The sequence below is a fragment of the Podarcis muralis genome, chromosome 11 (assembly GCF_964188315.1).
Source record: "Podarcis muralis chromosome 11, rPodMur119.hap1.1, whole genome shotgun sequence".
Taxonomy (NCBI): domain Eukaryota; kingdom Metazoa; phylum Chordata; class Lepidosauria; order Squamata; family Lacertidae; genus Podarcis; species Podarcis muralis.
The window spans coordinates 10,460,010-10,532,098 of NC_135665.1; positions in this window are offsets into that span (position 1 = coordinate 10,460,010).

Here is a 72,089-nt window from a genome sequence, read left to right on the forward strand (position 1 = left end):
ATTTTTTTGAAAAAATCCCTAAGCCCCGGGGTCACAATTTCAGCAAAAATCTGACTTTTGGCAATTCACTCAAAAATGGTGCCAACCGGTTGCAAATGCTCCCCTAAAAGCTTTGGCGATGGAAAAAGAAGTCTTTTTATCACAGGACAAGAAATCAGCCCTCAACAACTTAACCGGCGGAAAATATTTTTTTGAAAAAATCCCTAAGCCCTGGGGTCACAATTTCAGCAAAAATCTGACTTTTGGCGATTCACTCAAAAATGATGCCAGAAGCTTGCAAATGTTCCCCTGAAAGGTTTGGCAGTCGAAACAAAGGGCTTTTTATGACAGGACAAGAAATCGGCCCTCAACAACTTAACCGGCGGAAAATATTTTTTTGAAAAAATCCCTAAGCCCCGGGGTCACAATTTCAGCAAAAATGTGACTTTTGGCAATTCACTCAAAAATGGTGCCAACCGGTTGCAAATGCTCCCCTGAAAGCTTTGGCAGTGGAAACAGAAGGCTTTTTATCCCAGGACAAGAAATCAGCCCTCGGCAACTTGACCAGCGGAAAATATTTTTTTGAAAAAACCCGTAAGCCCCGGGGTCACAATTTCAGCAAAAATGTGACTTTTGGCGATTCACTCAAAAATGATGCCAGAAGCTTGCAAATGCTCCCCTAAAAGTTTTGGCAGTCGAAACAGAAGGCTTTTTATCACAGGACAAGAAAGCAGCCCTCGGCAACTAAACAGGCGGAAAATATTTTTTTGAAAAAATCCCTAAGCCCCGGGGTGAGAATTTCAGCAAAAATGTGACTTTTGGCAATTCACTCAACAATGGTGCCAACTGGTTGCAAATGCTCCCCTGAAAGCTTTGGCGATGGAAAAAGAAGTCTTTTTATCACAGGATAAGAAATCAGCCCTCAACAACTTTACTGGCGGAAAATATTTTTTTGAATAAACCCGTAAGCCCCGGGGTCACAATTTCAGCAAAAATCAGACTTTTGGCAATTCACTCAAAAATGATGCCAGAAGCTTGCAAATGCTCCCCTGAAAGTTTTGGCAGTCGAAACAGAAGGATTTTTATGACAGGACAAGAAATCAGCCCTCGGCAACTTGACCAGTGGAAAATATTTTTTTGAAAAATCCGTAAGCCCCGGGGTCACAATTTCAGCAAAAATCTGACTTTTGGCGATTCCCTCAAAAATGGTGCCAACCGTTTGCAAATGCTCCCCTGAAAGCGTTGGCGATGGAAACAGAAGGCTTTTTATCACAGGACAAGAAATCAGCCCTCAACAACTTAACTGGCGGAAAATATTTTTTTGAAAAAACCCGTAAGCCCCGCCTTGGTCACAATTTCAGCAAAAATCTGACTTTTGGCAATTCACTCAAAAATGATGCCAGAAGCTTGCAAATGCTCCCCTGAAAGGTTTGTCAGTCGAAACAAAGGGCTTTTTATGACAGGACAAGAAATCAGCCCTCGACAACTTAACCGGCGGAAAATATTTTTTTGAAAAAATCCCTAAGCCCAGGGTCAGAATTTCATCAAAAATCTGACTTTTGGCAATTCACTCAAAAATGGTGCCAACCGGTTGCAAATGCTCCCCTGAAAGCGTTAGCGATGGAAACAGAAGGCTTTTTATCACAGGACAAGAAATCAGCCCTCGGCAACTTGACCAGTGGAAATTTTTTTTTTGAAAAACCCCGTAAGCCCCGGGGTCACAATTTCAGCAAAAATCTGACTTTTGGCGATTCACTCAAAAATGGTCCCAACCGTTTGCAAATGCTCTCCTGAAAGCTTTGGCGATGGAAAAAGAAGTCTTTTTATCACAGGACAAGAAATCAGCCCTTAACAACTTAACCGGCGGAAAATATTTTTTTGAAAAAATCCCTAAGCCCCGGGGTCACAATTTCAGCAAAAATCTGACTTTTGGCAATTCACTCAAAAATGATGCCAGAAGCTTGCAAATGCTCCCCTGAAAGTTTTGGCAGTCGAAACAGAAGAATTTTTATCACAGGACAAGAAATCAGCCCTCGACAACTAAACCGGCGGAAAATATTTTTTTGAAAAAATCCCTAAGCCGGCCCGGGGTCACAATTTCAGCAAAAATCTGACTTTTGGCGATTCACTCAAAAATGGTCCCAACCGTTTGCAAATGCTCTCCTGAAAGCTTTGTCGATGGAAAAAGAAGTCTTTTTATCACAGGACAAGAAATCAGCCCTTAACAACTTAACAAGCGGAATTTTTTTTTTGAAAAAATCCCTAAGCCCCGGGGGTCACAATTTCAGCAAAAATCTGACTTTTGGCGATTCACTCAAAAATGATGCCAGAAGCTTGCAAATGCTCCCCTGAAAGTTTTGGCAGTCGAAACAGAAGAATTTTTATCACAGGACAAGAAATCAGCCCTCGACAACTAAAACGGCGGAAAATATTTTTTTGAAAAAATCCCTAAGCCCCGGGGTCACAATTTCATCAAAAATCTGACTTTTGGCAATACACTCAGAAATGGTGCCAACCGATTGCAAATGCTCCCCTGAAAGCTTTGGTGATGGAAAAAGAAGTCTTTTTATCACAGGATAAGAAATCAGCCCTCAACAACTTAACTGGCGGAAAATATTTTTTTGAAAAAACCCCTAAGCCCCAGGGTCACAATTTCAGCAAAAATCTGACTTTTGGCAATTCACTCAAAAATGGTGCCAACCGGTTGCAAATGCTCCCCTGAAAGCTTTGGCAGTCGAAACAGAAGGCTTTTTATCACAGGACAAGAAATCAGCCCTCGGCAACTTGACCAGCAGAAAATATTTTTTTGAAAAAACCCGTAAGCCCCGCCGGTGTCACAATTTCAGCAAAAATCTGACTTTTGGCAATTCACTCAAAAATGGTGCCAAACGCTTGAAAATGCTCCCCTGAAAGTTTTGGCAGTCGAAACAGAAGGATTTTTATGACAGGACAAGAAATCAGCCCTCGGCAACTTGACCAGTGGAAAATATTTTTTTGAAAAAACCCGTAAGCCCCGGGGTCACAATTTCAGCAAAAATCTGACTTTTGGCGATTCACTCAAAAATGGTGCCAACCGTTTGCAAATGCTCCCCTGAAAGCTTTGGCAGTCGAAACAGAAGGCTTTTTATCACAGGACAAGAAATCAGCCCTCGGCAACTGAACTGGCGGAAGATATTTTTTTGAAAAAATCCGTAAGCCCCGGGGTCACAATTTCAGCAAAAATCTGACTTTTGGCGATTCACTCAAAAATGGTGCCAACCGTTTGCAAATGCTGCCCTGAAAGCGTTAGCAATGGAAAAAGAAGTCTTTTTATCACAGGACAAGAAATCAGCCCTCAACAACTTAACCGGTGGAAAATATTTTTTTGAAAAAATCCCTAAGCCCCGGTGTCACAATTTCAGCAAAAATCTGACTTTTGGCAATTCACTCAAAAATGGTGCCAGAAGCTTGCAAATGCTCCCCTGAAAGTTTTGGCAGTCGAAACAGAAGAATTTTTCTCACAGGACAAGAAATCAGCCCTCGACAACTAAACAGGCGGAAAATATTTTTTTGAAAAAATCCCTAAGCCCCGGGGTCAGAATTTCAGCAAAAATGTGACTTTGGGCAATTCACTCAACAATGGTGCCAACCGGTTGCAAATGCTCCCCTGAAAGCTTTGGCGATGGAAAAAGAAGTCTTTTTATCACAGGATAAGAAATCAGCCCTCAACAACTTTACTGGCGGAAAATATTTTTTTCAATAAACCCGTAAGCCCCGGGGTCACAATTTCAGCAAAAATCTGACTTTTGGCAATTCACTCAAAAATGATGCCAGAAGCTTGCAAATGCTCCCCTGAAAGTTTTGGCAGTCGAAACAGAAGGATTTTTATGACAGGACAAGAAATCAGCCCTTAACAACTTAACCGGCGGAAAATATTTTTTTGAAAAAATCCCTAAGCCCCGGGGTCACAATTTCAGCAAAAATCTGACTTTTGGCGATTCACTCAAAAATGATGCCTACCGATTGCAAATGCTCCCCTGAAAGATTTGGTGATGGAAAAAGAAGTCTTTTTATCACAGGATAAGAAATCAGCCCTCAACAACTTAACTGGCGGAAAATATTTTTTTGAAAAAACCCGTAAGCCCCAGGGTCACAATTTCAGCAAAAATCAGACTTTTGGCAATTCACTCAAAAATGATGCCAGAAGCTTGCAAATGCTCCCCTGAAAGTTTTGGCAGTCGAAACAGAAGGATTTTTATGACAGGACAAGAAATCAGCCCTCGGCAACTTGACCAGTGGAAAATATTTTTTTGAAAAAACCCGTAAGCCCCGGGGTCACAATTTCAGCAAAAATCTGACTTTTGGCGATTCACTCAAAAATGGTGCCAACCGTTTGCAAATGCTCCCCTGAAAGCTTTGGCAGTCGAAACAGAAGGCTTTTTATCACAGGACAAGAAATCAGCCCTCGGCAACTGAACTGGCGGAAGATATTTTTTTGAAAAAATCCGTAAGCCCCGGGGTCACAATTTCAGCAAAAATCTGACTTTTGGCGATTCACTCAAAAATGGTGCCAACCGTTTGCAAATGCTGCCCTGAAAGCGTTAGCAATGGAAAAAGAAGTCTTTTTATCACAGGACAAGAAATCAGCCCTCAACAACTTAACCGGTGGAAAATATTTTTTTGAAAAAATCCCTAAGCCCCGGTGTCACAATTTCAGCAAAAATCTGACATTTGGCGATACACTCAAAAATGATGCCAGAAGCTTGCAAATGCTCCCCTGAAAGTTTTGGCAGTCGAAACAGAAGGCTTTTTATCACAGGACAAGAAATCAGCCCTCGACAACTAAACAGGCGGAAAATATTTTTTTGAAAAAATCCCTAAGCCCCGGGGTCAGAATTTCAGCAAAAATGTGACTTTGGGCAATTCACTCAACAATGGTGCCAACCGGTTGCAAATGCTCCCCTGAAAGCTTTGGCGATGGAAAAAGAAGTCTTTTTATCACAGGATAAGAAATCAGCCCTCAACAACTTTACTGGCGGAAAATATTTTTTTCAATAAACCCGTAAGCCCCGGGGTCACAATTTCAGCAAAAATCTGACTTTTGGCAATTCACTCAAAAATGATGCCAGAAGCTTGCAAATGCTCCCCTGAAAGTTTTGGCAGTCGAAACAGAAGGATTTTTATGACAGGACAAGAAATCAGCCCTTAACAACTTAACCGGCGGAAAATATTTTTTTGAAAAAATCCCTAAGCCCCGGGGTCACAATTTCAGCAAAAATCTGACTTTTGGCGATTCACTCAAAAATGGTGCCAACCGTTTGCAAATGCTGCCCTGAAAGCGTTAGCAATGGAAAAAGAAGTCTTTTTATCACAGGACAAGAAATCAGCCCTCAACAACTTAACCGGTGGAAAATATTTTTTTGAAAAAATCCCTAAGCCCCGGTGTCACAATTTCAGGAAAAAATCTGACATTTGGCGATACACTCAAAAATGATGCCAGAAGCTTGCAAATGCTCCCCTGAAAGTTTTGGCAGTCGAAACAGAAGGCATTTTATCACAGGACAAGAAATCAGCCCTCGACAACTAAACAGGCGGAAAATATTTTTTTGAAAAAATCCCTAAGCCCCGGGGTCAGAATTTCAGCAAAAATGTGACTTTGGGCAATTCACTCAACAATGGTGCCAACCGGTTGTAAATGCTCCCCTGAAAGCTTTGGCGATGGAAAAAGAAGTCTTTTTATCACAGGATAAGAAATCAGCCCTCAACAACTTTACTGGCGGAAAATATTTTTTTCAATAAACCCGTAAGCCCCGGGGTCACAATTTCAGCAAAAATCTGACTTTTGGCAATTCACTCAAAAATGATGCCAGAAGCTTGCAAATGCTCCCCTGAAAGTTTTGGCAGTCGAAACAGAAGGATTTTTATGACAGGACAAGAAATCAGCCCTTAACAACTTAACCGGCGGAAAATATTTTTTTGAAAAAATCCGTAAGCCCCGGGGTCACAATTTCAGCAAAAATCTGACTTTAAGCAATTCACTCAAAAATGTTGCCAGAAGCTTGCAAATGCTCCCCTGAAAGCTTTGGCAATGGAAAAAGAAGTCTTTTTATCACAGGACAAGAAATCAGCCCTCAACAACTTAAGCGGCGGAAAATATTTTTTTGAAAAAACACGTAAGCCCCGGGGTCACAATTTCAGCAAAAATCTGACTTTTGGCGATTCCCTCAAAAATGGTGCCAACCGTTTTTAAATGCTACCCTGAAAGTTTTGGCAGTCGAAACAGAAGAATTTTTATCACAGGACAAGAAATCAGCCCTCAACAACTGAAACCGGCGGAAAATATTTTTTTGAAAAAATCCCTAAGCCCCGGGGTCTCAATTTCAGCAAAAATCTGACTTTTGGCAATTCACTCAACAATGGTGCCAACCGGTTGCAAATGCTCCCCTGAAAGCTTTGGCGATGGAAAAAGAAGTCTTTTTATCACAGGACAAGAAATCAGCCCTCAACAACTTAACCGGCGGAAAATATTTTTTTGAAAAAATCCCTAAGCCCCGGGGTCACAATTTCAGCAAAAATCTGACTTTTGGCAATTCACTCAAAAATGGTGCCAACCCGTTGCAAATGCTCCTCTGAAAGCTTTGGCAGTGGAAACAGAAGGCTTTTTATCACAGGACAAGAAATCAGCCCTCGGCAACTTGACCAGCGGAAAATATTTTTTTGAAAAAACCCGTAAGCCCCGGGGTCACAATTTCAGCAAAAATCTGACTTTTGGCGATTCACTCAAAAATGGTGCCAACCGTTTGCAAATGCTGCCCTGAAAGCGTTGGCGATGGAAACAGAAGGCTTTCTATCACAGGACAAGAAATCAGCCCTCAACAACTTAACCGGCGGAAATTTTTTTTTTGAAAAAATCCCTAAGCCCCGGAGTCACAATTTCAGCAAAAATCTGACTTTTGGCGATTCACTCAAAAATGATGCCAGATGCTTGCAAATGCTCCCCTGAAAGTTTTGGCAGTCGAAACAGAAGGCTTTTTATCACAGGACAAGAAATCAGACCTCGGCAACTTGACCAGTGGAAAATATTTTTTTGAAAAAGCCCGTAAGCCCCGGGGTCACAATTTCAGCAAAAATCTGACTTTTGGCGATTCACTCAAAAATGGTGCCAACCGTTTTTAAATGCTACCCTGAAAGTTTTGGCAGTCGAAACAAAAGGCTTTTTATCACATGACAAGAAATCAGCCCTCAACAACTAAACCGGCGGAAAATATTTTTTTGAAAAAATCCCTAAGCCCCGGGGTCACAATTTCACAAAAAATCTAACTTTTGGAGATTCACCCAAAAATGGTGCCAACCGTTTGCAAATGCTCCCCTGAAAGGTTTGGCAGTCGAAACAGAACTTTTTATCACAGGACAAGAAATCAGCCCTCGACAACTAAACCGGCGGAAAATATTTTTTTGAAAAAATCCCTAAGGCCCGGGGTCACAATTTCAGCAAAAATCTGACTTTAAGCAATTCACTCAAAAATGATGCCAGAAGCTTGCAAATGCTCCCCTGAAAGCTTTGGCAATGGAAAAAGAAGTCTTTTTATCACAGGACAAGAAATCAGCCCTCAACAACTTAAGCGGCGGAAAATATTTTTTTGAAAAAACACGTAAGCCCCGGGGTCACAATTTCAGCAAAAATCTGACTTTTGGCGATTCCCTGAAAAATGGTGCCAACCGTTTGCAAATGCTGCCCTGAAAGCTTTGGCGATGGAAAAAGAAGTCTTTTTATCACAGGACAAGAAATCAGCCCTCAACAACTTAACCGGTGGAAAATATTTGTTTGAAAAAATCCATAAGCCCTGGGGTCACAATTTCAGCAAAAATCTGACTTTTGGCGATACACTCAAAAATGATGCCAGAAGCTTGCAAATGCTCCCCTGAAAGTTTTGGCAGTCGAAACAGAAGGCTTTTTATCACAGGACAAGAAATCAGCCCTCGACAACTAAACCGGCGGAAAATATTTTTTTGAAAAAATCCCTAAGCCCCGGGGTCACAATTTCAGCAAAAATCTGACTTTTGGCGATTCACTCAAAAATGGTGCCAACCGTTTGCAAATGCTGCCCTGAAAGTTTTGGCAGACGAAACAGAAGAATTTTTATCACAGGACAAGAAATCAGCCCTCAACAACTGAAACCGGCGGAAAATATTTTTTTGAAAAAATCCCTAAGCCCCGGGGTCACAATTTCAGCAAAAATCTGACTTTTGGCAATTCACTCAACAATGGTGCCAACCGGTTGCAAATGCTCCCCTGAAAGCTTTGGCGATGGAAAAAGAAGTCTTTTTATCACAGGACAAGAAATCAGCCCTCAACAACTTAACCGGCGGAAAATATTTTTTTGAAAAAATCCCTAAGCCCCGGGGTCACAATTTCAGCAAAAATCTGACTTTTGGCAATTCACTCAAAAATGGTGCCAGAAGCTTGCAAATGCTCCCCTGAAAGCTTTGGCAATGGAAAAAGAAGTCTTTTTATCACAGGACAAGAAATCAGCCCTCAACAACTTAAGCGGCGGAAAATATTTTTTTGAAAAAACACGTAAGCCCCGGGGTCACAATTTCAGCAAAAATCTGACTTTTGGCGATTCCCTCAAAAATGGTGCCAACCGTTTTTAAATGCTACCCTGAAAGTTTTGGCAGTCGAAACAGAAGAATTTTTATCACAGGACAAGAAATCAGCCCTCAACAACTGAAACCGGCGGAAAATATTTTTTTGAAAAAATCCCTAAGCCCCGGGGTCTCAATTTCAGCAAAAATCTGACTTTTGGCAATTCACTCAACAATGGTGCCAACCGGTTGCAAATGCTCCCCTGAAAGCTTTGGCGATGGAAAAAGAAGTCTTTTTATCACAGGACAAGAAATCAGCCCTCAACAACTTAACCGGCGGAAAATATTTTTTTGAAAAAATCCCTAAGCCCCGGGGTCACAATTTCAGCAAAAATCTGACTTTTGGCAATTCACTCAAAAATGGTGCCAACCCGTTGCAAATGCTCCTCTGAAAGCTTTGGCAGTGGAAACAGAAGGCTTTTTATCACAGGACAAGAAATCAGCCCTCGGCAACTTGACCAGCGGAAAATATTTTTTTGAAAAAACCCGTAAGCCCCGGGGTCACAATTTCAGCAAAAATCTGACTTTTGGCGATTCACTCAAAAATGGTCCCAACCGTTTGCAAATGCTCTCCTGAAAGCTTTGGCGATGGAAAAAGAAGTCTTTTTATCACAGGACAAGAAATCAGCCCTTAACAACTTAACCGGCGGAAAATATTTTTTTGAAAAAATCCCTAAGCCCCGGGGTCACAATTTCAGCAAAAATCTGACTTTTGGCAATTCACTCAAAAATGATGCCAGAAGCTTGCAAATGCTCCCCTGAAAGTTTTGGCAGTCGAAACAGAAGAATTTTTATCACAGGACAAGAAATCAGCCCTCGACAACTAAACCGGCGGAAAATATTTTTTTGAAAAAATCCCTAAGCCGGCCCGGGGTCACAATTTCAGCAAAAATCTGACTTTTGGCGATTCACTCAAAAATGGTCCCAACCGTTTGCAAATGCTCTCCTGAAAGCTTTGTCGATGGAAAAAGAAGTCTTTTTATCACAGGACAAGAAATCAGCCCTTAACAACTTAACAAGCGGAATTTTTTTTTTGAAAAAATCCCTAAGCCCCGGGGGTCACAATTTCAGCAAAAATCTGACTTTTGGCGATTCACTCAAAAATGATGCCAGAAGCTTGCAAATGCTCCCCTGAAAGTTTTGGCAGTCGAAACAGAAGAATTTTTATCACAGGACAAGAAATCAGCCCTCGACAACTAAAACGGCGGAAAATATTTTTTTGAAAAAATCCCTAAGCCCCGGGGTCACAATTTCATCAAAAATCTGACTTTTGGCAATACACTCAGAAATGGTGCCAACCGATTGCAAATGCTCCCCTGAAAGCTTTGGTGATGGAAAAAGAAGTCTTTTTATCACAGGATAAGAAATCAGCCCTCAACAACTTAACTGGCGGAAAATATTTTTTTGAAAAAACCCCTAAGCCCCAGGGTCACAATTTCAGCAAAAATCTGACTTTTGGCAATTCACTCAAAAATGGTGCCAACCGGTTGCAAATGCTCCCCTGAAAGCTTTGGCAGTCGAAACAGAAGGCTTTTTATCACAGGACAAGAAATCAGCCCTCGGCAACTTGACCAGCAGAAAATATTTTTTTGAAAAAACCCGTAAGCCCCGCCGGTGTCACAATTTCAGCAAAAATCTGACTTTTGGCAATTCACTCAAAAATGGTGCCAAACGCTTGAAAATGCTCCCCTGAAAGTTTTGGCAGTCGAAACAGAAGGATTTTTATGACAGGACAAGAAATCAGCCCTCGGCAACTTGACCAGTGGAAAATATTTTTTTGAAAAAACCCGTAAGCCCCGGGGTCACAATTTCAGCAAAAATCTGACTTTTGGCGATTCACTCAAAAATGGTGCCAACCGTTTGCAAATGCTCCCGTGAAAGCTTTGGCAGTCGAAACAGAAGGCTTTTTATCACAGGACAAGAAATCAGCCCTCGGCAACTGAACTGGCGGAAGATATTTTTTTGAAAAAATCCGTAAGCCCCGGGGTCACAATTTCAGCAAAAATCTGACTTTTGGCGATTCACTCAAAAATGGTGCCAACCGTTTGCAAATGCTGCCCTGAAAGCGTTAGCAATGGAAAAAGAAGTCTTTTTATCACAGGACAAGAAATCAGCCCTCAACAACTTAACCGGTGGAAAATATTTTTTTGAAAAAATCCCTAAGCCCCGGTGTCACAATTTCAGCAAAAATCTGACATTTGGCGATACACTCAAAAATGATGCCAGAAGCTTGCAAATGCTCCCCTGAAAGTTTTGGCAGTCGAAACAGAAGGCTTTTTATCACAGGACAAGAAATCAGCCCTCGACAACTAAACAGGCGGAAAATATTTTTTTGAAAAAATCCCTAAGCCCCGGGGTCAGAATTTCAGCAAAAATGTGACTTTGGGCAATTCACTCAACAATGGTGCCAACCGGTTGCAAATGCTCCCCTGAAAGCTTTGGCGATGGAAAAAGAAGTCTTTTTATCACAGGATAAGAAATCAGCCCTCAACAACTTTACTGGCGGAAAATATTTTTTTCAATAAACCCGTAAGCCCCGGGGTCACAATTTCAGCAAAAATCTGACTTTTGGCAATTCACTCAAAAATGATGCCAGAAGCTTGCAAATGCTCCCCTGAAAGTTTTGGCAGTCGAAACAGAAGGATTTTTATGACAGGACAAGAAATCAGCCCTTAACAACTTAACCGGCGGAAAATATTTTTTTGAAAAAATCCCTAAGCCCCGGGGTCACAATTTCAGCAAAAATCTGACTTTTGGCGATTCACTCAAAAATGGTGCCAACCGTTTGCAAATGCTGCCCTGAAAGCGTTAGCAATGGAAAAAGAAGTCTTTTTATCACAGGACAAGAAATCAGCCCTCAACAACTTAACCGGTGGAAAATATTTTTTTGAAAAAATCCCTAAGCCCCGGTGTCACAATTTCAGGAAAAAATCTGACATTTGGCGATACACTCAAAAATGATGCCAGAAGCTTGCAAATGCTCCCCTGAAAGTTTTGGCAGTCGAAACAGAAGGCTTTTTATCACAGGACAAGAAATCAGCCCTCGACAACTAAACAGGCGGAAAATATTTTTTTGAAAAAATCCCTAAGCCCCGGGGTCAGAATTTCAGCAAAAATGTGACTTTGGGCAATTCACTCAACAATGGTGCCAACCGGTTGCAAATGCTCCCCTGAAAGCTTTGGCGATGGAAAAAGAAGTCTTTTTATCACAGGATAAGAAATCAGCCCTCAACAACTTTACTGGCGGAAAATATTTTTTTCAATAAACCCGTAAGCCCCGGGGTCACAATTTCAGCAAAAATCTGACTTTTGGCAATTCACTCAAAAATGATGCCAGAAGCTTGCAAATGCTCCCCTGAAAGTTTTGGCAGTCGAAACAGAAGGATTTTTATGACAGGACAAGAAATCAGCCCTTAACAACTTAACCGGCGGAAAATATTTTTTTGAAAAAATCCCTAAGCCCCGGGGTCACAATTTCAGCAAAAATCTGACTTTTGGCGATTCACTCAAAAATGATGCCTACCGATTGCAAATGCTCCCCTGAAAGATTTGGTGATGGAAAAAGAAGTCTTTTTATCACAGGATAAGAAATCAGCCCTCAACAACTTAACTGGCGGAAAATATTTTTTTGAAAAAACCCGTAAGCCCCAGGGTCACAATTTCAGCAAAAATCAGACTTTTGGCAATTCACTCAAAAATGATGCCAGAAGCTTGCAAATGCTCCCCTGAAAGTTTTGGCAGTCGAAACAGAAGGATTTTTATGACAGGACAAGAAATCAGCCCTCGGCAACTTGACCAGTGGAAAATATTTTTTTGAAAAAACCCGTAAGCCCCGGGGTCACAATTTCAGCAAAAATCTGACTTTTGGCGATTCACTCAAAAATGGTGCCAACCGTTTGCAAATGCTCCCCTGAAAGCTTTGGCAGTCGAAACAGAAGGCTTTTTATCACAGGACAAGAAATCAGCCCTCGGCAACTGAACTGGCGGAAGATATTTTTTTGAAAAAATCCGTAAGCCCCGGGGTCACAATTTCAGCAAAAATCTGACTTTTGGCGATTCACTCAAAAATGGTGCCAACCGTTTGCAAATGCTGCCCTGAAAGCGTTAGCAATGGAAAAAGAAGTCTTTTTATCACAGGACAAGAAATCAGCCCTCAACAACTTAACCGGTGGAAAATATTTTTTTGAAAAAATCCCTAAGCCCCGGTGTCACAATTTCAGCAAAAATCTGACATTTGGCGATACACTCAAAAATGATGCCAGAAGCTTGCAAATGCTCCCCTGAAAGTTTTGGCAGTCGAAACAGAAGGCTTTTTATCACAGGACAAGAAATCAGCCCTCGACAACTAAACAGGCGGAAAATATTTTTTTGAAAAAATCCCTAAGCCCCGGGGTCAGAATTTCAGCAAAAATGTGACTTTGGGCAATTCACTCAACAATGGTGCCAACCGGTTGCAAATGCTCCCCTGAAAGCTTTGGCGATGGAAAAAGAAGTCTTTTTATCACAGGATAAGAAATCAGCCCTCAACAACTTTACTGGCGGAAAATATTTTTTTCAATAAACCCGTAAGCCCCGGGGTCACAATTTCAGCAAAAATCTGACTTTTGGCAATTCACTCAAAAATGATGCCAGAAGCTTGCAAATGCTCCCCTGAAAGTTTTGGCAGTCGAAACAGAAGGATTTTTATGACAGGACAAGAAATCAGCCCTTAACAACTTAACCGGCGGAAAATATTTTTTTGAAAAAATCCGTAAGCCCCGGGGTCACAATTTCAGCAAAAATCTGACTTTAAGCAATTCACTCAAAAATGTTGCCAGAAGCTTGCAAATGCTCCCCTGAAAGCTTTGGCAATGGAAAAAGAAGTCTTTTTATCACAGGACAAGAAATCAGCCCTCAACAACTTAAGCTGCGGAATTTTTTTTTTTGAAAAAACACGTAAGCCCCGGGGTCACAATTTCAGCAAAAATCTGACTTTTGGCGATTCCCTCAAAAATGGTGCCAACCGTTTTTAAATGCTACCCTGAAAGTTTTGGCAGTCGAAACAGAAGAATTTTTATCACAGGACAAGAAATCAGCCCTCAACAACTGAAACCGGCGGAAAATATTTTTTTGAAAAAATCCCTAAGCCCCGGGGTCTCAATTTCAGCAAAAATCTGACTTTTGGCAATTCACTCAACAATGGTGCCAACCGGTTGCAAATGCTCCCCTGAAAGCTTTGGCGATGGAAAAAGAAGTCTTTTTATCACAGGACAAGAAATCAGCCCTCAACAACTTAACCGGCGGAAAATATTTTTTTGAAAAAATCCCTAAGCCCCGGGGTCACAATTTCAGCAAAAATCTGACTTTTGGCAATTCACTCAAAAATGGTGCCAACCCGTTGCAAATGCTCCTCTGAAAGCTTTGGCAGTGGAAACAGAAGGCTTTTTATCACAGGACAAGAAATCAGCCCTCGGCAACTTGACCAGCGGAAAATATTTTTTTGAAAAAACCCGTAAGCCCCGGGGTCACAATTTCAGCAAAAATCTGACTTTTGGCGATTCACTCAAAAATGGTGCCAACCGTTTGCAAATGCTGCCCTGAAAGCGTTGGCGATGGAAACAGAAGGCTTTCTATCACAGGACAAGAAATCAGCCCTCAACAACTTAACCGGCGGAAATTTTTTTTTTGAAAAAATCCCTAAGCCCCGGAGTCACAATTTCAGCAAAAATCTGACTTTTGGCGATTCACTCAAAAATGATGCCAGATGCTTGCAAATGCTCCCCTGAAAGTTTTGGCAGTCGAAACAGAAGGCTTTTTATCACAGGACAAGAAATCAGACCTCGGCAACTTGACCAGTGGAAAATATTTTTTTGAAAAAGCCCGTAAGCCCCGGGGTCACAATTTCAGCAAAAATCTGACTTTTGGCGATTCACTCAAAAATGGTGCCAACCGTTTTTAAATGCTACCCTGAAAGTTTTGGCAGTCGAAACAAAAGGCTTTTTATCACATGACAAGAAATCAGCCCTCAACAACTAAACCGGCGGAAAATATTTTTTTGAAAAAATCCCTAAGCCCCGGGGTCACAATTTCACAAAAAATCTAACTTTTGGAGATTCACCCAAAAATGGTGCCAACCGTTTGCAAATGCTCCCCTGAAAGGTTTGGCAGTCGAAACAGAACTTTTTATCACAGGACAAGAAATCAGCCCTCGACAACTAAACCGGCGGAAAATATTTTTTTGAAAAAATCCCTAAGGCCCGGGGTCACAATTTCAGCAAAAATCTGACTTTAAGCAATTCACTCAAAAATGATGCCAGAAGCTTGCAAATGCTCCCCTGAAAGCTTTGGCAATGGAAAAAGAAGTCTTTTTATCACAGGACAAGAAATCAGCCCTCAACAACTTAAGCGGCGGAAAATATTTTTTTGAAAAAACACGTAAGCCCCGGGGTCACAATTTCAGCAAAAATCTGACTTTTGGCGATTCCCTGAAAAATGGTGCCAACCGTTTGCAAATGCTGCCCTGAAAGCTTTGGCGATGGAAAAAGAAGTCTTTTTATCACAGGACAAGAAATCAGCCCTCAACAACTTAACCGGTGGAAAATATTTGTTTGAAAAAATCCATAAGCCCTGGGGTCACAATTTCAGCAAAAATCTGACTTTTGGCGATACACTCAAAAATGATGCCAGAAGCTTGCAAATGCTCCCCTGAAAGTTTTGGCAGTCGAAACAGAAGGCTTTTTATCACAGGACAAGAAATCAGCCCTCGACAACTAAACCGGCGGAAAATATTTTTTTGAAAAAATCCCTAAGCCCCGGGGTCACAATTTCAGCAAAAATCTGACTTTTGGCGATTCACTCAAAAATGGTGCCAACCGTTTGCAAATGCTGCCCTGAAAGTTTTGGCAGTCGAAACAGAAGAATTTTTATCACAGGACAAGAAATCAGCCCTCAACAACTGAAACCGGCGGAAAATATTTTTTTGAAAAAATCCCTAAGCCCCGGGGTCACAATTTCAGCAAAAATCTGACTTTTGGCAATTCACTCAACAATGGTGCCAACCGGTTGCAAATGCTCCCCTGAAAGCTTTGGCGATGGAAAAAGAAGTCTTTTTATCACAGGACAAGAAATCAGCCCTCAACAACTTAACCGGCGGAAAATATTTTTTTGAAAAAATCCCTAAGCCCCGGGGTCACAATTTCAGCAAAAATCTGACTTTTGGCAATTCACTCAAAAATGGTGCCAGAAGCTTGCAAATGCTCCCCTGAAAGCTTTGGCAATGGAAAAAGAAGTCTTTTTATCACAGGACAAGAAATCAGCCCTCAACAACTTAAGCGGCGGAAAATATTTTTTTGAAAAAACACGTAAGCCCCGGGGTCACAATTTCAGCAAAAATCTGACTTTTGGCGATTCCCTCAAAAATGGTGCCAACCGTTTTTAAATGCTACCCTGAAAGTTTTGGCAGTCGAAACAGAAGAATTTTTATCACAGGACAAGAAATCAGCCCTCAACAACTGAAACCGGCGGAAAATATTTTTTTGAAAAAATCCCTAAGCCCCGGGGTCTCAATTTCAGCAAAAATCTGACTTTTGGCAATTCACTCAACAATGGTGCCAACCGGTTGCAAATGCTCCCCTGAAAGCTTTGGCGATGGAAAAAGAAGTCTTTTTATCACAGGACAAGAAATCAGCCCTCAACAACTTAACCGGCGGAAAATATTTTTTTGAAAAAATCCCTAAGCCCCGGGGTCACAATTTCAGCAAAAATCTGACTTTTGGCAATTCACTCAAAAATGGTGCCAACCCGTTGCAAATGCTCCTCTGAAAGCTTTGGCAGTGGAAACAGAAGGCTTTTTATCACAGGACAAGAAATCAGCCCTCGGCAACTTGACCAGCGGAAAATATTTTTTTGAAAAAACCCGTAAGCCCCGGGGTCACAATTTCAGCAAAAATCTGACTTTTGGCGATTCACTCAAAAATGGTGCCAACCGTTTGCAAATGCTGCCCTGAAAGCGTTGGCGATGGAAACAGAAGGCTTTCTATCACAGGACAAGAAATCAGCCCTCAACAACTTAACCGGCGGAAATTTTTTTTTTGAAAAAATCCCTAAGCCCCGGAGTCACAATTTCAGCAAAAATCTGACTTTTGGCGATTCACTCAAAAATGATGCCAGATGCTTGCAAATGCTCCCCTGAAAGTTTTGGCAGTCGAAACAGAAGGCTTTTTATCACAGGACAAGAAATCAGACCTCGGCAACTTGACCAGTGGAAAATATTTTTTTGAAAAAACCCGTAAGCCGCGGGGTCACAATTTCAGCAAAAATCTGACTTTTGGCGATTCACTCAAAAATGGTGCCAACCGTTTTTAAATGCTACCCTGAAAGTTTTGGCAGTCGAAACAAAAGGCTTTTTATCACATGACAAGAAATCAGCCCTCAACAACTAAACCGGCGGAAAATATTTTTTTGAAAAAATCCCTAAGCCCCGGGGTCACAATTTCACAAAAAATCTAACTTTTGGAGATTCACCCAAAAATGGTGCCAACCGTTTGCAAATGCTCCCCTGAAAGGTTTGGCAGTCGAAACAGAACTTTTTATCACAGGACAAGAAATCAGCCCTCGACAACTAAACCGGCGGAAAATATTTTTTTGAAAAAATCCCTAAGGCCCGGGGTCACAATTTCAGCAAAAATCTGACTTTAAGCAATTCACTCAAAAATGATGCCAGAAGCTTGCAAATGCTCCCCTGAAAGCTTTGGCAATGGAAAAAGAAGTCTTTTTATCACAGGACAAGAAATCAGCCCTCAACAACTTAAGCGGCGGAAAATATTTTTTTGAAAAAACACGTAAGCCCCGGGGTCACAATTTCAGCAAAAATCTGACTTTTGGCGATTCCCTGAAAAATGGTGCCAACCGTTTGCAAATGCTGCCCTGAAAGCTTTGGCGATGGAAAAAGAAGTCTTTTTATCACAGGACAAGAAATCAGCCCTCAACAACTTAACCGGTGGAAAATATTTGTTTGAAAAAATCCATAAGCCCTGGGGTCACAATTTCAGCAAAAATCTGACTTTTGGCGATACACTCAAAAATGATGCCAGAAGCTTGCAAATGCTCCCCTGAAAGTTTTGGCAGTCGAAACAGAAGGCTTTTTATCACAGGACAAGAAATCAGCCCTCGACAACTAAACCGGCGGAAAATATTTTTTTGAAAAAATCCCTAAGCCCCGGGGTCACAATTTCAGCAAAAATCTGACTTTTGGCGATTCACTCAAAAATGGTGCCAACCGTTTGCAAATGCTGCCCTGAAAGTTTTGGCAGTCGAAACAGAAGAATTTTTATCACAGGACAAGAAATCAGCCCTCAACAACTGAAACCGGCGGAAAATATTTTTTTGAAAAAATCCCTAAGCCCCGGGGTCACAATTTCAGCAAAAATCTGACTTTTGGCAATTCACTCAACAATGGTGCCAACCGGTTGCAAATGCTCCCCTGAAAGCTTTGGCGATGGAAAAAGAAGTCTTTTTATCACAGGACAAGAAATCAGCCCTCAACAACTTAACCGGCGGAAAATATTTTTTTGAAAAAATCCCTAAGCCCCGGGGTCACAATTTCAGCAAAAATCTGACTTTTGGCAATTCACTCAAAAATGGTGCCAACCGGTTGCAAATGCTCCTCTGAAAGCTTTGGCAGTGGAAACAGAAGGCTTTTTATCACAGGACAAGAAATCAGCCCTCGGCAACTTGACCAGCGGAAACTATTTTTTTGAAAAAACCCGTAAGCCCCGGGGTGACAATTTCAGCAAAAATCTGACTTTTGGCGATTCACTCAAAAATGGTGCCAACCGTTTGCAAATGCTGCCCTGAAAGCGTTGGCGATGGAAACAGAAGGCTTTCTATCACAGGACAAGAAATCAGCCCTCAACAACTTAACCGGCGGAAAATATTTTTTTGAAAAAATCCCTAAGCCCCGGAGTCACAATTTCAGCCAAAATCTGACTTTTGGCGATTCACTCAAAAATGGTGCCAACCGTTTTTAAATGCTACCCTGAAAGTTTTGGCAGTCGAAACAAAAGGCTTTTTATCACATGACAAGAAATCAGCCCTCAACAACTAAACCGGCGGAAAATATTTTTTTGAAAAAATCCCTAAGCCCCGGGGTCACAATTTCACAAAAAATCTAACTTTTGGAGATTCACCCAAAAATGGTGCCAACCGTTTGCAAATGCTCCCCTGAAAGGTTTGGCAGTCGAAACAGAACTTTTTATCACAGGACAAGAAATCAGCCCTCGACAACTAAACCGGCGGAAAATATTTTTTTGAAAAAATCCCTAAGGCCCGGGGTCACAATTTCAGCAAAAATCTGACTTTAAGCAATTCACTCAAAATTGATGCCAGAAGCTTGCAAATGCTCCCCTGAAAGCTTTGGCAATGGAAAAAGAAGTCTTTTTATCACAGGACAAGAAATCAGCCCTCAACAACTTAAGCGGCGGAAAATATTTTTTTGAAAAAACACGTAAGCCCCGGGGTCACAATTTCAGCAAAAATCTGACTTTTGGCGATTCCCTGAAAAATGGTGCCAACCGTTTGCAAATGCTGCCCTGAAAGCTTTGGCGATGGAAAAAGAAGTCTTTTTATCACAGGACAAGAAATCAGCCCTCAACAACTTAACCGGTGGAAAATATTTGTTTGAAAAAATCCATAAGCCCTGGGGTCACAATTTCAGCAAAAATCTGACTTTTGGCGATACACTCAAAAATGATGCCAGAAGCTTGCAAATGCTCCCCTGAAAGTTTTGGCAGTCGAAACAGAAGGCTTTTTATCACAGGACAAGAAATCAGCCCTCGACAACTAAACCGGCGGAAAATATTTTTTTGAAAAAATCCCTAAGCCCCGGGGTCACAATTTCAGCAAAAATCTGACTTTTGGCGATTCACTCAAAAATGGTGCCAACCGTTTGCAAATGCTGCCCTGAAAGTTTTGGCAGTCGAAACAGAAGAATTTTTATCACAGGACAAGAAATCAGCCCTCAACAACTGAAACCGGCGGAAAATATTTTTTTGAAAAAATCCCTAAGCCCCGGGGTCACAATTTCAGCAAAAATCTGACTTTTGGCAATTCACTCAACAATGGTGCCAACCGGTTGCAAATGCTCCCCTGAAAGCTTTGGCGATGGAAAAAGAAGTCTTTTTATCACAGGACAAGAAATCAGCCCTCAACAACTTAACCGGCGGAAAATATTTTTTTGAAAAAATCCCTAAGCCCCGGGGTCACAATTTCAGCAAAAATCTGACTTTTGGCAATTCACTCAAAAATGGTGCCAACCGGTTGCAAATGCTCCTCTGAAAGCTTTGGCAGTGGAAACAGAAGGCTTTTTATCACAGGACAAGAAATCAGCCCTCGGCAACTTGACCAGCGGAAAATATTTTTTTGAAAAAACCCGTAAGCCCCGGGGTGACAATTTCAGCAAAAATCTGACTTTTGGCGATTCACTCAAAAATGGTGCCAACCGTTTGCAAATGCTGCCCTGAAAGCGTTGGCGATGGAAACAGAAGGCTTTCTATCACAGGACAAGAAATCAGCCCTCAACAACTTAACCGGCGGAAAATATTTTTTTGAAAAAATCCCTAAGCCCCGGAGTCACAATTTCAGCCAAAATCTGACTTTTGGCGATTCACTCAAAAATGATGCCAGAAGCTTGCAAATGCTCCCCTGAAAGTTTTGGGAGTCGAAACAGAAGGCTTTTTATCACAGGACAAGAAATCAGCCCTCGGCAACTAAACAGGCGGAAAATATTTTTTTGAAAAAATCCCTAAGCCCCGGGGTCAGAATTTCAGCAAAAATGTGACTTTTGGCAATTCACTCAACAATGGTGCCAACCGGTTGCAAATGCTCCCCTGAAAGCTTTGGCGATGGAAAAAGAAGTCTTTTTATCACAGGATAAGAAATCAGCCCTCAACAACTTTACTGGCGGAAAATATTTTTTTGAATAAACCCGTAAGCCCCGGGGTCACAATTTCAGCAAAAATCTGACTTTTGGCAATTCACTCAAAAATGATGCCAGAAGCTTGCAAATGCTCCCCTGAAAGTTTTGGCAGTCGAAACAGAAGGATTTTTATGACAGGACAAGAAATCAGCCCTCGGCAACTTGACCAGTGGAAAATATTTTTTTGAAAAAACCCGTAAGCCCCGGGGTCACAATTTCAGCAAAAATCTGACTTTTGGCGATTCACTCAAAAATGGTGCCAACCGTTTGCAAATGCTGCCCTGAAAGCTTTGGCGATGGAAAAAGAAGTCTTTTTATCACAGGACAAGAAATCAGCCCTCAACAACTTAACCGGTGGAAAATATTTTTTTGAAAAAATCCCTAAGCCCCGGTGTCACAATTTCAGCAAAAATCTGACTTTTGGCGATACACTCAAAAATGATGCCAGAACCTTGCAAATGCTCCCCTGAAAGTTTTGGCAGTCGAAACAGAAGGCTTTTTATCACAGGACAAGAAATCAGCCCTCGACAACTAAACAGGCGGAAATTTTTTTTTTGAGAAAATCCCTAAGCCCCTGAGTCACAATTGCAGCAAAAATCTGGCTTTTGGCAATTCACTCAAAAATGATGCCAGAAGCTTGCAAATGCTCCCCTGAAAGTTTTGGCAGTCGAAACAGAATGATTTTTATGACAGGACAAGAAATCAGCCCTCGGCAACTTGACCAGTGGAAAATATTTTTTTGAAAAAATCCCTAAGCCCCGGGGTCACAATTTCAGCAAAAATCTGACTTTTGGCGATTCACTCAAAAATGGTGCCAACTGTTTGCAAATGCTGCCCTGAAAGCTTTGGCAGTCGAAACAGAAGAATTTTTATCACAGGACAAGAAATCAGCCCTCAACAACTGAAACCGGCGGAAAATATTTTTTTGAAAAAATCCCTAAGCCCCGGGGTCACAATTTCAGCAAAAATCTGACTTTTGGCAATTCACTCAACAATGGTGCCAACCGGTTGCAAATGCTCCCCTGAAAGCTTTGGCGATGGAAAAAGAAGTCTTTTTATCACAGGATAAGAAATCAGCGCTCAACAACTTAACCGGCGGAAAATATTTTTTTGAAAAAATCCCTAAGCCCCGAGGTCACAATTTCAGCAAAAATCTGACTTTTGGCAATTCACTCAAAAATGGTGCCAACCGGTTGCAAATGCTCCCCTGAAAGCTTTGGCAGTGGAAACAGAAGGCTTTTTATCACAGGACAAGAAATCAGCCCTCGGCAACTAAACAGGCGGAAAATATTTTTTTGAAAAAATCCCTAAGCCCCGGGGTCAGAATTTCAGCAAAAATGTGACTTTTGGCAATTCACTCAACAATGGTGCCAACCGGTTGCAAATGCTCCCCTGAAAGCTTTGGCGATGGAAAAAGAAGTCTTTTTATCACAGGATAAGAAATCAGCCCTCAACAACTTTACTGGCGGAAAATATTTTTTTGAATAAACCCGTAAGCCCCGGGGTCACAATTTCAGCAAAAATCTGACTTTTGGCAATTCACTCAAAAATGATGCCAGAAGCTTGCAAATGCTCCCCTGAAAGTTTTGGCAGTCGAAACAGAAGGATTTTTATGAAAGGACTAGAAATCAGCCCTCGGCAACTTGACCAGTGGAAAATATTTTTTTGAAAAAACCCGTAAGCCCCGGGGTCACAATTTCAGCAAAAATCTGACTTTTGGCGATTCACTCAAAAATGGTGCCAACCGTTTGCAAATGCTCCCCTGAAAGCTTTGGCAGTCGAAAAAGAAGGCTTTTTATCACAGGACAAGAAATCAGCCCTCGGCAACTTGACCAGCGGAAAATATTTTTTTGAAAAAACCCGTAAGCCCCGGGGTCACAATTTCAGCAAAAATCTGACTTTTGGCAATTCACTCAAAAATGATGCCAGAAGCTTGCACATGCTCCCCTGAAAGTTTTGGCAGTCGAAACAGAAGAATTTTTATCACATGACAAGAAATCAGCCCTCAACAACTAAACCGGCGGAAAATATTTTTTTGAAAAAATCCCTAAGCCCCGGGTCAGAATTTGACAAAAAATCTGACTTTTGGCGATTCACCCAAAAATGGTGCCAACGGTTTGCAAATGCTCCCCTGAAAGGTTTGGCAGTCGAAACAAAAGGCTTTTTATCACAGGACAAGAAATCAGCCCTCGGCAACTAAACCGGCGGAAAATATTTTTTTGAAAAAATCCCTAAGCCCCGGGGTCACAATTTCAGCAAAAATCTGACTTTTGGCAATTCACTCAAAAATGGTGCCAACCGGTTGCAAATGCTCCCCTGAAAGCTTTGGCAGTGGAAACAGAAGGCTTTTTATCACAGGACAAGAAATCAGCCCTCGGCAACTAAACAGGCGGAAAATATTTTTTTGAAAAAATCCCTAAGCCCCGGGGTCAGAATTTCAGCAAAAATGTGACTTTTGGCAATTCACTCAACAATGGTGCCAACCGGTTGCAAATGCTCCCCTGAAAGCTTTGGCGATGGAAAAAGAAGTCTTTTTATCACAGGATAAGAAATCAGCCCTCAACAACTTTACTGGCGGAAAATATTTTTTTGAATAAACCCGTAAGCCCCGGGGTCAGAATTTCAGCAAAAATGTGACTTTTGGCAATTCACTCAACAATGGTGCCAACCGGTTGCAAATGCTCCCCTGAAAGCTTTGGCGATGGAAAAAGAAGTCTTTTTATCACAGGATAAGAAATCAGCCCTCAACAACTTTACTGGCGGAAAATATTTTTTTGAATAAACCCGTAAGCCCCGGGGTCACAATTTCAGCAAAAATCTGACTTTTGGCAATTCACTCAAAAATGGTGCCAACCGGTTGCAAATGCTCCTCTGAAAGCTTTGGCAGTGGAAACAGAAGGATTTTTATGACAGGACAAGAAATCAGCCCTCGGCAACTTGACCAGTGGACAATATTTTTTTGAAAAAACCCGTAAGCCCCGGGGTCACAATTTCAGCAAAAATCTGACTTTTGGCGATTCACTCAAAAATGGTGCCAACCGTTTGCAAATGCTCCCCTGAAAGCTTTGGCAGTCGAAAAAGAAGTCTTTTTATCACAGGACAAGAAATCAGCCCTCGGCAACTTGACCAGCGGAAAATATTTTTTTGAAAAAACCCGTAAGCCCCGGGGTCACAATTTCAGCAAAAATCTGACTTTTGGCAATTCACTCAAAAATGATGCCAGAAGCTTGCAAATGCTCCCCTGAAAGTTTTGGCAGTCGAAACAGAAGAATTTTTATCACATGACAAGAAATCAGCCCTCAACAACTAAACCGGCGGAAAATATTTTTTTGAAAAAATCCCTAAGCCCCGGGTCAGAATTTGACAAAAAATCTGACTTTTGGCGATTCACCCAAAAATGGTGCCAACGGTTTGCAAATGCTCCCCTGAAAGGTTTGGCAGTCGAAACAAAAGGCTTTTTATCACAGGACAAGAAATCAGCCCTCGGCAACTAAACCGGCGGAAAATATTTTTTTGAAAAAATCCCTAAGCCCCGGGGTCACAATTTCAGCAAAAATCTGACTTTTGGCAATTCACTCAAAAATGGTGCCAACCGGTTGCAAATGCTCCCCTGAAAGCTTTGGCAGTGGAAACAGAAGGCTTTTTATCACAGGACAAGAAATCAGCCCTCGGCAACTAAACAGGCGGAAAATATTTTTTTGAAAAAATCCCTAAGCCCCGGGGTCAGAATTTCAGCAAAAATGTGACTTTTGGCAATTCACTCAACAATGGTGCCAACCGGTTGCAAATGCTCCCCTGAAAGCTTTGGCGATGGAAAAAGAAGTCTTTTTATCACAGGATAAGAAATCAGCCCTCAACAACTTTACTGGCGGAAAATATTTTTTTGAATAAACCCGTAAGCCCCGGGGTCAGAATTTCAGCAAAAATGTGACTTTTGGCAATTCACTCAACAATGGTGCCAACCGGTTGCAAATGCTCCCCTGAAAGCTTTGGCGATGGAAAAAGAAGTCTTTTTATCACAGGATAAGAAATCAGCCCTCAACAACTTTACTGGCGGAAAATATTTTTCTGAATAAACCCGTAAGCCCCGGGGTCACAATTTCAGCAAAAATCTGACTTTTGGCAATTCACTCAAAAATGGTGCCAACCGGTTGAAAATGCTCCTCTGAAAGCTTTGGCAGTGGAAACAGAAGGATTTTTATGACAGGACAAGAAATCAGCCCTCGGCAACTTGACCAGTGGAAAATATTTTTTTGAAAAAACCCGTAAGCCCCGGGGTCACAATTTCAGCAAAAATCTGACTTTTGGCGATTCACTCGAAAATGGTGCCAACCGTTTGCAAATGCTCCCCTGAAAGCTTTGGCAGTCGAAAAAGAAGTCTTTTTATCACAGGACAAGAAATCAGCCCTCGGCAACTTGACCAGCGGAAAATATTTTTTTGAAAAAACCCGTAAGCCCCGGGGTCACAATTTCAGCAAAAATCTGACTTTTGGCAATTCACTCAAAAATGATGCCAGAAGCTTGCAAATGCTCCCCTGAAAGTTTTGGCAGTCGAAACAGAAGAATTTTTATCACATGACAAGAAATCAGCCCTCAACAACTAAACCGGCGGAAAATATTTTTTTGAAAAAATCCCTAAGCCCCGGGTCAGAATTTGACAAAAAATCTGACTTTTGGCGATTCACCCAAAAATGGTGCCAACGGTTTGCAAATGCTCCCCTGAAAGGTTTGGCAGTCGAAACAAAAGGCTTTTTATCACAGGACAAGAAATCAGCCCTCGGCAACTATACCGGCGGAAAATATTTTTTTGAAAAAATCCCTAAGCCCCGGGGTCACAATTTCAGCAAAAATCTGACTTTTGGCAATTCACTCAAAAATGGTGCCAACCAGTTGCAAATGCTCCCCTGAAAGCTTTGGCAGTTGAAACAGAAGGCTTTTTATCACAGGACAAGAAATCAGCCCTCAACAACTTAACCGGCGGAAAATATTTTTTTGAAAAAATCCCTAAGCCCCGGGGTCAGAATTTCACGAAAAATCTGACTTTTGGCGATTCACTCAAAAATGGTGCCAACCGTTTGCAAATGCTCCCCTGAAAGTTTTGGCAGTCGAAACAAAAGGCTTTTTATCACAGGACAAGAAATCAGCCCTCAACAACTAAACCGGCGGAAAATATTTTTTTGAAAAAATCCCTAAGCCCCGGGGTCACAATTTCAGCAAAAATCTGACTTTTGGAGATTCACTCAAAAATGGTGCCAACCGTTTGCAAATGCTGCCCTGAAAGTTTTGGCAGTCGAAACAGAAGAATTTTTATCACAGGACAAGAAATCAGCCCTCAACAACTGAAACCGCCGGAAAATATTTTTTTGAAAAAATCCCTAAGCCCCGGGGTCACAATTTCAGCAAAAATCTGACTTTTGGCAATTCACTCAACAATGGTGCTAACCGGTTGCAAATGCTCCCCTGAAAGCTTTGGCGATGGAAAAAGAAGTCTTTTTATCACAGGACAAGAAATCAGCCCTCAACAACTTAACCGGCGGAAAATATTTTTTTGAAAAAATCCCTAAGCCCCGGGGTCACAATTTCAGCAAAAATCTGACTTTTGGCAATTCACTCAAAAATGGTGCCAACCGGTTGCAAATGCTCCTCTGAAAGCTTTGGCAGTGGAAACAGAAGGCTTTTTATCACAGGACAAGAAATCAGCCCTCGGCAACTTGACCAGCGGAAAATATTTTTTTGAAAAAACCCGTAAGCCCCGGGGTCACAATTTCAGCAAAAATCTGACTTTTGGCGATTCACTCAAAAATGGTGCCAACGGTTTGAAAATGCTGCCCTGAAAGCGTTGGCGATGGAAACAGAAGGCTTTCTATCACAGGAAAAGAAATCAGCCCTCAACAACTTGACCGGCGGAAAATATTTTTTTGAAAAAATCCCTAAGCCCCGGAGTCACAATTTCAGCAAAAATCTGACTTTTGGCGATTCACTCAAAAATGATGCCAGAAGCTTGCAAATGCTCCCCTGAAAGTTTTGGCAGTCGAAACAGACGGCTTTTTATCACAGGACAAGAAATCAGCCCTCGGCAACTAAACAGGCGGAAAATATTTTTTTGAAAAAATCCCTAAGCCCCGGGGTCAGAATTTCAGCAAAAATGTGACTTTTGGCAATTCACTCAACAATGGTGCCAACCGGTTGCAAATGCTCCCCTGAAAGCTTTGGCGATGGAAAAAGAAGTCTTTTTATCACAGGACAAGAAATCAGCCCTCAACAACTTAACCGGCGGAAAATATTTTTTTGAAAAAATCCCTAAGCCCCGGGGTCACAATTTCAGCAAAAATCTGACTTTTGGCAATTCACTCAAAAATGGTGCCAACCGGTTGCAAATGCTCCTCTGAAAGCTTTGGCAGTGGAAACAGAAGGCTTTTTATCACAGGACAAGAAATCAGCCCTCGGCAACTTGACCAGCGGAAAATATTTTTTTGAAAAAACCCGTAATCCCCGGGGTCACAATTTCAGCAAAAATCTGACTTTTGGCGATTCACTCAAAAATGGTGCCAACCGTTTGCAAATGCTGCCCTGAAAGCGTTGGCGAAGGAAACAGAAGGCTTTCTATCACAGGACAAGAAATCAGCCCTCAACAACTTGACCGGCGGAAAATATTTTTTTGAAAAAATCCCTAAGCCCCGGAGTCACAATTTCAGCAAAAATCTGACTTTTGGCGATTCACTCAAAAATGATGCCAGAAGCTTGCAAATGCTCCCCTGAAAGTTTTGGCAGTCGAAACAGACGGCTTTTTATCACAGGACAAGAAATCAGCCCTCGGAACTAAACAGGCGGAAAATATTTTTTTGAAAAAATCCCTAAGCCCCGGGGTCAGAATTTCAGCAAAAATGTGACTTTTGGCAATTCACTCAACAATGGTGCCAACCGGTTGCAAATGCTCCTCTGAAAGCTTTGGCAGTGGAAACAGAAGGCTTTTTATCACAGGACAAGAAATCAGCCCTCGGCAACTTGACCAGCGGAAAATATTTTTTTGAAAAAACCCGTAAGCCCCGGGGTCACAATTTCAGCAAAAATCTGACTTTTGGCGATTCACTCAAAAATGGTGCCAACGGTTTGCAAATGCTGCCCTGAAAGCGTTGGCGATGGAAACAGAAGGCTTTCTATCACAGGAAAAGAAATCAGCCCTCAACAACTTGACCGGCGGAAAATATTTTTTTGAAAAAATCCCTAAGCCCCGGAGTCACAATTTCAGCAAAAATCTGACTTTTGGCGATTCACTCAAAAATGATGCCAGAAGCTTGCAAATGCTCCCCTGAAAGTTTTGGCGATGGAAAAAGAAGTCTTTTTATCACAGGATAAGAAATCAGCGCTCAACAACTTAACCGGCGGAAAATATTTTTTTGAAAAAATCCCTAAGCCCCGAGGTCACAATTTCAGCAAAAATCTGACTTTTGGCAATTCACTCAAAAATGGTGCCAACCGGTTGCAAATGCTCCCCTGAAAGCTTTGGCAGTGGAAACAGAAGGCTTTTTATCACAGGACAAGAAATCAGCCCTCGGCAACTAAACAGGCGGAAAATATTTTTTTGAAAAAATCCCTAAGCCCCGGGGTCAGAATTTCAGCAAAAATGTGACTTTTGGCAATTCACTCAACAATGGTGCCAACCGGTTGCAAATGCTCCCCTGAAAGCTTTGGCGATGGAAAAAGAAGTCTTTTTATCACAGGATAAGAAATCAGCCCTCAACAACTTTACTGGCGGAAAATATTTTTTTGAATAAACCCGTAAGCCCCGGGGTCACAATTTCAGCAAAAATCTGACTTTTGGCAATTCACTCAAAAATGATGCCAGAAGCTTGCAAATGCTCCCCTGAAAGTTTTGGCAGTCGAAACAGAAGGATTTTTATGACAGGACTAGAAATCAGCCCTCGGCAACTTGACCAGTGGAAAATATTTTTTTGAAAAAACCCGTAAGCCCCGGGGTCACAATTTCAGCAAAAATCTGACTTTTGGCGATTCACTCAAAAATGGTGCCAACCGTTTGCAAATGCTCCCCTGAAAGCTTTGGCAGTCGAAAAAGAAGGCTTTTTATCACAGGACAAGAAATCAGCCCTCGGCAACTTGACCAGCGGAAAATATTTTTTTGAAAAAACCCGTAAGCCCCGGGGTCACAATTTCAGCAAAAATCTGACTTTTGGCAATTCACTCAAAAATGATGCCAGAAGCTTGCACATGCTCCCCTGAAAGTTTTGGCAGTCGAAACAGAAGAATTTTTATCACATGACAAGAAATCAGCCCTCAACAACTAAACCGGCGGAAAATATTTTTTTGAAAAAATCCCTAAGCCCCGGGTCAGAATTTGACAAAAAATCTGACTTTTGGCGATTCACCCAAAAATGGTGCCAACGGTTTGCAAATGCTCCCCTGAAAGGTTTGGCAGTCGAAACAAAAGGCTTTTTATCACAGGACAAGAAATCAGCCCTCGGCAACTAAACCGGCGGAAAATATTTTTTTGAAAAAATCCCTAAGCCCCGGGGTCACAATTTCAGCAAAAATCTGACTTTTGGCAATTCACTCAAAAATGGTGCCAACCGGTTGCAAATGCTCCCCTGAAAGCTTTGGCAGTGGAAACAGAAGGCTTTTTATCACAGGACAAGAAATCAGCCCTCGGCAACTAAACAGGCGGAAAATATTTTTTTGAAAAAATCCCTAAGCCCCGGGGTCAGAATTTCAGCAAAAATGTGACTTTTGGCAATTCACTCAACAATGGTGCCAACCGGTTGCAAATGCTCCCCTGAAAGCTTTGGCGATGGAAAAAGAAGTCTTTTTATCACAGGATAAGAAATCAGCCCTCAACAACTTTCCTGGCGGAAAATATTTTTTTGAATAAACCCGTAAGCCCCGGGGTCACAATTTCAGCAAAAATCTGACTTTTGGCAATTCACTCAAAAATGATGCCAGAAGCTTGCAAATGCTCCTCTGAAAGCTTTGGCAGTGGAAACAGAAGGATTTTTATGACAGGACAAGAAATCAGCCCTCGGCAACTTGACCAGTGGAAAATATTTTTTTGAAAAAACCCGTAAGCCCCGGGGTCACAATTTCAGCAAAAATCTGACTTTTGGCGATTCACTAAAAAATGGTGCCAACCGTTTGCAAATGCTCCCCTGAAAGCTTTGGCAGTCGAAAAAGAAGTCTTTTTATCACAGGACAAGAAATCAGCCCTCGGCAACTTGACCAGCGGAAAATATTTTTTTGAAAAAACCCGTAAGCCCCGGGGTCACAATTTCAGCAAAAATCTGACTTTTGGCAATTCACTCAAAAATGATGCCAGAAGCTTGCAAATGCTCCCCTGAAAGTTTTGGCAGTCGAAACAGAAGAATTTTTATCACATGACAAGAAATCAGCCCTCAACAACTAAACCGGCGGAAAATATTTTTTTGAAAAAATCCCTAAGCCCCGGGTCAGAATTTGACAAAAAATCTGACTTTTGGCGATTCACCCAAAAATGGTGCCAACGGTTTGCAAATGCTCCCCTGAAAGGTTTGGCAGTCGAAACAAAAGGCTTTTTATCACAGGACAAGAAATCAGCCCTCGGCAACTATACCGGCGGAAAATATTTTTTTGAAAAAATCCCTAAGCCCCGGGGTCACAATTTCAGCAAAAATCTGACTTTTGGCAATTCACTCAAAAATGGTGCCAACCAGTTGCAAATGCTCCCCTGAAAGCTTTGGCAGTTGAAACAGAAGGCTTTTTATCACAGGACAAGAAATCAGCCCTCAACAACTTAACCGGCGGAAAATATTTTTTTGAAAAAATCCCTAAGCCCCGGGGTCAGAATTTCACGAAAAATCTGACTTTTGGCGATTCACTCAAAAATGGTGCCAACCGTTTGCAAATGCTCCCCTGAAAGTTTTGGCAGTCGAAACAAAAGGCTTTTTATCACAGGACAAGAAATCAGCCCTCAACAACTAAACCGGCGGAAAATATTTTTTTGAAAAAATCCCTAAGCCCCGGGGTCACAATTTCAGCAAAAATCTGACTTTTGGAGATTCACTCAAAAATGGTGCCAACCGTTTGCAAATGCTGCCCTGAAAGTTTTGGCAGTCGAAACAGAAGAATTTTTATCACAGGACAAGAAATCAGCCCTCAACAACTGAAACCGCCGGAAAATATTTTTTTGAAAAAATCCCTAAGCCCCGGGGTCAGAATTTCAGCAAAAATCTGACTTTTGGCAATTCACTCAACAATGGTGCCAACCGGTTGCAAATGCTCCCCTGAAAGCTTTGGCGATGGAAAAAGAAGTCTTTTTATCACAGGACAAGAAATCAGCCCTCAACAACTTAACCGGCGGAAAATATTTTTTTGAAAAAATCCCTAAGCCCCGGGGTCACAATTTCAGCAAAAATCTGACTTTTGGCAATTCACTCAAAAATGGTGCCAACCGGTTGCAAATGCTCCTCTGAAAGCTTTGGCAGTGGAAACAGAAGGCTTTTTATCACAGGACAAGAAATCAGCCCTCGGCAACTTGACCAGCGGAAAATATTTTTTTGAAAAAACCCGTAATCCCCGGGGTCACAATTTCAGCAAAAATCTGACTTTTGGCGATTCACTCAAAAATGGTGCCAACCGTTTGCAAATGCTGCCCTGAAAGCGTTGGCGAAGGAAACAGAAGGCTTTCTATCACAGGACAAGAAATCAGCCCTCAACAACTTGACCGGCGGAAAATATTTTTTTGAAAAAATCCCTAAGCCCCGGAGTCACAATTTCAGCAAAAATCTGACTTTTGGCGATTCACTCAAAAATGATGCCAGAAGCTTGCAAATGCTCCCCTGAAAGTTTTGGCAGTCGAAACAGACGGCTTTTTATCACAGGACAAGAAATCAGCCCTCGGCAACTAAACAGGCGGAAAATATTTTTTTGAAAAAATCCCTAAGCCCCGGGGTCAGAATTTCAGCAAAAATGTGACTTTTGGCAATTCACTCAACAATGGTGCCAACCGGTTGCAAATGCTCCCCTGAAAGCTTTGGCGATGGAAAAAGAAGTCTTTTTATCACAGGATAAGAAATCAGCCCTCAACAACTTTACTGGCGGAAAATATTTTTTTGAATAAACCCGTAAGCCCCGGGGTCACAATTTCAGCAAAAATCTGACTTTTGGCAATTCACTCAAAAATGATGCCAGAAGCTTGCAAATGCTCCCCTGAAAGTTTTGGCAGTCGAAACAGAAGGATTTTTATGACAGGACAAGAAATCAGCCCTCGGCAACTTGACCAGTGGAAAATATTTTTTTGAAAAAACCCGTAAGCCCCGGGGTCACAATTTCAGCAAAAATCTGACTTTTGGCGATTCACTCAAAAATGGTGCCAACCGTTTGCAAATGCTGCCCTGAAAGCTTTGGCGATGGAAAAAGAAGTCTTTTTATCACAGGACAAGAAATCAGCCCTCAACAACTTAACCGGTGGAAAATATTTTTTTGAAAAAATCCCTAAGCCCCGGTGTCACAATTTCAGCAAAAATCTGACTTTTGGCGATACACTCAAAAATGATGCCAGAAGCTTGCAAATGCTCCCCTGAAAGTTCTGGCAGTCGAAACAGAAGGCTTTTTATCACAGGACAAGAAATCAGGCCTCGACAACTAAACAGGCGGAAAATATTTTTTTGAAAAAATCCCTAAGCCCCGGAGTCACAATTGCAGCAAAAATCTGACTTTTGGCAATTCACTCAAAAATGATGCCAGAAGCTTGCAAATGCTCCCCTGAAAGTTTTGGCAGTCGAAACAGAAGGATTTTTATGACAGGACAAGAAATCAGCCCTCAGCAACTTGACCAGTGGAAAATATTTTTTTGAAAAAATCCCTAAGCCCCGGGGTCACAATTTCAGCAAAAATCTGACTTTTGGCGATTCACTCAAAAATGGTGCCAACCGGTTGCAAATGCTCCCCTGAAAGCTTTGGCAGTGGAAACAGAAGGCTTTTTATCACAGGACAAGAAATCAGCCCTCGGCAACTAAACAGGCGGAAAATATTTTTTTGAAAAAATCCCTAAGCCCCGGGGTCACAATTTCAGCAAAAATGTGACTTTTGGCAAATTCACTCAACAATGGTGCCAACCGGTTGCAAATGCTCCCCTGAAAGCTTTGGCGATGGAAAAAGAAGTCTTTTTATCACAGGATAAGAAATCAGCCCTCAACAACTTTACTGGCGGAAAATATTTTTTTGAATAAACCCGTAAGCCCCGGGGTCACAATTTCAGCAAAAATCTGACTTTTGGCAATTCACTCAAAAATGATGCCAGAAGCTTGCAAATGCTCCCCTGAAAGTTTTGGCAGTCGAAACAGAAGGATTTTTATGACAGGAGAAGAAATCAGCCCTCGGCAACTTGACCAGTGGAAAATATTTTTTTGAAAAAACCCGTAAGCCCCGGGGTCACAATTTCAGCAAAAATCTGACTTTTGGCGATTCACTCAAAAATGGTGCCAACCGTTTGCAAATGCTCCCCTGAAAGCTTTGGCAGTCGAAAAAGAAGGCTTTTTATCACAGGACAAGAAATCAGCCCTCGGCAACTTGACCAGCGGAAAATATTTTTTTGAAAAAACCCGTAAGCCCCGGGGTCACAATTTCAGCAAAAATCTGACTTTTGGCAATTCACTCAAAAATGATGCCAGAAGCTTGCAAATGCTCCCCTGAAAGTTTTGGCAGTCGAAACAGAAGAATTTTTATCACATGACAAGAAATCAGCCCTCAACAACTAAACCGGCGGAAAATATTTTTTTGAAAAAATCCCTAAGCCCCGGGTCAGAATTTGACAAAAAATCTGACTTTTGGCGATTCACCCAAAAATGGTGCCAACGGTTTGCAAATGCTCCCGTGAAAGGTTTGGCAGTTGGAACAAAAGGCTTTTTATCACAGGACAAGAAATCAGCCCTCGGCAACTAAACCGGCGGAAAATATTTTTTTGAAAAAATCCCTAAGCCCCGGGGTCACAATTTCAGCAAAAATCTGACTTTTGGCAATTCACTCAAAAATGGTGCCAACCAGTTGCAAATGCTCCCCTGAAAGCTTTGGCAGTTGAAACAGAAGGCTTTTTATCACAGGACAAGAAATCAGCCCTCAACAACTTAACCGGCGGAAAATATTTTTTTGAAAAAATCCCTAAGCCCCGGGGTCAGAATTTCACGAAAAATCTGACTTTTGGTGATTCACTCAAAAATGATGCCACAAGCTTGCAAATGCTCCCCTGAAAGTTTTGGCAGTCGAAACAGAAGGCTTTTTATCACAGGACAAGAAATCAGCCCTCGACAACTAAACAGGCGGAAAATATTTTTTTGAAAAAATCCCTAAGCCCCGGAGTCACAATTTCAGCAAAAATCTGACTTTTGGCAATTCACTCAAAAATAATGCCAGAAGCTTGCAAATGCTCCCCTGAAAGTTTTAGCAGTCGAAACAGAAGGATTTTTATGACAGGACAAGAAATCAGCCCTCGGCAACTTGACCAGTGGAAAATATTTTTTTGAAAAAACCCGTAAGCCCCGGGGTCACAATTTCAGCAAAAATCTGACTTTTGACGATTCACTCAAAAATGGTGCCAACCGTTTGCAAATGCTCCCCTGAAAGTTTTGGCAGTCGAAACAAAAGGCTTTTTATCACAGGACAAGAAATCAGCCCTCAACAACTAAACCGGCAGAAAATATTTTTTTGAAAAAACCCGTAAGCCCCGGGGTCACAATTTCAGCAAAAATCTGACTTTTGCCGATTCACTCAAAAATGGTGCCAACCGTTTGCAAATGCTGCCCTGAAAGCGTTGGCGATGGAAACAGAAGGCTTTCTATCACAAGACATGAAATCAGCCCTCAACAACTTAACCGGCGGAAAATATTTTTTTGAAAAAATCCCTAAGCCCCGGAGTCACAATTTCAGCAAAAATCTGACTTTTGGCGATTCACTCAAAAATGATGCCAGAAGCTTGCAAATGCTCCCCTGAAAGTTTTGGCAGTCGAAACAGAAGGCTTTTTATCACAGGACAAGAAATCAGCCCTCGGCAACTAAACAGGCGGAAAATATTTTTTTGAAAAAATCCCTAAGCCCCGGGGTCAGAATTTCAGCAAAAATGTGACTTTTGGCAATTCACTCAACAATGGTGCCAACCGGTTGCAAATGCTCCCCTGAAAGCTTTGGCGATGGAAAAAGAAGTCTTTTTATCACAGGATAAGAAATCAGCCCTCAACAACTAAACAGGCGGAAAATATTTTTTTGAAAAAATCCCTAAGCCCCGGAGTCACAATTTCAGCAAAAATCTGACTTTTGGCAATTCACTCAAAAATGATGCCAGAAGCTTGCAAATGCTCCCCTGAAAGTTTTGGCAGTCGAAACAGAAGGATTTTTATGACAGGACAAGAAATCAGCCCTCGGCAACTTGACCAGTGGAAAATATTTTTTTGAAAAAACCCGTAAGCCCCGGGGTCACAATTTCAGCAAAAATCTGACTTTTGGCGATTCACTCAAAAATGGTGCCAACCGTTTGCAAATGCTGCCCTGAAAGCTTTGGCGATGGAAAAAGAAGTCTTTTTATCACAGGACAAGAAATCAGCCCTCAACAACTTAACCGGTGGAAAATATTTTTTTGAAAAAATCCCTAAGCCCCGGTGTCACAATTTCAGCAAAAATCTGACTTTTGGCGATACACTCAAAAATGATGCCAGAAGCTTGCAAATGCTCCCCTGAAAGTTTTGGCAGTCGAAACAGAAGGCTTTTTATCACAGGACAAGAAATCAGCCCTCGACAACTAAACAGGCGGAAAATATTTTTTTGAAAAAATCCCTAAGCCCCGGGGTCAGAATTTCAGCAAAAATGTGACTTTTGGCAATTCACTCAACAATGGTGCCAACCGGTTGCAAATGCTCCCCTGAAAGCTTTGGCGATGGAAAAAGAAGTCTTTTTATCACAGGATAAGAAATCAGCCCTCAACAACTAAACAGGCGGAAAATATTTTTTTGAAAAAAGCCCTAAGCCCCGGAGTCACAATTTCAGCAAAAATCTGACTTTTGGCAATTCACTCAAAAATGATGCCAGAAGCTTGCAAATGCTCCCCTGAAAGTTTTGGCAGTCGAAACAGAAGGATTTTTATGACAGGACAAGAAATCAGCCCTCGGCAACTTGACCAGTGGAAAATATTTTTTTGAAAAAACCCGTAAGCCCCGGGGTCACAATTTCAGCAAAAATGTGACTTTTGGCAAATTCACTCAACAATGGTGCCAACCGGTTGCAAATGCTCCCCTGAAAGCTTTGGCGATGGAAAAAGAAGTCTTTTTATCACAGGATAAGAAATCAGCCCTCAACAACTTTACTGGCGGAAAATATTTTTTTGAATAAACCCGTAAGCCCCGGGGTCACAATTTCAGCAAAAATCTGACTTTTGGCAATTCACTCAAAAATGATGCCAGAAGCTTGCAAATGCTCCCCTGAAAGTTTTGGCAGTCGAAACAGAAGGATTTTTATGACAGGAGAAGAAATCAGCCCTCGGCAACTTGACCAGTGGAAAATATTTTTTTGAAAAAACCCGTAAGCCCCGGGGTCACAATTTCAGCAAAAATCTGACTTTTGGCGATTCACTCAAAAATGGTGCCAACCGTTTGCAAATGCTCCCCTGAAAGCTTTGGCAGTCGAAAAAGAAGGCTTTTTATCACAGGACAAGAAATCAGCCCTCGGCAACTTGACCAGCGGAAAATATTTTTTTGAAAAAACCCGTAAGCCCCGGGGTCACAATTTCAGCAAAAATCTGACTTTTGGCAATTCACTCAAAAATGATGCCAGAAGCTTGCAAATGCTCCCCTGAAAGTTTTGGCAGTCGAAACAGAAGAATTTTTATCACATGACAAGAAATCAGCCCTCAACAACTAAACCGGCGGAAAATATTTTTTTGAAAAAATCCCTAAGCCCCGGGTCAGAATTTGACAAAAAATCTGACTTTTGGCGATTCACCCAAAAATGGTGCCAACGGTTTGCAAATGCTCCCGTGAAAGGTTTGGCAGTTGGAACAAAAGGCTTTTTATCACAGGACAAGAAATCAGCCCTCGGCAACTAAACCGGCGGAAAATATTTTTTTGAAAAAATCCCTAAGCCCCGGGGTCACAATTTCAGCAAAAATCTGACTTTTGGCAATTCACTCAAAAATGGTGCCAACCAGTTGCAAATGCTCCCCTGAAAGCTTTGGCAGTTGAAACAGAAGGCTTTTTATCACAGGACAAGAAATCAGCCCTCAACAACTTAACCGGCGGAAAATATTTTTTTGAAAAAATCCCTAAGCCCCGGGGTCAGAATTTCACGAAAAATCTGACTTTTGGTGATTCACTCAAAAATGATGCCACAAGCTTGCAAATGCTCCCCTGAAAGTTTTGGCAGTCGAAACAGAAGGCTTTTTATCACAGGACAAGAAATCAGCCCTCGACAACTAAACAGGCGGAAAATATTTTTTTGAAAAAATCCCTAAGCCCCGGAGTCACAATTTCAGCAAAAATCTGACTTTTGGCAATTCACTCAAAAATAATGCCAGAAGCTTGCAAATGCTCCCCTGAAAGTTTTAGCAGTCGAAACAGAAGGATTTTTATGACAGGACAAGAAATCAGCCCTCGGCAACTTGACCAGTGGAAAATATTTTTTTGAAAAAACCCGTAAGCCCCGGGGTCACAATTTCAGCAAAAATCTGACTTTTGACGATTCACTGAAAAATGGTGCCAACCGTTTGCAAATGCTCCCCTGAAAGTTTTGGCAGTCGAAACAAAAGGCTTTTTATCACAGGACAAGAAATCAGCCCTCAACAACTAAACCGGCAGAAAATATTTTTTTGAAAAAACCCGTAAGCCCCGGGGTCACAATTTCAGCAAAAATCTGACTTTTGCCGATTCACTCAAAAATGGTGCCAACCGTTTGCAAATGCTGCCCTGAAAGCGTTGGCGATGGAAACAGAAGGCTTTCTATCACAAGACATGAAATCAGCCCTCAACAACTTAACCGGCGGAAAATATTTTTTTGAAAAAATCCCTAAGCCCCGGAGTCACAATTTCAGCAAAAATCTGACTTTTGGCGATTCACTCAAAAATGATGCCAGAAGCTTGCAAATGCTCCCCTGAAAGTTTTGGCAGTCGAAACAGAAGGCTTTTTATCACAGGACAAGAAATCAGCCCTCGGCAACTAAACAGGCGGAAAATATTTTTTTGAAAAAATCCCTAAGCCCCGGGGTCAGAATTTCAGCAAAAATGTGACTTTTGGCAATTCACTCAACAATGGTGCCAACCGGTTGCAAATGCTCCCCTGAAAGCTTTGGCGATGGAAAAAGAAGTCTTTTTATCACAGGATAAGAAATCAGCCCTCAACAACTAAACAGGCGGAAAATATTTTTTTGAAAAAATCCCTAAGCCCCGGAGTCACAATTTCAGCAAAAATCTGACTTTTGGCAATTCACTCAAAAATGATGCCAGAAGCTTGCAAATGCTCCCCTGAAAGTTTTGGCAGTCGAAACAGAAGGATTTTTATGACAGGACAAGAAATCAGCCCTCGGCAACTTGACCAGTGGAAAATATTTTTTTGAAAAAACCCGTAAGCCCCGGGGTCACAATTTCAGCAAAAATCTGACTTTTGGCGATTCACTCAAAAATGGTGCCAACCGTTTGCAAATGCTGCCCTGAAAGCTTTGGCGATGGAAAAAGAAGTCTTTTTATCACAGGACAAGAAATCAGCCCTCAACAACTTAACCGGTGGAAAATATTTTTTTGAAAAAATCCCTAAGCCCCGGTGTCACAATTTCAGCAAAAATCTGACTTTTGGCGATACACTCAAAAATGATGCCAGAAGCTTGCAAATGCTCCCCTGAAAGTTTTGGCAGTCGAAACAGAAGGCTTTTTATCACAGGACAAGAAATCAGCCCTCGACAACTAAACAGGCGGAAAATATTTTTTTGAAAAAATCCCTAAGCCCCGGGGTCAGAATTTCAGCAAAAATGTGACTTTTGGCAATTCACTCAACAATGGTGCCAACCGGTTGCAAATGCTCCCCTGAAAGCTTTGGCGATGGAAAAAGAAGTCTTTTTATCACAGGATAAGAAATCAGCCCTCAACAACTAAACAGGCGGAAAATATTTTTTTGAAAAAAGCCCTAAGCCCCGGAGTCACAATTTCAGCAAAAATCTGACTTTTGGCAATTCACTCAAAAATGATGCCAGAAGCTTGCAAATGCTCCCCTGAAAGTTTTGGCAGTCGAAACAGAAGGATTTTTATGACAGGACAAGAAATCAGCCCTCGGCAACTTGACCAGTGGAAAATATTTTTTTGAAAAAACCCGTAAGCCCCGGGGTCACAATTTCAGCAAAAATCTGACTTTTGGCGATTCACTCAAAAATGGTGCCAACCGTTTGCAAATGCTGCCCTGAAAGCTTTGGCGATGGAAAAAGAAGTCTTTTTATCACAGGACAAGAAATCAGCCCTCAACAACTTAACCGGTGGAAAATATTTTTTTGAAAAAATCCCTAAGCCCCGGTGTCACAATTTCAGCAAAAATCTGACTTTTGGCGATACACTCAAAAATGATGCCAGAAGCTTGCAAATGCTCCCCTGAAAGTTTTGGCAGTCGAAACAGAAGGCTTTTTATCACAGGACAAGAAATCAGCCCTCGACAACTAAACAGGCGGAAAATATTTTTTTGAAAAAATCCCTAAGCCCCGGGGTCAGAATTTCACGAAAAATCTGACTTTTGGCGATTCACTCAAAAATGATGCCAGAAGCTTGCAAATGCTCCCCTGAAAGTTTTGGCAGTCGAAACAGAAGGCTTTTTATCACAGGACAAGAAATCAGCCCTCGACTACTAAACAGGCGGAAAATATTTTTTTGAAAAAATCCCTAAGCCCCGGAGTCACTATTTCAGCAAAAATCTGACTTTTGGCAATTCACTCAAAAATGATGCCAGAAGCTTGCAAATGCTCCCCTGAAAGTTTTAGCAGTCGAAACAGAAGGATTTTTATGACAGGACAAGAAATCAGCCCTCGGCAACTTGACCAGTGGAAAATATTTTTTTGAAAAAACCCGTAAGCCCCGGGGTCACAATTTCAGCAAAAATCTGACTTTTGGCGATTCACTCAAAAATGGTGCCAACCGTTTGCAAATGCTGCCCTGAAAGCTTTGGCGATGGAAAAAGAAGTCTTTTTATCACAGGATAAGAAATCAGCCCTCAACAACTTAACCGGCGGAAAATATTTTTTTGAAAAAATCCCTAAGCCCCGGGGTCACAATTTCAGCAAAAATCTGACTTTTGGCGATTCACTCAAAAATGGTGCCAACCGGTTGCAAATGCTCCCCTGAAAGCTTTGGCAGTGGAAACAGAAGGCTTTTTATCACAGGACAAGAAATCAGCCCTCGGCAACTAAACAGGCGGAAAATATTTTTTTGAAAAAATCCCTAAGCCCCGGGGTCAGAATTTCAGCAAAAATGTGACTTTTGGCAATTCACTCAACAATGGTGCCAACCGGTTGCAAATGCTCCCCTGAAAGCTTTGGCGATGGAAAAAGAAGTCTTTTTATCACAGGATAAGAAATCAGCCCTCAACAACTTTACTGGCGGAAAATATTTTTTTGAATAAACCCGTAAGCCCCGGGGTCACAATTTCAGCAAAAATCTGACTTTTGGCAATTCACTCAAAAATGATGCCAGAAGCTTGCAAATGCTCCCCTGAAACTTTTGGCAGTCGAAACAGAAGGATTTTTAGGACAGGACAAGAAATCAGCCCTCGGCAACTTGACCAGTGGAAAATATTTTTTTGAAAAAACCCGTAAGCCCCGGGGTCACAATTTCAGCAAAAATCTGACTTTTGGCGATTCACTCAAAAATGGTGCCAGCCGTTTGCAAATGCTCCCCTGAAAGCTTTGGCAGTCGAAAAAGAAGGCTTTTTATCACAGGACAAGAAATCAGCCCTCGGCAACTTGACCAGCGGAAAATATTTTTTTGAAAAAACCCGTAAGCCCCGGGGTCACAATTTCAGCAAAAATCTGACTTTTGGCAATTCACTCAAAAATGATGCCAGAAGCTTGCAAATGCTCCCCTGAAAGTTTTGGCAGTCGAAACAGAAGAATTTTTATCACATGACAAGAAATCAGCCCTCAACAACTAAACCGGCGGAAAATATTTTTTTGAAAAAATCCCTAAGCCCCGGGTCAGAATTTGACAAAAAATCTGACTTTTGGCGATTCACCCAAAAATGGTGCCAACGGTTTGCAAATGCTCCCCTGAAAGGTTTGGCAGTCGAAACAAAAGGCTTTTTATCACAGGACAAGAAATCAGCCCTCGGCAACTAAACCTGCGGAAAATATTTTTTTGAAAAAATCCCTAAGCCCCGGGGTCACAATTTCAGCAAAAATCTGACTTTTGGCAATTCACTCAAAAATGGTGCCAACCAGTTGCAAATGCTCCTCTGAAAGCTTTGGCAGTTGAAACAGAAGGCTTTTTATCACAGGACAAGAAATCAGCCCTCAACAACTTAACCGGCGGAAAATATTTTTTTGAAAAAATCCCTAAACCCCGGGATCAGAATTTCACGAAAAATCTGACTTTTGGCGATTCACTCAAAAATGATGCCAGAAGCTTGCAAATGCTCCCCTGAAAGTTTTGGCAGTCGAAACAGAAGGCTTTTTATCACAGGACAAGAAATCAGCCCTCGACTACTAAACAGGCGGAAAATATTTTTTTGAAAAAATCCCTAAGCCCCGGAGTCACAATTTCAGCAAAAATCTGACTTTTGGCAATTCACTCAAAAATGATGCCAGAAGCTTGCAAATGCTCCCCTGAAAGTTTTGGCAGTCGAAACAGAAGGATTTTTATGACAGGACAAGAAATCAGCCCTCGGCAACTTGACCATTGGAAAATATTTTTTTGAAAAAACCCGTAAGCCCCGGGGTCACAATTTCAGCAAAAATCTGACTTTTGGCGATTCACTCAAAAATGGTGCCAACCGTTTGCAAATGCTGCCCTGAAAGCTTTGGCGATGGAAAAAGAAGTCTTTTTATCCCAGGATAAGAAATCAGCCCTCAACAACTTAACCGGCGGAAAATATTTTTTTGAAAAAATCCCTAAGCCCCGAGGTCACAATTTCAGCAAAAATCTGACTTTTGGCAATTCACTCAAAAATGGTGCCAACCGGTTGCAAATGCTCCCCTGAAAGCTTTGGCAGTGGAAACAGAAGGCTTTTTATCACAGGACAAGAAATCAGCCCTCGGCAACTTGACCAGTGGAAAATATTTTTTTGAAAAAATCCCTAAGCCCCGGGGTCAGAATTTCAGCAAAAATGTGACTTTTGGCAATTCACTCAAAAATGGTGCCAACCAGTTGCAAATGCTACCCTGAAAGCTTTGGCAGTGGAAACAGAAGGCTTTTTATCACAGGACAAGAAATCAGCCCTCGGCAACTAAACAGGCGGAAAATATTTTTTTGAAAAAATCCCTAAGCCCCGGGGTCAGAATTTCAGCAAAAATGTGACTTTTGGCAATTCACTCAAAAATGATGCCAGAAGCTTGCAAATGCTCCCCTGAAAGTTTTGGCAGTCGAAACAGAAGGATTTTTATGACAGGACAAGAAATCAGCCCTCGGCAACTAAACAGGCGGAAAATATTTTTTTGAAAAAATCCCTAAGCCCCGGGGTCAGAATTTCAGCAAAAATGTGACTTTTGGCAATTCACTCAACAATGGTGCCAACCGGTTGCAAATGCTCCCCTGAAAGCTTTGGCGATGGAAAAAGAAGTCTTTTTATCACAGGATAAGAAATCAGCCCTCAACAACTTTACTGGCGGAAAATATTTTTTTGAATAAACCCGTAAGCCCCGGGGTCACAATTTCAGCAAAAATCTGACTTTTGGCAATTCACTCAAAAATGATGCCAGAAGCTTGCAAATGCTCCCCTGAAAGTTTTGGCAGTCGAAACAGAAGGATTTTTATGACAGGACAAGAAATCAGCCCTCGGCAACTTGACCAGTGGAAAATATTTTTTTGAAAAAACCCGTAAGCCCCGGGGTCACAATTTCAGCAAAAATCTGACTTTTGGCGATTCACTCAAAAATGGTGCCAGCCGTTTGCAAATGCTCCCCTGAAAGCTTTGGCAGTCGAAAAAGAAGGCTTTTTATCACAGGACAAGAAATCAGCCCTCGGCAACTTGACCAGCGGAAAATATTTTTTTGAAAAAACCCGTAAGCCCCGGGGTCACAATTTCAGAAAAAATCTGACTTTTGGCAATTCACTCAAAAATGATGCCAGAAGCTTGCAAATGCTCCCCTGAAAGTTTTGGCAGTCGAAACAGAAGAATTTTTATCACATGACAAGAAATCAGCCCTCAACAACTAAACCGGCGGAAAATATTTTTTTGAAAAAATCCCTAAGCCCCGGGTCAGAATTTGACAAAAAATCTGACTTTTGGCGATTCACCCAAAAATGGTGCCAACGGTTTGCAAATGCTCCCCTGAAAGGTTTGGCAGTCGAAACAAAAGGCTTTTTATCACAGGACAAGAAATCAGCCCTCGGCAACGAAACCTGCGGAAAATATTTTTTTGAAAAAATCCCTAAGCCCCGGGGTCACAATTTCAGCAAAAATCTGACTTTTGGCAATTCACTCAAAAATGGTGCCAACCAGTTGCAAATGCTCCCCTGAAAGCTTTGGCAGTTGAAACAGAAGGCTTTTTATCACAGGACAAGAAATCAGCCCTCAACAACTTAACCGGCGGAAAATATTTTTTTGAAAAAATCCCTAAGCCCCGGGGTCAGAATTTCACGAAAAATCTGACTTTTGGCGATTCACTCAAAAATGATGCCAGAAGCTTGCAAATGCTCCCCTGAAAGTTTTGGCAGTCGAAACAGAAGAATTTTTATCACATGACAAGAAATCAGCCCTCAACAACTAAACCGGCGGAAAATATTTTTTTGAAAAAATCCCTAAGCCCCGGGTCAGAATTTGACAAAAAATCTGACTTTTGGCGATTCACCCAAAAATGGTGCCAACGGTTTGCAAATGCTCCCCTGAAAGATTTGGCAGTCGAAACAAAAGGCTTTTTATCACAGGACAAGAAATCAGCCCTCGGCAACTAAACCTGCGGAAAATATTTTTTTGAAAAAATCCCTAAGCCCCGGGGTCACAATTTCAGCAAAAATCTGACTTTTGGCAATTCACTCAAAAATGGTGCCAACCAGTTGCAAATGCTCCCCTGAAAGCTTTGGCAGTTGAAACAGAAGGCTTTTTATCACAGGACAAGAAATCAGCCCTCAACAACTTAACCGGCGGAAAATATTTTTTTGAAAAAATCCCTAAGCCCCGGGGTCAGAATTTCACGAAAAATCTGACTTTTGGCAATTCACTCAAAAATGATGCCAGAAGCTTGCAAATGCTCCCCTGAAAGTTTTGGCAGTCGAAACAGAAGGCTTTTTATCACAGGACAAGAAATCAGCCCTCGACTACTAAACAGGCGGAAAATATTTTTTTGAAAAAATCCCTAAGCCCCGGAGTCACAATTTCAGCAAAAATCTGACTTTTGGCAATTCACTCAAAAATGATGCCAGAAGCTTGCAAATGCTCCCCTGAAAGTTTTGGCAGTCGAAACAGAAGGATTTTTATGACAGGACAAGAAATCAGCCCTCGGCAACTTGACCAGTGGAAAATATTTTTTTGAAAAAATCCCTAAGCCCCGGGGTCACAATTTCAGCAAAAATCTGACTTTTGGCGATTCACTCAAAAATGGTGCCCACCGTTTGCAAATGCTGCCCTGAAAGCTTTGGCGATGGAAAAAGAAGTCTTTTTATCACAGGATAAGAAATCAGCCCTCAACAACTTAACCGGCGGAAAATATTTTTTTGAAAAAATCCCTAAGCCCCGAGGTCACAATTTCAGCAAAAATCTGACTTTTGGCAATTCACTCAAAAATGGTGCCAACCGGTTGCAAATGCTCCCCTGAAAGCTTTGGCAGTGGAAACAGAAGGCTTTTTATCACAGGACAAGAAATCAGCCCTCGGCAACTAAACAGGCGGAAAATATTTTTTTGAAAAAATCCCTAAGCCCCGGGGTCACAATTTCAGCAAAAATGTGACTTTTGGCAATTCACTCAACAATGGTGCCAACCGGTTGCAAATGCTCCCCTGAAAGCTTTGGCGATGGAAAAAGAAGTCTTTTTATCACAGGATAAGAAATCAGCCCTCAACAACTTTACTGGCGGAAAATATTTTTTTGAATAAACCCGTAAGCCCCGGGGTCACAATTTCAGCAAAAATCTGACTTTTGGCAAGTCACTCAAAAATGATGCCAGAAGCTTGCAAATGCTCCCCTGAAAGTTTTGGCAGTCGAAACAGAAGGATTTTTATGACAGGACAAGAAATCAGCCCTCGGCAACTTGACCAGTGGAAAATATTTTTTTGAAAAAACCCGTAAGCCCCGGGGTCACAATTTCAGCAAAAATCTGACTTTTGGCGATTCACTCAAAAATGGTGCCAGCCGTTTGCAAATGCTCCCCTGAAAGCTTTGGCAGTCGAAAAAGAAGGCTTTTTATCACAGGACAAGAAATCAGCCCTCAGCAACTTGACCAGCGGAAAATATTTTTTTGAAAAAACCCGTAAGCCCCGGGGTCACAATTTCAGCAAAAATCTGACTTTTGGCAATTCACTCAAAAATGATGCCAGAAGCTTGCAAATGCTCCCCTGAAAGTTTTGGCAGTCGAAACAGAAGAATTTTTATCACATGACAAGAAATCAGCCCTCAACAACTAAACCGGCGGAAAATATTTTTTTGAAAAAATCCCTAAGCCCCGGGGTCACAATTTCAGCAAAAATCTGACTTTTGGCAATTCACTCAAAAATGGTGCCAACCAGTTTCAAATGCTACCCTGAAAGCTTTGGCAGTGGAAACAGAAGGCTTTTTATCACAGGACAAGAAATCAACCCTCGGCAACTAAACAGGCGGAAAATATTTTTTTGAAAAAATCCCTAAGCCCCGGGGTCAGAATTTCAGCAAAAATGTGACTTTTGGCAATTCACTCAAAAATGATGCCAGAAGCTTGCAAATGCTCCCCTGAAAGTTTTGGCAGTCGAAACAGAAGGATTTTTATGACAGGACAAGAAATCAGCCCTCGGCAACTAAACAGGCGGAAAATATTTTTTTGAAAAAATCCCTAAGCCCCGGGGTCAGAATTTCAGCAAAAATGTGACTTTTGGCAATTCACTCAACAATGGTGCCAACCGGTTGCAAATGCTCCCCTGAAAGCTTTGGCAGTCGAAAAAGAAGGCTTTTTATCACAGGACAAGAAATCAGCCCTCGGCAACTTGACCAGCGGAAAATATTTTTTTGAAAAAACCCGTAAGCCCCGGGGTCACAATTTCAGCAAAAATCTGACTTTTGGCAATTCACTCAAAAATGATGCCAGAAGCTTGCAAATGCTCCCCTGAAAGTTTTGGCAGTCGAAACAGAAGAATTTTTATCACATGACAAGAAATCAGCCCTCAACAACTAAACCGGCGGAAAATATTTTTTTGAAAAAATCCCTAAGCCCCGGGTCAGAATTTGACAAAAAATCTGACTTTTGGCGATTCACCCAAAAATGGTGCCAACGGTTTGCAAATGCTCCCCTGAAAGGTTTGGCAGTCGAAACAAAAGGCTTTTTATCACAGGACAAGAAATCAGCCCTCGGCAACGAAACCTGCGGAAAATATTTTTTTGAAAAAATCCCTAAGCCCCGGGGTCACAATTTCATCAAAAATCTGACTTTTGGCAATTCACTCAAAAATGGTGCCAACCAGTTGCAAATGCTCCCCTGAAAGCTTTGGCAGTTGAAACAGAAGGCTTTTTATCACAGGACAAGAAATCAGCCCTCAACAACTTAACCGGCGGAAAATATTTTTTTGAAAAAATCCCTAAGCCCCGGGGTCAGAATTTCACGAAAAATCTGACTTTTGGCGATTCACTCAAAAATGATGCCAGAAGCTTGCAAATGCTCCCCTGAAAGTTTTGGCAGTCGAAACAGAAGAATTTTTATCACATGACAAGAAATCAGCCCTCAACAACTAAACCGGCGGAAAATATTTTTTTGAAAAAACCCTAAGCCCCGGGTCAGAATTTGACAAAAAATCTGACTTTTGGCGATTCACCCAAAAATGGTGCCAATGGTTTGCAAATGCTCCCCTGAAAGGTTTGGCAGTCGAAACAAAAGGCTTTTTATCACAGGACAAGAAATCAGCCCTCGGCAACTAAACCTGCGGAAAATATTTTTTTGAAAAAATCCCTAAGCCCCGGGGTCACAATTTCAGCAAAAATCTGACTTTTGGCAATTCACTCAAAAATGGTGCCAACCAGTTGCAAATGCTCCCCTGAAAGCTTTGGCAGTTGAAACAGAAGGCTTTTTATCACAGGACAAGAAATCAGCCCTCAACAACTTAACCGGCGGAAAATATTTTTTTGAAAAAATCCCTAAGCCCCGGGGTCAGAATTTCACGAAAAATCTGACTTTTGGCGATTCACTCAAAAATGATGCCAGAAGCTTGCAAATGCTCCCCTGAAAGTTTTGGCAGTCGAAACAGAAGGCTTTTTATCACAGGACAAGAAATCAGCCCTCGACTACTAAACAGGCGGAAAATATTTTTTTGAAAAAATCCCTAAGCCCCGGAGTCACAATTTCAGCAAAAATCTGACTTTTGGCAATTCACTCAAAAATGATGCCAGAAGCTTGCAAATGCTCCCCTGAAAGTTTTAGCAGTCGAAACAGAAGGATTTTTATGACAGGACAAGAAATCAGCCCTCGGCAACTTGACCAGTGGAAAATATTTTTTTGAAAAAACCCGTAAGCCCCGGGGTCACAATTTCAGCAAAAATCTGACTTTTGGCGATTCACTCAAAAATGGTGCCAACCGGTTGCAAATGCTCCCCTGAAAGCTTTGGCGATGGAAAAAGAAGTCTTTTTATCACAGGATAAGAAATCAGCCCTCAACAACTTAACCGGCGGAAAATATTTTTTTGAAAAAATCCCTAAGCCCCGAGGTCACAATTTCAGCAAAAATCTGACTTTTGGCAATTCACTCAAAAATGGTGCCAACCGGTTGCAAAAGCTCCCCTGAAAGCTTTGGCAGTGGAAACAGAAGGCTTTTTATCACAGGACAAGAAATCAGCCCTCGGCAACTAAACAGGCGGAAAATATTTTTTTGAAAAAATCCCTAAGCCCCGGGGTCAGAATTTCAGCAAAAATGTGACTTTTGGCAATTCACTCAACAATGGTGCCAACCGGTTGCAAATGCTCCCCTGAAAGCTTTGGCGATGGAAAAAGAAGTCTTTTTATCACAGGATAAGAAATCAGCCCTCAACAACTTTACTGGCGGAAAATATTTTTTTGAATAAACCCGTAAGCCCCGGGGTCACAATTTCAGCAAAAATCTGACTTTTGGCAATTCACTCAAAAATGATGCCAGAAGCTTGCAAATGCTCCCCTGAAAGTTTTGGCAGTCGAAACAGAAGGATTTTTATGACAGGACAAGAAATCAGCCCTCGGCAACTTGACCAGTGGAAAATATTTTTTTGAAAAAATCCCTAAGCCCCGGGGTCACAATTTCAGCAAAAATCTGACTTTTGGCGATTCACTCAAAAATGGTGCCAACCGTTTGCAAATGCTGCCCTGAAAGCTTTGGCGATGGAAAAAGAAGTCTTTTTATCACAGGATAAGAAATCAGCCCTCAACAACTTAACCGGCGGAAAATATTTTTTTGAAAAAATCCCTAAGCCCCGAGGTCACAATTTCAGCAAAAATCTGACTTTTGGCAATTCACTCAAAAATGGTGCCAACCAGTTGCAAATGCTCCCCTGAAAGCTTTGGCAGTGGAAACAGAAGGCTTTTTATCACAGGACAAGAAATCAGCCCTCGGCAACTAAACAGGCGGAAAATATTTTGTTGAAAAAATCCCTAAGCCCCGGGGTCAGAATTTCAGCAAAAATGTGACTTTTGGCAATTCACTCAACAATGGTGCCAACCGGTTGCAAATGCTCCCCTGAAAGCTTTGGCGATGGAAAAAGAAGTCTTTTTATCACAGGATAAGAAATCAGCCCTCAACAACTTTACTGGCGGAAAATATTTTTTTGAATAAACCCGTAAGCCCCGGGGTCACAATTTCAGCAAAAATCTGACTTTTGGCAAGTCACTCAAAAATGATGCCAGAAGCTTGCAAATGCTCCCCTGAAAGTTTTGGCAGTCGAAACAGAAGGATTTTTATGACAGGACAAGAAATCAGCCCTCGGCAACTTGACCAGTGGAAAATATTTTTTTGAAAAAACCCGTAAGCCCCGGGGTCACAATTTCAGCAAAAATCTGACTTTTGGCGATTCACTCAAAAATGGTGCCAGCCGTTTGCAAATGCTCCCCTGAAAGCTTTGGCAGTCGAAAAAGAAGGCTTTTTATCACAGGACAAGAAATCAGCCCTCAGCAACTTGACCAGCGGAAAATATTTTTTTGAAAAAACCCGTAAGCCCCGGGGTCACAATTTCAGCAAAAATCTGACTTTTGGCAATTCACTCAAAAATGATGCCAGAAGCTTGCAAATGCTCCCCTGAAAGTTTTGGCAGTCGAAACAGAAGATTTTTTATCACATGACAAGAAATCAGCCCTCAACAACTAAACCGGCGGAAAATATTTTTTTTGAAAAAATCCCTAAGCCCCGGGTCAGAATTTGACAAAAAATCTGACTTTTGGCGATTCACCCAAAAATGGTGCCAACGGTTTGCAAATGCTCCCCTGAAAGGTTTGGCAGTCGAAACAAAAGGCTTTTTATCACAGGACAAGAAATCAGCCCTCGGCAACTAAACCGGCGGAAAATATTTTTTTGAAAAAATCCCTAAGCCCCGGGGTCACAATTTCAGCAAAAATCTGACTTTTGGCAATTCACTCAAAAATGGTGCCAACCAGTTGCAAATGCTCCCCTGAAAGCTTTGGCAGTTGAAACAGAAGGCTTTTTATCACAGGACAAGAAATCAGCCCTCAACAACTTAACCGGCGGAAAATATTTTTTTGAAAAAATCCCTAAGCCTCGGGGTCAGAATTTCACGAAAAATCTGACTTTTGGCGATTCACTCAAAAATGATGCCAGAAGCTTGCAAATGCTCCCCTGAAAGTTTTGGCAGTCGAAACAGAAGGCTTTTTATCACAGGACAAGAAATCAGCCCTCGACTACTAAACAGGCGGAAAATATTTTTTTGAAAAAATCCCTAAGCCCCGGAGTCACAATTTCAGCAAAAATCTGACTTTTGGCAATTCACTCAAAAATGATGCCAGAAGCTTGCAAATGCTCCCCTGAAAGTTTTAGCAGTCGAAACAGAAGGATTTTTATGACAGGACAAGAAATCAGCCCTCGGCAACTTGACCAGTGGAAAATATTTTTTTGAAAAAACCCGTAAGCCCCGGGGTCACAATTTCAGCAAAAATCTGACTTTTGGCGATTCACTCAAAAATGGTGCCAACCGGTTGCAAATGCTCCCCTGAAAGCTTTGGCGATGGAAAAAGAAGTCTTTTTATCACAGGATAAGAAATCAGCCCTCAACAACTTAACCGGCGGAAAATATTTTTTTGAAAAAATCCCTAAGCCCCGAGGTCACAATTTCAGCAAAAATCTGACTTTTGGCAATTCACTCAAAAATGGTGCCAACCGGTTGCAAAAGCTCCCCTGAAAGCTTTGGCAGTGGAAACAGAAGGCTTTTTATCACAGGACAAGAAATCAGCCCTCGGCAACTAAACAGGCGGAAAATATTTTTTTGAAAAAATCCCTAAGCCCCGGGGTCAGAATTTCAGCAAAAATGTGACTTTTGGCAATTCACTCAACAATGGTGCCAACCGGTTGCAAATGCTCCCCTGAAAGCTTTGGCGATGGAAAAAGAAGTCTTTTTATCACAGGATAAGAAATCAGCCCTCAACAACTTTACTGGCGGAAAATATTTTTTTGAATAAACCCGTAAGCCCCGGGGTCACAATTTCAGCAAAAATCTGACTTTTGGCAATTCACTCAAAAATGATGCCAGAAGCTTGCAAATGCTCCCCTGAAAGTTTTGGCAGTCGAAACAGAAGGATTTTTATGACAGGACAAGAAATCAGCCCTCGGCAACTTGACCAGTGGAAAATATTTTTTTGAAAAAACCCGTAAGCCCCGGGGTCACAATTTCAGCAAAAATCTGACTTTTGGCGATTCACTCAAAAATGGTGCCAGCCGTTTGCAAATGCTCCCCTGAAAGCTTTGGCAGTCGAAAAAGAAGGCTTTTTATCACAGGACAAGAAATCAGCCCTCAGCAACTTGACCAGCGGAAAATATTTTTTTGAAAAAACCCGTAAGCCCCGGGGTCACAATTTCAGCAAAAATCTGACTTTTGGCAATTCACTCAAAAATGATGCCAGAAGCTTGCAAATGCTCCCCTGAAAGTTTTGGCAGTCGAAACAGAAGATTTTTTATCACATGACAAGAAATCAGCCCTCAACAACTAAACCGGCGGAAAATATTTTTTTTGAAAAAATCCCTAAGCCCCGGGTCAGAATTTGACAAAAAATCTGACTTTTGGCGATTCACCCAAAAATGGTGCCAACGGTTTGCAAATGCTCCCCTGAAAGGTTTGGCAGTCGAAACAAAAGGCTTTTTATCACAGGACAAGAAATCAGCCCTCGGCAACTAAACCGGCGGAAAATATTTTTTTGAAAAAATCCCTAAGCCCCGGGGTCACAATTTCAGCAAAAATCTGACTTTTGGCAATTCACTCAAAAATGGTGCCAACCAGTTGCAAATGCTCCCCTGAAAGCTTTGGCAGTTGAAACAGAAGGCTTTTTATCACAGGACAAGAAATCAGCCCTCAACAACTTAACCGGCGGAAAATATTTTTTTGAAAAAATCCCTAAGCCTCGGGGTCAGAATTTCACGAAAAATCTGACTTTTGGCGATTCACTCAAAAATGATGCCAGAAGCTTGCAAATGCTCCCCTGAAAGTTTTGGCAGTCGAAACAGAAGGCTTTTTATCACAGGACAAGAAATCAGCCCTCGACTACTAAACAGGCGGAAAATATTTTTTTGAAAAAATCCCTAAGCCCCGGAGTCACAATTTCAGCAAAAATCTGACTTTTGGCAATTCACTCAAAAATGATGCCAGAAGCTTGCAAATGCTCCCCTGAAAGTTTTAGCAGTCGAAACAGAAGGATTTTTATGACAGGACAAGAAATCAGCCCTCGGCAACTTGACCAGTGGAAAATATTTTTTTGAAAAAACCCGTAAGCCCCGGGGTCACAATTTCAGCAAAAATCTGACTTTTGGCCATTCACTCAAAAATGGTGCCAACCGGTTGCAAATGCTCCCCTGAAAGCTTTGGCGATGGAAAAAGAAGTCTTTTTATCACAGGATAAGAAATCAGCCCTCAACAACTTAACCGGCGGAAAATATTTTTTTGAAAAAATCCCTAAGCCCCGAGGTCACAATTTCAGCAAAAATCTGACTTTTGGCAATTCACTCAAAAATGGTGCCAACCGGTTGCAAAAGCTCCCCTGAAAGCTTTGGCAGTGGAAACAGAAGGCTTTTTATCACAGGACAAGAAATCAGCCCTCGGCAACTAAACAGGCGGAAAATATTTTTTTGAAAAAATCCCTAAGCCCCGGGGTCAGAATTTCAGCAAAAATGTGACTTTTGGCAATTCACTCAACAATGGTGCCAACCGGTTGCAAATGCTCCCCTGAAAGCTTTGGCGATGGAAAAAGAAGTCTTTTTATCACAGGATAAGAAATCAGCCCTCAACAACTTTACTGGCGGAAAATATTTTTTTGAATAAACCCGTAAGCCCCGGGGTCACAATTTCAGCAAAAATCTGACTTTTGGCAATTCACTCAAAAATGATGCCAGAAGCTTGCAAATGCTCCCCTGAAAGTTTTGGCAGTCGAAACAGAAGGATTTTTATGACAGGACAAGAAATCAGCCCTCGGCAACTTGACCAGTGGAAAATATTTTTTTGAAAAAATCCCTAAGCCCCGGGGTCACAATTTCAGCAAAAATCTGACTTTTGGCGATTCACTCAAAAATGGTGCCAACCGTTTGCAAATGCTGCCCTGAAAGCTTTGGCGATGGAAAAAGAAGTCTTTTTATCACAGGATAAGAAATCAGCCCTCAACAACTTAACCGGCGGAAAATATTTTTTTGAAAAAATCCCTAAGCCCCGAGGTCACAATTTCAGCAAAAATCTGACTTTTGGCAATTCACTCAAAAATGGTGCCAACCAGTTGCAAATGCTCCCCTGAAAGCTTTGGCAGTGGAAACAGAAGGCTTTTTATCACAGGACAAGAAATCAGCCCTCGGCAACTAAACAGGCGGAAAATATTTTGTTGAAAAAATCCCTAAGCCCCGGGGTCAGAATTTCAGCAAAAATGTGACTTTTGGCAATTCACTCAACAATGGTGCCAACCGGTTGCAAATGCTCCCCTGAAAGCTTTGGCGATGGAAAAAGAAGTCTTTTTATCACAGGATAAGAAATCAGCCCTCAACAACTTTACTGGCGGAAAATATTTTTTTGAATAAACCCGTAAGCCCCGGGGTCACAATTTCAGCAAAAATCTGACTTTTGGCAAGTCACTCAAAAATGATGCCAGAAGCTTGCAAATGCTCCCCTGAAAGTTTTGGCAGTCGAAACAGAAGGATTTTTATGACAGGACAAGAAATCAGCCCTCGGCAACTTGACCAGTGGAAAATATTTTTTTGAAAAAACCCGTAAGCCCCGGGGTCACAATTTCAGCAAAAATCTGACTTTTGGCGATTCACTCAAAAATGGTGCCAGCCGTTTGCAAATGCTCCCCTGAAAGCTTTGGCAGTCGAAAAAGAAGGCTTTTTATCACAGGACAAGAAATCAGCCCTCAGCAACTTGACCAGCGGAAAATATTTTTTTGAAAAAACCCGTAAGCCCCGGGGTCACAATTTCAGCAAAAATCTGACTTTTGGCAATTCACTCAAAAATGATGCCAGAAGCTTGCAAATGCTCCCCTGAAAGTTTTGGCAGTCGAAACAGAAGATTTTTTATCACATGACAAGAAATCAGCCCTCAACAACTAAACCGGCGGAAAATATTTTTTTTGAAAAAATCCCTAAGCCCCGGGTCAGAATTTGACAAAAAATCTGACTTTTGGCGATTCACCCAAAAATGGTGCCAACGGTTTGCAAATGCTCCCCTGAAAGGTTTGGCAGTCGAAACAAAAGGCTTTTTATCACAGGACAAGAAATCAGCCCTCGGCAACTAAACCGGCGGAAAATATTTTTTTGAAAAAATCCCTAAGCCCCGGGGTCACAATTTCAGCAAAAATCTGACTTTTGGCAATTCACTCAAAAATGGTGCCAACCAGTTGCAAATGCTCCCCTGAAAGCTTTGGCAGTTGAAACAGAAGGCTTTTTATCACAGGACAAGAAATCAGCCCTCAACAACTTAACCGGCGGAAAATATTTTTTTGAAAAAATCCCTAAGCCTCGGGGTCAGAATTTCACGAAAAATCTGACTTTTGGCGATTCACTCAAAAATGATGCCAGAAGCTTGCAAATGCTCCCCTGAAAGTTTTGGCAGTCGAAACAGAAGGCTTTTTATCACAGGACAAGAAATCAGCCCTCGACTACTAAACAGGCGGAAAATATTTTTTTGAAAAAATCCCTAAGCCCCGGAGTCACAATTTCAGCAAAAATCTGACTTTTGGCAATTCACTCAAAAATGATGCCAGAAGCTTGCAAATGCTCCCCTGAAAGTTTTAGCAGTCGAAACAGAAGGATTTTTATGACAGGACAAGAAATCAGCCCTCGGCAACTTGACCAGTGGAAAATATTTTTTTGAAAAAACCCGTAAGCCCCGGGGTCACAATTTCAGCAAAAATCTGACTTTTGGCGATTCACTCAAAAATGGTGCCAACCGGTTGCAAATGCTCCCCTGAAAGCTTTGGCGATGGAAAAAGAAGTCTTTTTATCACAGGATAAGAAATCAGCCCTCAACAACTTAACCGGCGGAAAATATTTTTTTGAAAAAATCCCTAAGCCCCGAGGTCACAATTTCAGCAAAAATCTGACTTTTGGCAATTCACTCAAAAATGGTGCCAACCGGTTGCAAAAGCTCCCCTGAAAGCTTTGGCAGTGGAAACAGAAGGCTTTTTATCACAGGACAAGAAATCAGCCCTCGGCAACTAAACAGGCGGAAAATATTTTTTTGAAAAAATCCCTAAGCCCCGGGGTCAGAATTTCAGCAAAAATGTGACTTTTGGCAATTCACTCAACAATGGTGCCAACCGGTTGCAAATGCTCCCCTGAAAGCTTTGGCGATGGAAAAAGAAGTCTTTTTATCACAGGATAAGAAATCAGCCCTCAACAACTTTACTGGCGGAAAATATTTTTTTGAATAAACCCGTAAGCCCCGGGGTCACAATTTCAGCAAAAATCTGACTTTTGGCAATTCACTCAAAAATGATGCCAGAAGCTTGCAAATGCTCCCCTGAAAGTTTTGGCAGTCGAAACAGAAGGATTTTTATGACAGGACAAGAAATCAGCCCTCGGCAACTTGACCAGTGGAAAATATTTTTTTGAAAAAATCCCTAAGCCCCGGGGTCACAATTTCAGCAAAAATCTGACTTTTGGCGATTCACTCAAAAATGGTGCCAACCGTTTGCAAATGCTGCCCTGAAAGCTTTGGCGATGGAAAAAGAAGTCTTTTTATCACAGGATAAGAAATCAGCCCTCAACAACTTAACCGGCGGAAAATATTTTTTTGAAAAAATCCCTAAGCCCCGAGGTCACAATTTCAGCAAAAATCTGACTTTTGGCAATTCACTCAAAAATGGTGCCAACCAGTTGCAAATGCTCCCCTGAAAGCTTTGGCAGTGGAAACAGAAGGCTTTTTATCACAGGACAAGAAATCAGCCCTCGGCAACTAAACAGGCGGAAAATATTTTGTTGAAAAAATCCCTAAGCCCCGGGGTCAGAATTTCAGCAAAAATGTGACTTTTGGCAATTCACTCAAAAATGGTGCCAACCGGTTGCAAATGCTCACCTGAAAGCTTTGGCGATGGAAAAAGAAGTCTTTTTATCACAGGATAAGAAATCAGCCCTCAACAACTTTACTGGCGGAAAATATTTTTTTGAATAAACCCGTAAGCCCCGGGGTCACAATTTCAGCAAAAATCTGACTTTTGGCAATTCACTCAAAAATGATGCCAGAAGCTTGCAAATACTCCCCTAAAAGTTTTGGCAGTCGAAACAGAAGGATTTTTATGACAGGACAAGAAATCAGCCCTCGGCAACTTGACCAGTGGAAAATATTTTTTTGAAAAAACCCGTAAGCCCCGGGGTCACAATTTCAGCAAAAATCTGACTTTTGGCGATTCACTCAAAAATGGTGCCAGCCGTTTGCAAATGCTCCCCTGAAAGCTTTGGCAGTCGAAAAAGAAGGCTTTTTATCACAGGACAAGAAATCAGCCCTCGGCAACTTGACCAGCGGAAAATATTTTTTTGAAAAAACCCGTAAGCCCCGGGGTCACAATTTCAGCAAAAATCTGACTTTTGGCAATTCACTCAAAAATGATGCCTGAAGCTTGCAAATGCTCCCATGAAAGTTTTGGCAGTCGAAACAGAAGAATTTTTATCACATGACAAGAAATCAGCCCTCAACAACTAAACCGGCGGAAAATATTTTTTTGAAAAAATCCCTAAGCCCCGGGTCAGAATTTGACAAAAAATCTGACTTTTGGCGATTCACCCAAAAATGGTGCCAACGGTTTGCTAATGCTCCCCTGAAAGGTTTGGCAGTCGAAACAAAAGGCTTTTTATCACAGGACAAGAAATCAGCCCTCGGCAACTAAACCGGCGGAAAATATTTTTTTGAAAAAATCCCTAAGCCCCGGGGTCACAATTTCAGCAAAAATCTGACTTTTGGAAATTCACTCAAAAATGGTGCCAACCAGTTGCAAATGCTCCCCTGAAAGCTTTGGCAGTTGAAATAGAAGGCTTTTTATCACAGGACAAGAAATCAGCTCTCAACAACTTAACCGGCGGAAAATATTTTTTTGAAAAAATCCCTAAGCCCCGGGGTCACAATTTCACGAAAAATCTGACTTTTGGCGATTCACTCAAAAATGATGCCAGAAGCTTGCAAATGCTCCCCTGAAAGTTTTGGCAGTCGAAACAGAAGGCTTTTTATCACAGGACAAGAAATCAGCCCTCGACAACTAAACAGGCGGAAAATATTTTTTTGAAAAAATCCCTAAGCCCCGGAGTCACAATTTCAGCAAAAATCTGACTTTTGGCAATTCACTCAAAAATGATGCCAGAAGCTTGCAAATGCTCCCTTGAAAGTTTTAGCAGTCGAAACAGAAGGATTTTTATGACAGGACAAGAAATCAGCCCTAGGCAACTTGACCAGTGGAAAATATTTTTTTGAAAAAAACCCGTAAGCCCCGGGGTCACAATTTCAGCAAAAATCTGACTTTTGACGATTCACTCAAAAATGGTGCCAACCGTTTGCAAATGCTCCCCTGAAAGTTTTGGCAGTCGAAACAAAAGGCTTTTTATCACAGGACAAGAAATCAGCCCTCAACAACTAAACCGGCAGAAAATATTTTTTTGAAAAAACCTGTAAGCCCCGGGGTCACAATTTCAGCAAAAATCTGACTTTTGCCGATTCACTCAAAAATGGTGCCAACCGTTTGCAAATGCTGCCCTGAAAGCGTTGGCGATGGAAACAGAAGGCTTTCTATCACAGGACAAGAAATCAGCCCTCAACAACTTAACCGGCGGAAAATATTTTTTTGCAAAAATCCCTAAGCCCCGGGGTCAGAATTTCAGCAAAAATGTGACTTTTGGCAATTCACTCAACAATGGTGCCAACCGGTTGCAAATGCACCCCTGAAAGCTTTGGCGATGGAAAAAGAAGTCTTTTTATCACAGGATAAGAAATCAGCCCTCAACTACTTTACTGGCGGAAAATATTTTTTTGAATAAACCCATAAGCCCCGGGATCACAATTTCAGCAAAAATCTGACTTTTGGCAATTCACTCAAAAATGGTGCAAACCGGTTGCAAATGCTCCCCTGAAAGCTTTGGCAGTGGAAACAGAAGGCTTTTTATCACAGGACAAGAAATCAGCCCTCGGCAACTAAACAGGCGGAAAATATTTTTTTGAAAAAATCCCTAAGCCCCGGGGTCACAATTTCAGCAAAAATCTGACTTTTGACGATTCACTCAAAAATGGTGCCAACCGTTTGCAAATGCTCCCCTGAAAGCTTTGGCGATGGAAAAAGAAGTCTTTTTATCACAGGACAAGAAATCAGCCCTCAACAACTTAACCGGTGGAAAATATTTTTTTGAAAAAATCCCTAAGCCCCGGTGTCACAATTTCAGCAAAAATCTGACTTTTGGCGATACACTCAAAAATGATGCCAGAAGCTTGCAAATGCTCCCCTGAAAGTTTTGGCAGTCGAAACAGAAGGCTTTTTATCACAGGACAAGAAATCAGCCCTCGACAACTAAACAGGCGGAAAATATTTTTTTGAAAAAATCCCTAAGCCCCGGAGTCACAATTTCAGCAAAAATCTGACTTTTGGCAATTCACTCAAAAATGATGCCAGAAGCTTGCAAATGCTCCCCTGAAAGTTTTGGCAGTCGAAACAGAAGGATTTTTATGACAGGACAAGAAATCAGCCCTCGGCAACTTGACCAGTGGAAAATATTTTTTTGAAAAAATCCCTAAGCCCCGGGGTCACAATTTCAGCAAAAATCTCACTTTTGGCGATTCACTCAAAAATGGTGCCAACCGTTTGCAAATGCTGCCCTGAAAGCTTTGGCAGTCGAAACAGAAGAATTTTTATCACAGGACAAGAAATCAGCCCTCAACAACTGAAACCGGCGGAAAATATTTTTTTGAAAAAATCCCTAAGCCCCGGGATCACAATTTCAGCAAAAATCTGACTTTTGGCAATTCACTCAACAATGGTGCCAACCGGTTGCAAATGCTCCCCTGAAAGCTTTGGCAGTGGAAACAGAAGGCTTTTTATCACAGGACAAGAAATCAGCCCTCAACAACTTATCCGGCGGAAAATATTTTTTTGAAAAAATCCCTAAGCCCCGGGGTCAGAATTTCACGAAAAATCTGACTTTTGGCGATTCACTCAAAAATGATGCCAGAAGCTTGCAAATGCTCCCCTGTAAGTTTTGGCAGTGGAAACAGAAGGCTTTTTATCACAGGACAAGAAATCAGCCCTCGGCAACTAAACAGGCGGAAAATATTTTTTTGAAAAAATCCCTAAGCCCCGGGGTCAGAATTTCAGCAAAAATGTGACTTTTGGCAATTCACTCAACAATGGTGCCAACCGGTTGCAAATGCTCCCCTGAAAGCTTTGGCGATGGAAAAAGAAGTCTTTTTATCACAGGATAAGAAATCAGCCCTCAACAACTTTACTGGCGGAAAATATTTTTTTGAATAAACCCGTAAGCCCCGGGGTCACAATTTCAGGAAAAATCTGACTTTTGGCAATTCACTCAAAAATGATTCCAGAAGCTTGCAAATGCTCCCCTGAAAGTTTTGGCAGTCGAAACAGAAGGATTTTTATGACAGGACAAGAAATCAGCCCTCGGCAACTTGACCAGTGGAAAATATTTTTTTGAAAAAACCCGTAAGCCCCGGGGTCACAATTTCAGCAAAAATCTGACTTTTGGCGATTCACTCAAAAATGGTGCCAACCGTTTGCAAATGCTCCCCTGAAAGCTTTGGCAGTCGAAAAAGAAGGCTTTTTATCACAGGACAAGAAATCAGCCCTCGGCAACTTGACCAGCGGAAAATATTTTTTTGAAAAAACCCGTAAGCCCCGGGGTCACAATTTCAGCAAAAATCTGACTTTTGGCAATTCACTCAAAAATGATGCCAGAAGCTTGCAAATGCTCCCCTGAAAGTTTTGGCAGTCGAAACAGAAGAATTTTTATCACATGACAAGAAATCAGCCCTCAACAACTAAACCGGCGGAAAATATTTTTTTGAAAAAATCCCTAAGCCCCGGGTCAGAATTTGACAAAAAATCTGACTTTTGGCGATTCACCCAAAAATGGTGCCAACGGTTTGCAAATGCTCCCCTGAAAGGTTTGGCAGTCGAAACAAAAGGCTTTTTATCACAGGACAAGAAATCAGCCCTCGGCAACTAAACCTGCGGAAAATATTTTTTTGAAAAAATCCCTAAGCCCCGGGGTCACAATTTCAGCAAAAATCTGACTTTTGGCAATTCACTCAAAAATGGTGCCAACCAGTTGCAAATGCTCCCCTGAAAGCTTTGGCAGTTGAAACAGAAGGCTTTTTATCACAGGACAAGAAATCAGCCCTCAACAACTTATCCGGCGGAAAATATTTTTTTGAAAAAATCCCTAAGCCCCGGGGTCACAATTTCAGCAAAAATCTGACTTTTGGCAATTCACTCAAAAATGATGCCAGAAGCTTGCAAATGCTCCCCTGAAAGTTTTACCAGTCGAAACAGAAGGATTTTTATGACAGGACAAGAAATCAGCCCTAGGCAACTTGACCAGTGGAAAATATTTTTTTGAAAAAACCCGTAAGCCCCGGGGTCACAATTTCAGCAAAAATCTGACTTTTGGCAATTCACTCAAAAATGGTGCCAACCGGTTGCAAATGCTCCCCTGAAAACTTTGGCAGTCGAAACAGAAGGCTTTTTATCACAGGACAAGAAATCAGCCCTCGGCAACTTGACCAGCGGAAAATATTTTTTTGAAAAAACCCGTAAGCCCCGGGGTCACAATTTCAGCAAAAATCTGACTTTTGGCGATTCACTCAACAATGGTGCCAACCGTTTGCAAATGCTGCCCTGAAAGCGTTGGCGATGGAAACAGAAGGCTTGCTATCACAGGACAAGAAATCAGCCCTCAACAACTTAACCGGCGGAAAATATTTTTTTGAAAAAATCCCTAAGCCCCGGGGTCACAATTTCAGCAAAAATGTGTCTTTTGGCGATTCACTCAAAAATGATGCCAGAAGCTTGCAAATGCTCCCCTGAAGGTTTTGGCAGTCAAAACAGAAGGCTTTTTATCACAGGACAAGAAATCAGCCCTCGGCAACTAAACAGGCGGAAAATATTTTTTTGAAAAAATCCCTAAGCCCCGGGGTCAGAATTTCAGCAAAAATGTGACTTTTGGCAATTCACTCAACAATGGTGCCAACCGGTTGCAAATGCTCCCCTGAAAGCTTTGGCGATGGAAAAAGAAGTCTTTTTATCACAGGATAAGAAATCAGCCCTCAACAACTTTACTGGCGGAAAATATTTTTTTGAATAAACCCGTAAGCCCCGGGGTCACAATTTCAGCAAAAATCTGACTTTTGGCAATTCACTCAAAAATGATGCCAGAAGCTTGCAAATGCTCCCCTGAAAGTTTTGGCAGTCGAAACAGAAGGATTTTTATGACAGGACAAGAAATCAGCCCTCGGCAACTTGACCAGTGGAAAATATTTTTTTGAAAAAACCCGTAAGCCCCGGGGTCACAATTTCAGCAAAAATCTGACTTTTGGCGATTCACTCAAAAATGGTGCCAACCGTTTGCAAATGCTGCCCTGAAAGCTTTGGCGATGGAAAAAGAAGTCTTTTTATCACAGGACAAGAAATCAGCCCTCAACAACTTAACCGGTGGAAAATATTTTTTTGAAAAAATCCCTAAGCCCCGGTGTCACAATTTCAGCAAAAATCTGACTTTTGGCGATACACTCAAAAATGATGCCAGAAGCTTGCAAATGCTCCCCTGAAAGTTTTGGCAGTCGAAACAGAAGGCTTTTTGTCACAGGACAAGAAATCAGCCCTCGACAACTAAACAGGCGGAAAATATTTTTTTGAAAAAATCCCTAAGCCCCGGAGTCACAATTTCAGCAAAAATCTGACTTTTGGCAATTCACTCAAAAATGATGCCAGAAGCTTGCAAATGCTCCCCTGAAAGTTTTGGCAGTCGAAACAGAAGGATTTTTATGACAGGACAAGAAATCAGCCCTCGGCAACTTGACCAGTGGAAAATATTTTTTTGAAAAAATCCCTAAGCCCCGGGGTCACAATTTCAGCAAAAATCTGACTTTTGGCGATTCACTCAAAAATGGTGCCAACCGTTTGCAAATGCTGCCCTGAAAGCTTTGGCAGTCGAAACAGAAGAATTTTTATCACAGGACAAGAAATCAGCCCTGAAGAACTGAAACCGGCGGAAAATATTTTTTTGAAAAAATCCCTAAGCCCCGGGGTCACAATTTCAGCAAAAATCTGACTTTTGGCAATTCACTCAACAATGGTGCCAACCGGTTGCAAATGCTCCCCTGAAAGCTTTGGCGATGGAAAAAGAAGTCTTTTTATCACAGGATAAGAAATCAGCCCTCAACAACTTAACCGGCGGAAAATATTTTTTTGAAAAAATCCCTAAGCCCCGAGGTCACAATTTCAGCAAAAATCTGACTTTTGGCAATTCACTCAAAAATGGTGCCAACCGGTTGCAAATGCTCCCCTGAAAGCTTTGGCAGTGGAAACAGAAGGCTTTTTATCACAGGACAAGAAATCAGCCCTCGGCAACTAAACAGGCGGAAAATATTTTTTTGAAAAAATCCCTAAGCCCCGGGGTCAGAATTTCAGCAAAAATGTGACTTTTGGCAATTCACTCAACAATGGTGCCAACCGGTTGCAAATGCTCCCCTGAAAGCTTTGGCGATGGAAAAAGAAGTCTTTTTATCACAGGATAAGAAATCAGCCCTCAACAACTTTACTGGCGGAAAATATTTTTTTGAATAAACCCGTAAGCCCCGGGGTCACAATTTCAGCAAAAATCTGACTTTTGGCAATTCACTCAAAAATGATGCCAGAAGCTTGCAAATGCTCCCCTGAAAGTTTTGGCAGTCGAAACAGAAGGATTTTTATGACAGGACAAGAAATCAGCCCTCGGCAACTTGACCAGTGGAAAATATTTTTTTGAAAAAACCCGTAAGCCCCGGGGTCACAATTTCAGCAAAAATCTGACTTTTGGCGATTCACTCAAAAATGGTGCCAACCGGTTGCAAATGCTCCCCTGAAAGCTTTGGCAGTCGAAAAAGAAGGCTTTTTATCACAGGACAAGAAATCAGCGCTCGGCAACTTGACCAGCGGAAAATATTTTTTTGAAAAAACCCGTAAGCCCCGGGGTCACAATTTCAGCAAAAATCTGACTTTTGGCAATTCACTCAAAAATGATGCCAGAAGCTTGCAAATGCTCCCCTGAAAGTTTTGGCAGTCGAGAGAGAAGAATTTTTATCACATGACAAGAAATCAGCCCTCAACAACTAAACCGGCGGAAAATATTTTTTTGAAAAAATCCCTAAGCCCCGGGTCAGAATTTGACAAAAAATCTGACTTTTGGCGATTCACCCAAAAATGGTGCCAACGGTTTGCAAATGCTCCCCTGAAAGGTTTGGCAGTCGAAACAAAAGGCTTTTTATCACAGGACAAGAAATCAGCCCTCGGCAACTAAACCTGGGGAAAATATTTTTTTGAAAAAATCCCTAAGCCCCGGGGTCACAATTTCAGCAAAAATCTGACTTTTGGCAATTCACTCAAAAATGGTGCCAACCAGTTGCAAATGCTCCCCTGAAAGCTTTGGCAGTTGAAACAGAAGGCTTTTTATCACAGGACAAGAAATCAGCCCTCAACAACTTAACCGGCGGAAAATATTTTTTTGAAAAAATCCCTAAGCCCCGGGGTCAGAATTTCACGAAAAATCTGACTTTTGGCGATTCACTCAAAAATGATGCCAGAAGCTTGCAAATGCTCCCCTGAAAGTTTTGGCAGTCGAAACAGAAGGCTTTTTATCACAGGACAAGAAATCAGCCCTCGACAAATAAACAGGCGGAAAATATTTTTTTGAAAAAATCCCTAAGCCCCGGAGTCACAATTTCAGCAAAAATCTGACTTTTGGCAATTCACTCAAAAATGATGCCAGAAGCTTGCAAATGCTCCCCTGAAAGTTTTAGCAGTCGAAACAGAAGGATTTTTATGACAGGACAAGAAATCAGCCCTAGGCAACTTGACCAGTGGAAAATATTTTTTTGAAAAAACCCGTAAGCCCCGGGGTCACAATTTCAGCAAAAATCTGACTTTTGACGATTCACTCAAAAATGGTGCCAACCGTTTGCAAATGCTCCCCTGAAAGTTTTGGCAGTCGAAACAAAAGGCTTTTTATCACAGGACAAGAAATCAGCCCTCAACAACTAAACCGGCAGAAAATATTTTTTTGAAAAAACCCGTAAGCCCCGGGGTCTCAATTTCAGCAAAAATCTGACTTTTGCCGATTCACTCAAAAATGGTGCCAACCGTTTGCAAATGCTGCCCTGAAAGCGTTGGCGATGGAAACAGAAGGCTTGCTATCACAGGACAAGAAATCAGCCCTCAACAACTTAACCGGCGGAAAATATTTTTTTGAAAAAATCCCTAAGCCCCGGAGTCACAATTTCAGCAAAAATCTGACTTTTGGCGATTCACTCAAAAATGATGCCAGAAGCTTGCAAATGCTCCCCTGAAAGTTTTGGCAGTCGAAACAGAAGGATTTTTATCACAGGACAAGAAATCAGCCCTCAGCAACTAAACAGGCGGAAAATATTTTTTTGAAAAAATCCCTAAGCCCCGGGGTCAGAATTTCAGCAAAAATGTGACTTTTGGCAATTCACTCAACAATGGTGCCAACCGGTTGCAAATGCTCCCCTGAAAGCTTTGGCGATGGAAAAAGAAGTCTTTTTATCACAGGATAAGAAATCAGCACTCAAAAACTTTACTGGCGGAAAATATTTTTTTGAATAAACCCGTAAGCCCCGGGGTCACAATTTCAGCAAAAATCTGACTTTTGGCAATTCACTCAAAAATGATGCCAGAAGCTTGCAAATGCTCCCCTGAAAGTTTTGGCAGTCGAAACAGAAGGATTTTTATGACAGGACAAGAAATCAGCCCTCGGCAACTTGACCAGTGGAAAATATTTTTTTGAAAAAATCCCTAAGCCCCGGGGTCACAATTTCAGCAAAAATCTGACTTTTGGCGATTCACTCAAAAATGGTGCCAACCGTTTGCAAATGCTGCCCTGAAAGCGTTGGCGAAGGAAACAGAAGGCTTGCTATCACAGGACAAGAAATCAGCCCTCAACAACTTAACCGGCGGAAAATATTTTTTTGAAAAAATCCCTAAGCAAAAATTTCAGCAAAAATGTGACTTTTGGCGATTCACTCAAAAATGATGCCAGAAGCTTGCAAATGCTCCCCTGAAGGTTTTGGCAGTCAAAACAGAAGGCTTTTTATCACAGGACAAGAAATCAGCCCTCGGCAACTAAACAGGCGGAAAATATTTTTTTGAAAAAATCCCTAAGCCCCGGGATCAGAATTTCAGCAAAAATGTGACTTTTGGCAATTCACTCAACAATGGTGCCAACCGGTTGCAAATGCTCCCCTGAAAGCTTTGGCGATGGAAAAAGAAGTCTTTTTATCACAGGATAAGAAATCAGCCCTCAACAACTTTACTGGCGGATAATATTTTTTTGAATAAACCCGTAAGCCCCGGGGTCACAATTTCAGCAAAAATCTGACTTTTGGCAATTCACTCAAAAATGATGCCAGAAGCTTGCAAATGCTCCCCTGAAAGTTTTGGTAGTCGAAACAGAAGGATTTTTATGACAGGACAAGAAATCACCCCTCGACAACTAAACCGGCGGAAAATATTTTTTTGAAAAAATCCCTAAGCCCCGGGTCAGAATTTGACAAAAAATCTGACTTTTGGCGATTCACCCAAAAATGGTGCCAACGGTTTGCAAATGCTCCCCTGAAAGCTTTGGCAGTCGAAACAAAAGGCTTTTTATCACAGGACAAGAAATCAGCCCTCAACAACTCAAACCGGCGGAAAATATTTTTTTTAAAAAATCCCTAAGCCCCGGGGTCACAATTTCAGCAAAAATCTGACTTTTGGCAATTCACTCAACAATGGTAACAACCGGTTGCAAATGCTCCCCTGAAAGCTTTGGCGATGGAAAAAGAAGTCTTTTTATCACAGGATAAGAAATCAGCCCTCAACAACTTAACCGGCAGAAAATATTTTTTTGAAAAAATCCCTAAGCCCCGAGGTCACAATTTCAGCAAAAATCTGACTTTTGGCAATTCACTCAAAAATGGTGCAAACCGGTTGCAAATGCTCCCCTGAAAGCTTTGGCAGTGGAAACAGAAGGCTTTTTATCACAGGACAAGAAATCAGCCCTCGGCAACTAAACAGGCGGAAAATATTTTTTTGAAAAAATCCCTAAGCCCCGGGGTCAGAATTTCAGCAAAAATGTGACTTTTGGCAATTCACTCAACAATGGTGCCAACCGGTTGCAAATGCTCCCCTGAAAGCTTTGGCGATGGAAAAAGAAGTCTTTTTATCACAGGATAAGAAATCAGCCCTCAACAACTTTACTGGCGGAAAATATTTTTTTGAATAAACCCGTAAGCCCCGGGGTCACAATTTCAGCAAAAATCTGACTTTTGGCAATTCACTCAAAAATGATGCCAGAAGCTTGCAAATGCTCCCCTGAAAGTTTTGGCAGTCGAAACAGAAGGATTTTTATGACAGGACAAGAAATCAGCCCTCGGCAACTTGACCAGTGGAAAATATTTTTTTGAAAATACCCGTAAGACCCGGGGTCACAATTTCAGGAAAAATCTGACTTTTGGCGATTCACTCAAAAATGATGCTAGAAGCTTGCCAATGCTCCCCTGAAAGTTTTGGCAGTCGAAACAGAAGGATTTTTATGACAGGACAAGAAATCAGCCCTCAACAACTTAACCGGTGGAAAATATTTTTTTGAAAAAATCCCTAAGCCCCGGTGTCACAATTTCAGCAAAAATCTGACTTTTGGCGATACACTCAAAAATGATGCCAGAAGCTTGCAAATGCTCCCCTGAAAGTTTTGGCAGTCGAAACAGAAGGCTTTTTATCACAGGACAAGAAATCAGCCCTCGACAACTAAACAGGCGGAAAATATTTTTTTGAAAAAAAATCCCTAAGCCCCGGAGTCACAATTTCAGCAAAAATCTGACTTTTGGTAATTCACTCAAAAATGATGCCAGAAGCTTGCAAATGCTCCCCTGAAAGTTTTGGCAGTCGAAACTGAAGCATTTTTATGACAGGACAAGAAATCAGCCCTCGGCAACTTGACCAGTGGAAAATATTTTTTTGAAAAAATCCCTAAGCCCCGGGGTCACAATTTCAGCAAAAATCTGACTTTTGGCGATTCACTCAAAAATGGTGCCAACCGTTTGCAAATGCTGCCCTGAAAGCGTTGGCGATGGAAACAGAAGGCTTGCTATCACAGGACAAGAAATCAGCCCTCAACAACTTAACCGGCGGAAAATATTTTTTTGAAAAAATCCCTAAGCCCCGGGGTCACAATTTCAGCAAAAATGTGACTTTTGGCGATTCACTCAAAAATGATGCCAGAAGCTTGCAAATGCTCCCCTGAAGGTTTTGGCAGTCAAAACAGAAGGCTTTTTATCACAGGACAAGAAATCAGCCCTCGGCAACTAAACAGGCGGAAAATATTTTTTTGAAAAAATCCCTAAGCCCCGGGGTCAGAATTTCAGCAAAAATGTGACTTTTGGCAATTCACTCAACAATGGTGCCAACCGGTTGCAAATGCTCCCCTGAAAGCTTTGGCGATGGAAAAAGAAGTCTTTTTATCACAGGATAAGAAATCAGCCCTCAACAACTTTACTGGCGGATAATATTTTTTTGAATAAACCCGTAAGGCCCGGGGTCACAATTTCAGCAAAAATCTGACTTTTGGCAATTCACTCAAAAATGATGCCAGAAGCTTGCAAATGCTCCCCTGAAAGTTTTGGTAGTCGAAACAGAAGGATTTTTATGACATGACAAGAAATCAGCCCTCGACAACAAAACCGGCGGAAAATATTTTTTTGAAAAAATTCCTAAGCCCCGGGTCAGAATTTGACAAAAAATCTGACTTTTGGCGATTCACCCAAAAATGGTGCCAACGGTTTGCAAATGCTCCCCTGAAAGGTTTGGCAGTCGAAACAAAAGGCTTTTTATCACAGGACAAGAAATCAGCCCTCAACAACTGAAACCGGCGGAAAATATTTTTTTGAAAAAATCCCTAAGCCCCGGGGTCACAATTTCAGCAAAAATCTGACTTTTGGCAATTCACTCAACAATGGTAACAACCGGTTGCAAATGCTCCCCTGAAAGCTTTGGCGATGGAAAAAGAAGTCTTTTTATCACAGGATAAGAAATCAGCCCTCAACAACTTAACCGGCGGAAAATATTTTTTTGAAAAAATCCCTAAGCCCCGAGGTCACAATTTCAGCAAAAATCTGACTTTTGGCAATTCACTCAAAAATGGTGCCAACCGGTTGCAAATGCTCCCCTGAAAGCTTTGGCAGTGGAAACAGAAGGCTTTTTATCACAGGACAAGAAATCAGCCCTCGGCAACTAAACAGGCGGAAAATATTTTTTTGAAAAAATCCCTAAGCCCCGGGGTCAGAATTTCAGCAAAAATGTGACTTTTGGCAATTCACTCAACAATGGTGCCAACCGGTTGCAAATGCTCCCCTGAAAGCTTTGGCGATGGAAAAAGAAGTCTTTTTATCACAGGATAAGAAATCAGCCCTCAACAACTTTACTGGCGGAAAATATTTTTTTGAATAAACCCGTAAGCCCCGGGGTCACAATTTCAGCAAAAATCTGACTTTTGGCAATTCACTCAAAAATGATGCCAGAAGCTTGCAAATGCTCCCCTGAAAGTTTTGGCAGTCGAAACAGAAGGATTTTTATGACAGGACAAGAAATCAGCCCTCGGCAACTTGACCAGTGGAAAATATTTTTTTGAAAATACCCGTAAGCCCCGGGGTCACAATTTCAGGAAAAATCTGACTTTTGGCGATTCACTCAAAAATGATGCTAGAAGCTTGCCAATGCTCCCCTGAAAGTTTTGGCAGTCGAAACAGAAGGATTTTTATGACAGGACAAGAAATCAGCCCTCAACAACTTAACCGGTGGAAAATATTTTTTTGAAAAAATCCCTAAGCCCCGGTGTCACAATTTCAGCAAAAATCTGACTTTTGGCGATACACTCAAAAATGATGCCAGAAGCTTGCAAATGCTCCCCTGAAAGTTTTGGCAGTCGAAACAGAAGGCTTTTTATCACAGGACAAGAAATCAGCCCTCGACAACTAAACAGGCGGAAAATATTTTTTTGAAAAAAAATCCCTAAGCCCCGGAGTCACAATTTCAGCAAAAATCTGACTTTTGGTAATTCACTCAAAAATGATGCCAGAAGCTTGCAAATGCTCCCCTGAAAGTTTTGGCAGTCGAAACAGAAGGATTTTTATGACAGGACAAGAAATCAGCCCTCGGCAACTTGACCAGTGGAAAATATTTTTTTGAAAAAATCCCTAAGCCCCGGGGTCACAATTTCAGCAAAAATCTTACTTTTGGCGATTCACTCAAAAATGGTGCCAACCGTTTGCAAATGCTCCCCTGAAAGCTTTGGCAGTCGAAACAGAAGAATTTTTATCACAGGACAAGAAATCAGCCCTCAACAACTGAAACCGGCGGAAAATATTTTTTTGAAAAAATCCCTAAGCCCCGGGGTCACAATTTCAGCAAAAATCTGACTTTTGGCAATTCACTCAACAATGGTGCCAACCGGTTGCAAATGCTCCCCTGAAAGCTTTGGCGATGGAAATAGAAGTCTTTTTATCACAGGATAAGAAATCAGCCCTCAACAACTTAACCGGCGGAAAATATTTTTTTGAAAAAATCCCTAAGCCCCGAGGTCACAATTTCAGCAAAAATCTGACTTTTGGCAATTCACTCAAAAATGGTGCCAACCGGTTGCAAATGCTCCCCTGAAAGCTTTGGCAGTGGAAACAGAAGGCTTTTTATCACAGGACAAGAAATCAGCCCTCGGCAACTAAACAGGCGGAAAATATTTTTTTGAAAAAATCCCTAAGCCCCGGGGTCAGAATTTCAGCAAAAATGTGACTTTTGGCAATTCACTCAACAATGGTGCCAACCGGTTGCAAATGCTCCCCTGAAAGCTTTGGCGATGGAAAAAGAAGTCTTTTTATCACAGGATAAGAAATCAGCCCTCAACAACTTTACTGGCGGAAAATATTTTTTTGAATAAACCCGTAAGCCCCGGGGTCACAATTTCAGCAAAAATCTGACTTTTGGCAATTCACTCAAAAATGATGCCAGAAGCTTGCAAATGCTCCCCTGAAAGTTTTGGCAGTCGAAACAGAAGGATTTTTATGACAGGACAAGAAATCAGCCCTCGGCACCTTGACCAGTGGAAAATATTTTTTTGAAAAAACCCGTAAGCCCCGGGGTCACAATTTCAGCAAAAATCTGACTTTTGGCGATTCACTCAAAAATGGTGCCAACCGTTTGCAAATGCTGCCCTGAAAGCGTTGGCGATGGAAACAGAAGGCTTGCTATCACAGGACAAGAAATCAGCCCTCAACAACTTAACCGGCGGAAAATATTTTTTTGAAAAAATCCCTAAGCCCCGGGGTCACAATTTCAGCAAAAATGTGACTTTTGGCGATTCACTCAAAAATGATGCCAGAAGCTTGCAAATGCTCGCCTGAAGGTTTTGGCAGTCAAAACAGAAGGCTTTTTATCACAGGACAAGAAATCAGCCCTCGGCAACTAAACAGGCGGAAAATATTTTTTTGAAAAAATCCCTAAGCCCCGGGGTCAGAATTTCAGCAAAAATGTGACTTTTGGCAATTCACTCAACAATGGTGCCAACCGGTTGCAAATGCTCCCCTGAAAGCTTTGGCAGTCGAAACAGAAGGCTTTTTATCACAGGACAAGAAATCAGCCCTCGGCAACTTGACCAGCGGAAAATATTTTTTTGAAAAAACCCGTAAGCCCCGGGGTCACAATTTCAGCAAAAATCTGACTTTTGGCAATTCACTCAACAATGGTGCCAACCGGTTGCAAATGCTCCCCTGAAAGCTTTGGCGATGGAAAAAGAAGTCTTTTTATCACAGGATAAGAAATCAGCCCTCAACAACTTAACCGGCGGAAAATATTTTTTTGAAAAAATCCCTAAGCCCCGAGGTCACAATTTCAGCAAAAATCTGACTTTTGGCAATTCACTCAAAAATGGTGCCAACCGGTTGCAAATGCTCCCCTGAAAGCTTTGGCAGTGGAAACAGAAGGCTTTTTATCACAGGACAAGAAATCAGCCCTCGGCAACTTGACCAGCGGAAAATATTTTTTTGAAAAAACCCGTAAGCCCCGGGGTGACAATTTCAGCAAAAATCTGACTTTTGGCGATTCACTCAAAAATGGTGCCTACCGTTTGCAAATGCTGCCCTGAAAGCGTTGGCGATGGAAACAGAAGGCTTTCTATCACAGGACAAGAAATCAGCCCTCAACAACTTAACCGGCGGAAAATATTTTTTTGAAAAAATCCCTAAGCCCCGGAGTCACAATTTCAGCAAAAATCTGACTTTTGGCGATTCACTCAAATATGATGCCAGAAGCTTGCAAATGCTCCCCTGAAAGTTTTGGCAGTCGAAACAGAAGGCTTTTTATCACAGGACAAGAAATCAGCCCTCGGCAACTAAACAGGCGGAAAATATTTTTTTGAAAAAATCCCTAAGCCCCGGGGTCAGAATTTCAGCAAAAATGTGACTTTTGGCAATTCACTCAACAATGGTGCCAACCGGTTGCAAATGCTCCCCTGAAAGCTTTGGCGATGGAAAAAGAAGTCTTTTTATCACAGGATAAGAAATCAGCCCTCAACAACTTTACTGGCGGACAATATTTTTTTGAATAAACCCGTAAGCCCCGGGGTCACAATTTCAGCAAAAATCTGACTTTTGGCAATTCACTCAAAAATGATGCCAGAAGCTTGCAAATGCTCCCCTGAAAGTTTTGGCAGTCGAAACAGAAGGATTTTTATGACAGGACAAGAAATCAGCCCTCGGCAACTTGACCAGTGGAAAATATTTTTTTGAAAAAACCCGTAAGCCCCGGGGTCACAATTTCAGCAAAAATCTGACTTTTGGCAATTCACTCAAAAATGATGCCAGAAGCTTGCAAATGCTCCCCTGAAAGTTTTGGTAGTCGAAACGGAAGGATTTTTATGACAGGACAAGAAATCAGCCCTCGACAACTAAACCGGCGGAAAATATTTTTTTGAAAAAATCCCTAAGCCCCGGGTCAGAATTTGACAAAAAATCTGACTTTTGGCGATTCACCCAAAAATGGTGCCAACGGTTTGCAAATGCTCCCCTGAAAGGTTTGGCAGTCGAAACAAAAGGCTTTTTATCACAGGACAAGAAATCAGCCCTCGGCAACTAAACCGGCGGAAAATATTTTTTTGAAAAAATCCCTAAGCCCCGGGGTCACAATTTCAGCAAAAATCTGACTTTTGGCAATTCACTCAAAAATGGTGCCAACCAGTTGCAAATGCTCCCCTGAAAGCTTTGGCAGTTG